Source organism: Arachis stenosperma, chromosome 10 (genome assembly GCF_014773155.1).
Source record: "Arachis stenosperma cultivar V10309 chromosome 10, arast.V10309.gnm1.PFL2, whole genome shotgun sequence".
NCBI classification, from domain to species: domain Eukaryota; kingdom Viridiplantae; phylum Streptophyta; class Magnoliopsida; order Fabales; family Fabaceae; genus Arachis; species Arachis stenosperma.
Window position 1 is genome coordinate 133058934 of NC_080386.1, and position 70614 is coordinate 133129547.

The following is a 70614-nucleotide window of genomic DNA, read 5'->3' on the forward strand; positions in this document are numbered from 1 at the left end:
TGATTTAAGTGTTTCCAATAGGAGTAGCAAAGAATGGCGTAGCTAGATGAGTTATGCTTAAATAATACCAATGTAAATATAAGCAAATTGTTACACCTTTAAATAAATTACGTTTCATTCATGTAATTTTTCACAAAAATCACTGAGAGAACAAAGAATAGAAGCTTACCTCTTCAGACAATGAAATGACTTTCAAGTAATACCTGCATATAAAACAAGCTAAAGGAGTATCCAAAATGACCTCAAAATTATCATGAACAAAGCCCCATAAAGGTCATGTGGTTCCCAAAATCTTTTCACTAACCAAAGAGCACAGATATCTTCTACCTCTATCGGTCAAAGTCAAACAAAATCTGGGAATGGTGTATTTGCATGTATACCAACTATACAGCTTTCATATTTACGGTTTCAATGATCACTCAAAATGTGTTCTAATTTAAGAGCTCTCAACAGAAGAACATGGTACTCTTGACATTCCTATGCAACCTTGGAAGCTCTGGAATGGGAATGTTTCCCTCTGAAGTAACATCTGAAGATTTTTCTGACAAATCATCAAAATTTAACATTTGCCCCATCTGAGCTGCAGCATGGTGTGCATAGCATATAGGTGCCACTGGAGAAAAGCAATGAAACAAAGTTTAAACACGTTTTTTTTTTCAAGTTGATATTTTTTCTTTAGAGGTGTACAGAAAATAAACTCAAGGGTGAATTACCAATTGAGGTTGCAATTGTACTCCTTTGGTTCCTGAAACAAATTACAAAATAGTAAGCGCACGAGTCACGGGGTAGGTCAAAATATCAAGCAATAGGTAGGAAGAATGCATACACATAAGACAGCGAATGGATCAAATTTTGTAAGCCATCTACCGAGAAACCGATCTCGTCGAGCAGCACATGATAATGCACAGGCTTGGAAGTTCCCTATTATTGTTTGAGAGGAAAACAAGAAGGCAAACCAAATTGGATGAAATATCATAAATTTAAGTCAAAGATATTACACTGAACGCAAGGTAAACTTACATGGATCCCTTGATGAGCACACATGTAGAAATCATAATTCCTTGGATGTGTGATTTTTGTGTCAACAACAGTCCCTGAAAAGAACAATTAATGGGATGATGATACTGAATGTACCAATAAAATACCCGGCACACAAGAAGTAGCATACCAGGAGGAACATTTTCTGGACCATTAGCTAGAAACAACTTCGTATGATGATTCTTCTGCGCCACAATTACCGTGAACTTGGGAATAATGACAGCCTCAAGAAGTTCGTACGCCTATAATTAGAAAAGATCATCATTGTCGTCATCCTAGGATTAGGAACCATAAAAAAAGGGATACCGTTAAATATCTCGCATGTTTGGATTAACTTATTTGCTTTGAAAATTGTTTTCCAGAAAAATGCTTCAGAGAGCCTTTAGAATTATTTGGCAAGAACAAAATAAGTGAACCCAAAGATGCACTATGAACAGTGTGCAAGTGTAACTAGCTACAAAGATATGAGCAACAAATCAGATAATCAAACAGAACAATGAATGGCTTGCAGAGTAACCTTCTTTATCTGGTTAAGCTCAACATTCAAAACCTGATTAAATTGTGATTCACTAACTCCATCCCTGAACATATAACCATAGGTTAGAATTAAATGAACCAAAAAGCATGCACTTATGGAAATTAAGGCACCTAAGTGAGTCCAGACACCAGACTCCTTATCCATATAATTTAAACTTTATAAACCACTCATCCAATACCAGAACAAGTATACTAATATTTAGATATCATATTGTAGTAAGCACTACCAGTACCTTCCAGCTTATTACTATAGGCCTACAAACAGCTTAGTTCACCTGAAGACCATATATTACTGGATGTAAATTGAATGTAAAAGTGATCGAATGGAACCTGAAGACAATAATTTGAGATGGTTTACATTTATCACTTGATTCGTAGAAATCTAGAAGCAATTCTCTGCAAGGAAAAATCATAATGTAATCTTATTATCTTGTATATGATATCATGGAGTATAAACGGAATAAACAATTGCAATGAATGATAAAAATCTTCACATGCGGATTTCGGGATTCAATTAACAGTTGAGAATGCACATTGTTAGATACAGAAAGAGGCATATTGGATATAACTCTTAGAGATGATATGATACATTAATCTTAAACAACTACCATAATATATTTTCAATCTGCAAAATGATGTGACATTTTCCCAATTGAATAGAACATTATTAGTTCTATCTTAAATTAGGCAAATGGGAATTAAATTTAAGCAGCAAGTACTCTGTTTATGGTCATATCGGATTAGTAATTCACTGCTATTGGGTACACCCAACAAAAAACTTCACTGTTGGAAAAGGGCAGTGAAAGAGGCCATTTCACAGTTGATATCTTGGAACCAAAGATAAGAATTGAGAAATGATCATTACAATATATGAAACTATGAAAATGTGAAAATACAATATAAGAATAAATAAGGAACATGCACAAACTCTCCTTGAACTTTATCTCATTCCAAAGTAACTTGTGAACTTCAAATCAGGAGAGACAAATTAACTTCCCAAAACTCAGTATCAGAAATACATCTCATTTTCAATTAAACTAGTGTATCATACATCTCATTTCAAAATTAATACTCTGGCTGTTTCATGTGTTCCTGTTATTTTTTACACTAACTTTTATTTCCTTTTTCTTTAATTTATTTATAATTTTAAAAAAATCAAATACTTTGAAAAGATATTAAATCTAAAGTGAGGAAGCATGCATATCATTGAACAAGGACAAATCAGTGAAACAAGTATTGTCATCTAATTATATATGTGGTCTGTTTGCCAGTTTGATTTAGATTTAATAGTTTGACCACAAACATAGGAATTGTAATGTCATTTGAACTAACTGGCCAAGCCAACCTAGTAGCATAAGACTTGGTTGTTGTAATCGTTAACCTGTTTGCAAGTTCCAAATATTTTATAGGCACTGCACTTTCATCTAAACTAGAAGGGCTATAAAATGGGATGAAACTCAGCAGAGTACATGTGAGTGTTTTTCCTATTAACCACAAAATATCATGGTAGCCCGTTAACATATTTAGTCGAACCTGATAATACCATTATCATTCTCTTCATCCACAGGCTTGCACAAGGCATCAATCATCTCCTCCTTAGATGACTGTGTTCTTGCAGATGCTCTATACCTTGAAATCAGTGGCCAACATCGTGATCCTGCAACCTACAATCCAACAGCATACAGAAACATATATCCTTAGAACAAATGACGGAAAACACATATAAATTGCATTACAAGACAAATATAGCTCGACATTCTTCTAACGAAAAATAAAAGAAGAACGAAAAGATAGCCTTACTGCTGCTATCGATGGAAGATTTGACTGACCAGGAGGACCATGAGAAACATCCATTCCCAAAATCATTGTTGGGGTATCTTTAATCAGGGGTAGATGCCCAGAGTGCTCTATTGCCAGCAAAGAATTTACTCCTCCAAGCTGTATAAATGACATGTATACAAATTATGAAAGTGAAACAAAATGTTTAATACACATAAAGTTCAATTTGTTGCAAGGATTGAAATGAATGTGTTTTATCATTTTTCAAATCTTGGCTGCATTGTAAACAATCTGTTTTAGTAGGTAGCATAGATATCCCAGTAATTTCCTAAAATAATGTAATCAAGTTGATGGCTTCCTGATTTTTTTCCACTCCCCAACTTTAGTATGCCTCCCCTATAAGAAAAGGTTGTTGTACCTTCATAGACCGAAAATCTCTTCTTTATTTCAACTATATTGCAGTAATAAATTACTTTAGAATATCACATCATGTCCCAACAGCTCAATTTTCTGCAAGGAGAAGGCTCATAACAACTTGCTTACCTTAGAGTTGATTTTAAGAAGTACATTTGTAAGGTATTGATCAGTGATCTTGAGAGGACAAATGCACTGTGTGACAACACCAAAATCACTGAGACACTTCTTCTTCCAAGGCCCTAAGATTTGACAAAAGAAAATTGAGCAATTAAACAAACACAAAAATATAAAGGAAATCCTGCAAAATTAGACAGAAGACATACCATAAATTTCACAATGTTTCTTCTCTGGCAAGACACAGAGAATTAACTTTGGTTCTCTTGTCAGCTTTGATGTAAGCCGCTCAAACATCTTTTCAACCCTTGCAACAGCACTAGATTTTTTCATCAGTGGTTCTTCTTCTATTAAAGTATATGGGCGTTCAATATTCTGTGTAAATATTCACCTAGAATCATATTGTGGTCATCAAATGCAGAGTAAGGGATTGTCTGTAAGATGGGATTTTGGAGGCAAGGAGAGGGAAGGGTTTGTAGTGCAAATGATTCAATGTGTAACACCACAGGCCTTTCCTTTCCTTTCATTTTCCTCCAAAATCCCAACTCACAAACAACCCATAAAGGGATGATCAATATTTTAAATTTTAAAACAAAATAATCAAATAGATGCACGGTAGCATACAATGCCCTTGCTCATTCCACATTTGATCAGCTCCCTCGATAAGTAACTGGTATCACAACGTGCAGAAAAGTTGACAACAGCCCAGTAATCAATGTGTGATGGTTGTAGAAGTGTCTGACAAGAGGAAAGGGAGCATTATCAATTATGAAAATATCAACTCAAATATTAAACAAAATTTGAAAAACAGGGGATAATTTATTTTTGAGTTGAAAGTATAATTAAACACCTTTTTACTGAAACTCCACCTTCCATTATTGGGGAAGCAATCATCATTCTTTCCAACCTTCAACTGTCAAAGAAAATTTTATAGGACATAGGAGAATTAGTTTTCGGAATTAAACTAATCTGTTGAAACCAGCTTAGTTAAACCACTTTCTCTTCTATCTGTTACTTGCTAACTCCACAGTGCACATAAAAATATGAAATATGCCAGAAACCAATGTTTACCTTTGGTGGCTCAAGAACACGACCTTCAACCTCAATCAATTTCTTGTCAACATAAATTCCACATGCAGCAAGTACAGGGTCATGATCATAGGAATTATTTCCTACAGCCTACAAAAAATTGTAATGACCATACATATGTTATCAATAAGAATAAAACAACTCTTTTATTAAAAAATATATACATAAAAACAGAAAACGAACAGCATATCATGATAGCACTAAAAATAAAGCTTACATTTGTCAGAGTCTTAATCTTGTCTTGAGGTTTTTGGCGTGATTTTTCAATTAAAGATGCTTTCTGAATTGGAGATAATGCCTTCGTGTACCGCTGGAGTGAAACAAGAGAACATAGCTACTCCAGCCGAAGTAAAGCATAGAGAAACAAGATAATCAGGTACAATTAGATCAATAGTTAATATCTAAGGCAAAATAACATAACTGAACCAAACACAAGGTCCAGGCAAGAATTAAAATTTGCAAACCTCCAAAGGCAGATAAATAGGCCGGTTTGGCTTCCCAACATCAAGGCATGGAAGATAAGCAGAAGAGGTCAGCTTCAAGCCGTGGTGTTTAGCAAAATACTCATATACAGTAATATTGACTGTCTCCCCTTGATTTTTGTCATCATCATTCCTCAACTTCATGCTAAAACTGAGGAAGAAATCAGACAAATAATTCTCCCCTTTCTTTGAGATTCCAATAACAAGGTATAAATACTTGACTTTAAAAAAAAAAAAGCACTTACAGTTGTTGAATGCAAGGTTTCTCACTCAAGCCGGAAACTTTAAATTCCTGGTTACGATGTTTTGCATGCACTCTTAAATTTTTAAGCACCTTTTTTGCCTGTAGATTACCAATAAAAAAAAACTTATGGGGAATTTACTAATGTTGCATGATGAACCTTATGTAAATAGATTAGAAGTTTATCACCTTTGCCCAGTCAATGTAACGGGTTTCCTTCACATTCTGGTTATAAAGAAGAAATTCAATTACAGGTCCAGCTTTTAAGACCACTGTTGTGGACACATCTGGAAGTAAATAAATGAAGAGTGTAAACACAAGAACACATCTTTATTATGGTAATATTTCAATATATATATTAGAGAAGTCATACCCATATTGAGAGACAATCCACCCAGCATTGGACGAAAACTAGAATGAAAACCACGAACTGCCATCAAATTGCCTCCGATCTCACTGAAGTTCCTTGCATCATCTTGAAAAAAAGATTGTCTTACCAAGAGACACCCTCTTCACATTCTCACAAGAAGCAGTTTAACTAAGTTAGACAAAACAGATTATGATTAAATTCCATTCAAGAAAATCACAGAAAGTTTCTGCTATGTTTATCATTAGGCAAACCTGTTAGCTGCTTGCTGCCTCAGTGCAATATCAAGCACTCTCAAAGCATCCTGATAGTTAGTATCTGACTCAACCTCTTCTAGGGGAAGAGCAATGAACCGCAGGGGTATTTTGACAGCAAAACTTATCTCCACTATGAATGCCTTGGACTGAAAAGAATGCTTTGACCTTTTGGTTTCTTCATGAGGGCTTCCATTGGCACCAGGATTATCAGCACCAGGGCTACGATTGGAAGACATTAAAAGCTTTATAGGGTAAAAAATGACACAATCAACCAAGTCCTATGAAAAACTTACTGCTTCGCAAATGATTCCTCAAGCAATACTTTGAACTCAAACTTATCAAATGGCAAAGGACCAACTGTATACAAAGTTCTCTCTCCATCATAGGCAAACCTTTTATCACCAAGTTCAGACGAGAAAGTTTGGCAAAGCCTATCAATCAATTTTCTCCCAATGCCCTTGCCTTCGACAGTTCTTTTATCTTCTGTAGTAATAGCAACCTGGAAAATGTTCGTTCAGCCAAAGCCTGAGATATAAGGGAAATTTCCGACAGAAAGATTTGACATACACTATATTGGAAAAATATTGCATCTGGATCAGTAACATCAACTTTGAAGTGATTGGCAAGCAATTGTATCCTCTTTCCTGTGGTCCCAAACCCCTTCTTACGGATAATAGAAAGCTCTGTAGGAGGTACTTGCGCCGTTTCCATATCAGCCACTACATTGAGTTCTGAAGGTGAAGCTGGTGGCCAAGGTGAATCTGGTAGTGAAGGTGAAGTCGGTGGCCAAGGTGAATCTGGTAGGGAAGGAGAAGTTGGTGACTCATCAGCTTCTGCAATACCTGGCATTTTCTCCATCTGAATCCCTGTTTTGCAAGGAATGCCACAGCAAAACATCAATCAGGAAAACTCAATAGAGGCCATAAGAATTGAACTCAATTACCTAGTTACCCTTAAAACAGAGAAGTATTATATATGCACATGCAGAACTAGCCCATTTTTTCATGTTTAGAAGCTTTGAAGGGTAGAGCAAACTTACCTCATGAAGTCAAGATTTAACCTTATATATAGTCTAGGACTTTTTTTAATGCTTAAAAATCGCTATCAGAAAGGGCAAGATTGCAAATGAAGATTGGGGATCAAAATGCGAAATAATAAGTCAACACTGTAACATAGAGCAAATGAACTTCATATACAACATCAACAGAGACACCCCCCCCCCCCCCCAAAAAAAAAAAAAAAACCTCCCCTGGGGCAACCACCAAAAAATGTTTGGCTATTCCTCCCTAAACAGAAAAAGGATAAAAATGGACAGATAGTAAGCGAAAAGTAACAGCACGGAGGAAATGTTGACTGAATACAGGATTTAAAAACAGTAAATGGATTTTAATTAAGAGATTTGTGATCATAATGATGTACTCTAGTGTGACAATTTACCAAAAGGATTAGTGCTTCCAAATACAATTTGTATCAAAATACTTCATGATAAGTAGCATTCCCAATATGAAAGTTAGTTAAGGCAAATAGTTGAAACAGTTTGCATTTGTTTATAAAACAAATGGATTGTCTTTATAACAGAACTCTGAAGTGGAAGTTAACTAACATAAATAGAGTATCCCTACTTCCAGTACACAATGTATATTAATATGACTGACAAATGACAACAAGCACATTTACTACGAGAATATAAATAGCTCTTTTACCTTTTGTCAAAATATGAGAATAGTAAAAGAACAAGATACTAGACTCAGATCCACATTGCATTTATATTTCAAACACATGTCCGGTAAAAAAAAAGTAACGCACTCCAACATTCTTTGGAGACTATTCAACATTTTGGTTGTTTCTGCAAGGACTTCAACAATATACAAATAGAATGAAAAGGACCACTATGCATTTGCTTGTTTTAGCTATAACCTCCATAGTTGTAAGTTGTAACAGACACATTCTATCAAACAGGTTGTGAGCTATCCTAAAACATTATTCACAACCCCATGTGACACATAATTGCGATCGTAAACTTCATCTTGGCACTAGTTTTTTTCCGAAAACAAAGAAAACGATAATCGTATCAGAGCGAAGATTGGGCATGCAACAAAGAATTCATGAATGACATGCTTAAACTCCAAATAACAAGTTAGTATGAAAAGAGAGTAAAGAATGCAGTACTACCAAATCAAAGCTTAACGCTAGTTGGAGGGAGTGGCTGGAAGGAGAAGGAAGCGGGAATTTGAATTGTTTCTTCGTAGCTGAAGTTGAAACGGGAGGTTTTGTTGGGAGGAGAGAAGAGAAGGGTTTCAAACTTCAACGGTATGTTTGGATGATTATTGATTGATTAGTGCATGTTTTGACTTTTGAGGTATCACTGTGTTTGGGAATGAATAAGGAAGGACTAAGGAGGGAGTTGAAGGAAGACGACTTAAGGAGGGTTGCAAACTTAATAATTAGGGATGGAAATGGGCCGAGTTGGAACTGAGCTTTAGTTTTGACAAGTTTGATTTATGTTATAAATAGATAGGTCTTAAACAATTAAGTTGGGTTGGTCTAGTAGTTAGCTCATTAGTCCACTTAAGTAAATGTTGGGGGTTCGAATTTCGCCTTGTGCATGCAGCAACCCATTGGCCAGCGTCAAACCCTTAAAGACCTACCGGGTTGGGAAATACCGTGGAAAACCACCTTATTTTTAAATAGAATTCAGATCCATGACGGATTAGTTATTGGCCTGTTGGACTAAGAATACTGTGGGTAAAAAAAATCAGACAAACTCACAAGCTTATTTGAAAAACTTGTTTCGTAATTATAACTCAAAACAATAAACTTAAAAATTATAAATTGATATTAAATATATTCTAGAATTTATTATTTATAATGTGTAAAGTATAATTCATTATATATCAATCATTAGTCACGTATCATAACCATATTAACAATTCATAAACTTTTTCTTAAAAGAAAAAAGCTATCGTCTTTAACCAATCTTGACTATTAATTCTTTTTAGTTTTATGTTGTGTTTAATATATAAGTGAATCCAACAAGTTTCGTAGACTTTTTTAAAAGCCTATGACCTAACATTTTTAACTACTAGGTTTTACAAAAAACTCAAACGTGGTCTGTTTAATAAAACAAGCCAAATTGAGCATAAAACAAGCCGAACCACGACCTCCCATGGATAGTTCACTCACTTCCATCCTAGTAACAATGACTTGGTTTTGATATTAGCTTTGTGTACTAAAATCGTTTTGAGATTTCAATTGCACTAATTATATCTTTGAAATTGACAAAAATGTATCAAATTAGTCGCTGACCTATTTTCCATAACGACATGCAGATGTGCCTTGATAACGTGGATCATTAGTGACATGTTATTTCATAGTTTGACCACGTGGCAGACTGATACGGACAAATGTATTACGTGTCACAATACTATTTGATCATATATCAACTTATGCCACATATTGTAATATTACTCGTCCACATATCATCAACTATGTTATTATTATAAATACACTAAATTGATTTATAATTTTGCATTAAGTTACTCATTTTAATTTCTCAAATTGAATATAGTATACCAACTTAATTCATTCACTAATATTTTTATTTTTTTAATTCAAAATTTTTAATATCTTTAAATGCACTCATTTCAATTTTATTTTTTATATATTATTTAAATATAAATAATTTTATAAAATACTTTTTAATATTTTAATTTTAATTATACATTTTTTTCTACAATAATTTAACATCTTTTTTCTGTGTTAGCCTTCTATAATTTTCCTCTCATTTCTGGTTATAGAAAAAAAAAGGACAAAAGTAAGAGAGTTTTTAACCTCAATTTCAATTTAAATATATTAATAAAAATTTCACCTAATCACTCGTATATTAAATAATATATAATTATTTTATGTGAAAAGAATAAATAAATCATTGAATTTTTGATTCAATGGATATTTAAGTTCTTGAGAATTTAAAAATACATTTAAATCTTAACATTTTTAAAATTTGGACATATCAATATCTCATGTTCATTTGGGATCTGTCAGACTCAACAAAAAAATCAGATGTGACTCTCATTATACTAGTTAATACTTAATACAAATGCACACTTAAGAGAATTTTTAAAATGAAATAAATTAGATTTACGAATCGATATGTCCAGATTTTGAACAGATCAAAGACTTAAATGTATTTTTAAATCTTTAAAAACTTAAATATCCATAAACTGAAGTTAATTTGTCTTTTTCTCTTATTTTATACTTAGTAAATTATATTATTTAAAACCAATTCCATACTTTTTAAATACAATAGATTCAATTTTTAAGTATTTTTAAATAACTATTTAAATATTTTTATAAAATTTATAAATAATAATTTTTTATTTTTTATTTTTATAATTTTATCATATATATTTTTTTAATTTATTTGTTGTTAGAATATTTTATATATTTTTATATATGGTGCAGACTAAGATGCAGTTGGCATGTGAAGTTGATAGCCATTATCTATCGTCACTCTCCTCTCTGCTCATTCCTTCACTCACACACACCCCACTCCTCCGCTTTCTCCTCCTTTTTCCCTCTCACACCAAAATCACCACCCCGCCCATCGCCGCCGCTCTCGCTTTGTCGCCGTTTTTCTCTTTTTCTCTATCGACAATCTGCCGATCTCACCTGACCACCATCTTCCAACTCCCGCCCTGCGAGCTTCTCCTTTTCGGAGACGCAGGTAACTACCGTGAACCCTCACTATTTTCGATCTTTCTTTTTCTATCCTATCTCTGTTTTTAATTTGTTTGGATCTGTTTCTAATTCACTAAATAGTAAATATACGAAAAATGTTTATCACTTCATGCATCTGATTATGAATACAATTTTCTGTCAACAATTATTTTATCATGATTATGTTGTTGAAGTGTTCAACTATTTGATGCTCAACTATGAACTGAGTCTTCACCTTGAAACATACATGCTTTATTTGACATAATTTTTTGTTTCTTTTTTTGGGAAGGTTATTAAACAGGCTTTAGGTCGGGCTTAAAGAACGGGCCAGGCTCAAGTTGCTTTGGTGCAATAATCGGCCTGGCCTGTTAAAGCCAAAGCCTTCGTCTTGCTTCTTCAATTTCCACTTCTTGTTAAACGAGATTCTCATGGCTTCTTTGGTTTCTCCTCAGGTTGGTTCTATGTTTGACTTTCTTTTTGGCTTGGATTGTCTTTTCCATTTTAAGGTTTCTTCACTTGTTCTTTGATTGTTTTGTTGGGTAAACCATTCTCTGCCTTGTTTAATGGAAGCTAAAACCAGAAATCAGATTCTATTTCTTTGACTCTGTTTTTTCATGCTTCACTTTTTGTTATATAGTAGGTGGCTAGGGTTTAATTTCTGTACATTTTCATCTAATAATATTCTGGCAGGGGAAAAATAATAACAGTTCTGCTTTCTGTATACATTAATCTTCATGTGCTGCTTTGTACTTGTTGTAATTTGTTTTCTTTTTTCGCTTTGGATACCATTTGATTGTGGATATCTGTGGTAGATTGGTGATTTCATGGATGTTATTGCTTGCCTTTTTTCCTCTACGATTTGAAATGTCGTAGCTTCCTTGGTTGCTCATGTAAGTCACATATAGGAGCAATATGTAACTGAGTTTAACGAGAACTATGAGACAACATGTTGGGGCTGTGGACTGCATGTTATGATTCCATCTTGTGCAACTGTTTTCAAATGTGGCTGGTGTGGGGCCATTACAGATGAATCCAAGAAGAAAAGTGATCACAAGTCCTTTAGGTGGAGACAACTGCGAGATCAGTGCTTCATATCTGTTGTCATCATATTTATGCTCTTTGTATTATGTAAGCTTCTGTTTCTTTTGTTTTTCTGCTTTCATTTGTTGTCATACCGTATAACTGAATTTGCTTTCTTTTTTCCCCCTGGTTATGGGTCTCATTTTTCAATATTACCCCCTTTTCCATTTTTTCTCACTTATTTTATCAAATGTCTTTTTGGTGTCATAAGTATAGAGGATGTTTTGTGACTAAAGCCTTATAGCCACCATGTCAGAAGACAGAAACATTAGTCTTCCACTTAGGCATTTGCTCTGATTTTGGTTAGCTATATTGCTGGAAACTTAAAAATTTTCTTCTTGTGTGCTTGGAAAATTGAACACTGTGAGTCCAGTACAGAAACTACAGATAGAGTTTGAATTGCCTATTGAATGGCAGTATGGATAAAATTTTAAATTTGTTCTTCTATTTAATTCAAATTGTTAAATATCAGTTTTGTGATTCTGTGTTACTATAATAAATAGTTTTATATTACATTTATTGGCTATGATATTAGTTATCCTTTAGGGAATTTCTTGTCATCCTCCTTAACATTCACCTCTTCCTAAAAGTGAAGAACTTATTGTTGTATTTTGTCATGCATTTATTTATTTATTTTGCAGGTGGCGGAGTGTGGGCAGTCTATCCTGTTGTCTTTTCTATCAGTTTTCTATGGGGAACTTTACACCTAATCATCACAGCAATTTTGGCCATTGTAACCTTTTCCTCTTTCAGCCTTGCAGCTTTTAGGTGTGCTGGAACACCACCAAATGTATTGTGGGGAAGCTACCCGACTGTAGGGAAAGGCGGCCTTGAAAATTATAGTTTTTGTCACTACTGCTCAAAACCAAAGTCACCTAGAGCTCATCACTGTCGATCATGTAGAAAATGTATACTGGACATGGATCATCACTGCCCATTCGTAAGTTTGCGTCATCTTCTAAGAACATTAATCCCAATGTTCAATCATCTCCTGAATTTTTCATTTAGATAGTAATATTGTGTGAATAGATTAGAGGTGTTTCTATGTTGAAATGCAGAGATTATCATGCTATGACATAATATGCCTCAAAGTAATGTTTCCTTTTAATCTCCTCATTATTGAAATTTACTTACCTTGTAATCTTATATACTACCATATAAAGGGGTTGTGACATTTTAAACTTTTAACTTAGCTTTACGGTGGCATTTACATATTCTAAAAATACCCTTCAAATGTAAAAAAGGTTGAAGGTAGTTAATAAAAAAAAAGACGACTTCAGAGATGTTAAACTGAAATGCTGATGTGACAAGACGTGTCATGAGTATTCCTGCCACGTCTTCTACAAGGATTAAAATAGAGACTTTTAAATTTTATTGGACCAAAACCAAATACCAGTTATGTTATTGGGTCCAAAACCTTATTTAAAGCTTTATTTTTTCAATAAATTTACATTCAAAATAAAGTAAAAAAATTAGTTTGATAGGCATTGTACAGTACTTATAGTGGATACTTTTGTTGGTACTTCAAACTGCTTTTGTCTTGATGATTGTTCTGGTAACAGATTTTGTACTTCTTTGGCAGATTGGAAACTGTGTTGGTGCAGCTAATCACCGCAGCTTTGTCGCCTTCCTCATGTCGGCTGTGTTAAGCACAACCTATGTCGCTGTCATGTCCACTCATGCAGGCTTGCATGTATGGCCACCATTGAGTTTCTCCCTTGAAAATTCAAAGGGGATTTCCGGCACATATCTTGGATTGCAAATTTTGAGTAAAATCAGTGCTGCCTTTCTGAGATCTGCCCTTCTTCTATCCCCAAGAGGACTAGTTCTTGTTTATCTGTTTATTTCAAGTGTTTCATTGCTGATAGGATTGAGTGTTCTTCTATGGCAGCAGCTTTCATATATATACCAGGGAAAAACTTATTTGAGTCATTTGAGTTCTGAAGGAGATAATGAAGAAAAGAAAGATTGTCAAAACCTTGTTAGATTTTTTGGTTTCCAATATAGATTTTTGCCAATCTTTGGTGTTACTAGGAAGAAACATGTAAAGTTAAACAATCATGTTCTGTAAGTCAAATGAGCTGTTGGAATTTTCTTTAACACAATCTGTATTAATGTATACTATTACTTTCACATCATTATATATAGGTTCACATGAATTATTCCATAAAAGTCTTGAATTATTACATTGCAACATTATCTACTTTGTAACTAGCAAAAAAATTTACATGGGAGAGACGAAATTTTAATATCACCCCATTATTTGAGTTTGAGTCTATTTGCACACTATAGTCAGACACTATATTTAGATATTTACCTTGTATTTTTATGATATTTTTACTTAAACAAAATTAAAGTTGGAAAATTCAATAAATAAATAAGACAAAGTTGTATGATATTTGAACACTCAACCTCAACAACTTTTTGTACAATGTTAAATTTTATCAACTAACTATCAAACTACAATAAGCAACCAAGGTAACTACATAAATACCACTTTCACAACAAACTACATGAAAATAGCAAAGAAAGGAAAAGTAAGTAGAATAGATCACAACAAACTACATAAAAATAGCAAAGAAAGGAAAAATATGTAGAATAGATGCTGGCTAAATTCCAAAGCTTCTTTAATAAAATTCCAAAACCAAGAATACAAGTAATGCATAGTACGTTTATTCTCCTGATCCCTCCTCTTCAATCTTTATTGTCTTTAATATTTCACTTGTCTCTCTTCACATTCAATCACTTCCTATTCATTCATCTCCCACCACCATCTTGTGACAAATGAGTTCCTATGGTACTCAAGCTTTGGCACACTTGTTTGGCATCTTGGCCATCATACTCTTGCTTGTTTGGTTGTTGGATTTTCGCGAGGGAATCGACTATGATTCGGACAACGGGTTTCGAGTCTTCAACGTAGAACTGTTTCTTACACAAGATTTTCATTAACATCTAATTAAATAATGTTGTCACATGCCAAAAATGGTGTCTTTTGATGCGGTAGTTTAGAAAGTAGTTATTTTTGCTTATATCACTAATAATGCATAGTTATTACACTATTTTTCTTTTGTTATTACATTAGTCAGATAGCAGCCACATAAAAATGATGCATAAACATATATCTAATGCTATGCAGGTTCACCCTTTAATGATGTTCATGGGGTTTATTTTCCTGGGTGGTGAAGGTACCTACAATGAAACTTCATTCCCCTTCTCTTTCTAGATAGTTATCTTACTCGACTATGCTACGTGTACACCAAAATCAGCCACCAGTATAAAATACACGTTGAAAATAAATTAAACCGCACATGTATTTATACACAAATATATTAGTGGCTGATTTTAGTGGTTGATTTTGGTATACGAATAGCATTTTTGTATCTTATTAGCTAGAATATAATTTATTTTATCTATTTTAAATAGCATAGCATCTATGCAAATGCAACATTTTGTAACTTCAATTTAACATAAATTTTTTCTCTTCAATTTTGAACAGCTATATTATCATTCCAAACAATACCAAGCCAAAGGCAAACCAAGAAGTTTTTCCACATGATGCTTCATTTAATCTCTATAATTCTTGGGATTGTTGGTTTATGTGCCGCTTTCAAGTTCCATAATATGATGGGATTTCCCAATGTCTATAGCCTCCATTCATGGATTGGCATTGGCACCGTTTGCTTGTCTGGATTACAGGTATGTAAAACTTGTTGGATGAAATATCTGAAATTGTATCATTAGGGAAAAGGAATATGGAGTGTGTTGAGTATAATTGAAAAACATATTTAGATTAGTATGTTGAAATAACATATTCATTGCTATTTACATGATCTTTTAAGTAACTAATATGACTTGCTGAAACATTAACCCAATAACCATTTGATTATAGCACAAAGCATCTCAATATTAAACCTAAAATTTTCTTTTTTTATATTTTTTTTATACTATGCTTAGATAGTAGACTATTTAATAATAATGAGAATTATGTGTCTCTTCACTATTGCACTATGTTGGATTCTTTACATTTGTGTTGAGTCGCTATGCAAACACTTTGAAACTAGTTTCTTTTAAAACTCAAAATATGGACGAGTGCCTGTTAAGCCGCTAGTAAATAATAACAAAATTTGAGTGTGTATTGTTGTAATGTATAGTGGCTTGTTGGATTTGTTACATTCATGTTTCCGAGAGCTGCGGATCCAACAAGAGCAAGAGTGGTTCCATGGCACATAGCTGGCGGGAGGGCGCTGTTGTTCATGGCCGTGTGTGCCGCGGAAACAGGCTTGATGGAAAAGTATGGTTTCTTGCGCGCGAAGTCAAATCTGCAGCCACACCAAAGAGAATCATATTTGATAAACTTCACTGGTCTTGCAATTCTCTTATTTGGAGTTTTTGTGGACCTTTCTGTTTCTATTCGTCGTAATTCTGTATAAACTTTATGCACATGTTTTGTGCTTTATAGATACACCATTGTACTTTGTACATTAGGAATATATTTCTGTTCTTCCTTTCTCCTTGCACAAGTTTGATTGACAACTTTTTGGATTGAAAAAATGGCTTATAAACTGTTAAGAACCAATTTGTTCTAAAAAATATTGATTGTTTAAGAATTAATTTGTCCGATATTAAAATCTTAGTAGAAACTGAATTGATCTTTTTCTTCTTTTTTTAATGACTAATTTGTTTGATACTATAATGCTAATAAAGTTAGTAGAAACTGAATTATTTTCAGTTATTTATTCTATGACTACTTTGTTGGATAAGATGGTTTCACAATCCTATGTATTTAAGAAACTTCCCCAAAACTCCTTTTTTTTTTTTACTTTTATTCCATGCTCTCAACTCTCAAGTAATATTAAGACTATTGAACCAATTACTTCCCAAACTAAGCATGCTTTGAAAATTGTTCAAATTCTAATTGATTCTTTTTCAATATTTTAATTCTTTATAGGTTAACAAATTTAAATAATGACCATGGACCCTAGCTTATGGTGGTGTATAATTTAACATGAACTATTCTAGCATCCACCATGGACTAAAATCTTCAAAGCTAAAGACACAACAATTTCTGATGTACACTAAATTAAACTCTAGTTCAACCATTAAATAATTGGAAGTCTAAAATACATCGCAGTTATGACTAAATTCTAGGTCATTCCTGGTCTTCAGCTTCAGCAGAAGCTATTTCAGAATCCAGTTTGTTTATTAACTGCTCGCTAACATGCTTAGCAACAGAAACCATATCAAGAATGATGCTTGGGTCCATGCCTGCGCCTCCGCGTTTGGTTATACCACAGACGTGCCCTTGCCTATTAACAGAAATGGAAATAGCAGAGCTCATTTGTGACTCCTCTTCTGAAGTAGCATCCACAATATAGTGCCTCCCAACCTTGAAAACAGTTTAATCAGATGAAATTATCAGAAAACATGTTCAATCTGAGAATAAATAAGAGAAATGTATGTATGATACCTTGGTTAGTGTAACTATGACAGGGACTCCAGATGTGTCAAACTGCAGAAACTCCTCATCACTTATGTCAACTTCCGGTTGATCATCACTTGATTCACCGGCAGCAACTTGTACTCTCGGAATGCCGGTGTTGCTCAAAGCAGCCTAAAGAATAAGGAATGACTATTACTAAAGGAAGAAAAAAGAAAAAGGAGGAAGAACCATGTTGGTAACATCTACATTAACAATCAGATTAATGAAGTAAATATTATTGATCTCAACATATCATCATAAAATGATTGCATCTCAAAATGCTAATATTTTATGGTCAAAACTCATTGCCATCTTTTCAAGCATTTATCATACATATTTTACCTTAATGGCAGCCCCTAGAGTATCCAATAAATTTCCATCTGAACTTACAACAAGCCCATCAATGTAAAGATCCCAACAAATTTTCCCTTCAATAACAATGAGTGAGGAGAGATCAATTCCAGCACCTGTACAGAAAAGTTCACCAGCAGCTTATATACTGAAGCATGCAGATATGATACAAGACAGCAACTGTATGGTAAAACGCACAATATGACCTTCTCCACTTTTACCACCCAACAGACAGCTTTGAAGAGCATTGGACAGTTCTGCTGATAACTCATCACCACCTCTACCCTATTTACAAGCAAAAGATAACCATTGAAAGTTACATCTATAAATTGAAGCATACTTAACAGATTGCAAACGATATATAGAGGCAGCAATAATTAGAAGACTAAGATTTCCACCCCCACCTGTTCTTTAAAAAAGAAGGTATCAAGTAACATCACTATTTTGTCTAGAATATGAAACAATATCTCACATCATATATTAAAACATACAATGTATCTTAGATGATCACTTAGGATTAATTTAAGTATTTACTTTATTTCATGATATTTTTCCTAATTTCATTAGGATTAGGTAATATTACAAAAGTGATTATAGTTTATCTGTTGTACCATACGGTCCATACCTCATCATATAAGAAGATATCATATTAATACATTATCATATCATTTAGAGTACCCATTTTTTCTTTCCCTCCTTCCATGCCTAGAACGAATAATGTTGACAGGCATTATGATTACCAACAGCCTACAGCTTATTGATCCAATACACCATTTAAACCTATTTTTTTCTGTTAAGGGGAAGGGCTAAAAGAAATAAATATGGATGATTAAGTTGAAGAAACATCAGATTGCGTCCCCCCCCCCCCCCCCCCCCAAAAAAAAAAAAACCAAAAAAAATCATCTAATGAAAAGATATTCCTAGGTTATTAGATTGAACTCCTGCTACAAGCTATGATTTGCCAAGTAGTCATTTTGGACACACTTCCCAATCTCACTCCAAACAAGCATATCTAGTGAACAACAAGAAGCAACGACTTCATATCTTTTCTTTGATTCATCGGAAAGTTCACCAAAGCTGAAGATAACACTCCCAAATCCAATGCCTAAATCCAAGTACCAAGTCACGTCATTAACCCCTAAATCCAACGCCTATTGTCCCCACTTGTAACTCTGCCACACCAACTGGACCAGCTTCCTGGTATATGTTTAACACGGCCAACCTAGAAGGATGGGAATTATTTTAAAGTTTCATCTAACCAAGTTTCATTTCATTCTCCTAGATGAGCTCCACGCTCAAGCTTTCAGTCACATACTTATCTGCTTACCCCAATTGTCTCACCTTATTCGAAGCTTATAGGAATTTACTTAGTAGGTTTGCAGTGAGGGTTAAAGTTATATAATATGAAAATAACCAGAATATTTGAAGGACTTCACTAAACAAAAATAAGGGTAAGTATCAATATATCAACCAACCTCAAAGGCTGGCTCTGCAGTTGAACTGCAATCAATATGTATAGAGACTTTCCCTTTGTTAGGTTGCAGTGAGCTAGGCTTTCCAAGTTCCGCCTGCACTTGCCAATATATCATAGTAAAGAACTGATTTGATTTGGAAAAGATTACCATATTATAAAACAAAAGGATGCAGGAAGTCATGAAAGAACAGATCAGTACCCATGTTTTAATGTACCTTCACACTGGCAATGACATCAGTAGCACCCATTCTAACCCTTGCTGAACCATTTGCCTGCCATGAATTTCATCACACATAAAAGTCGTTGACCAAAAAGATTTAGAAAGTTAGGTTGGGCAAAATCATCATATTACACTAACAAGTGCCAGCCTGTGAAGCATTACCTGAGGGATGACTCCAGTTTCAACAAAAATTGGTCGATAGGTCAACCTCTTCCTACCATCACATCGAAGATCTTGAGCAATTCCACCTTGGATGAAATGCTGTTCTCCAAGAGATAAGCCCACCATTGCTGCAAAATATGAATGCCTTCAGTAACTTTATGGCTAAAATAGACAACAGTCAAAACATACTTGTAAGAGGTCCACAATGAAAGGAAACTAGAACTAGTTGAACTATTTTAAGTAAAGTTTTCGTCAAGTTGCTACAATGATTGCAACAAGTATTGTAGAAGTTGTAGTATGGATACAATGTAAAAGAAAGTCCAAAATCATCCACTGAAATCTCATGTAACTAATCTCAAGTACCAAGTAACAAAGCTACTATTAAATTTTATTTCCAATATTAAACTTTATTATCAAAATCCAAATCCAAAGCTTTTGCATCTACCATTTTTGCAAATGTTGTGGCACAATCATTTAGGTCACCCTCAACAAAGATTGTTGATCTTAGCTTGTACTCATTCAAATACACACACCAGAATATGTTTCCACTTTGGTTGGGCCTCAGAACCATGACCGAAAAATTAAAAAAAAAAAATTGAAAGCATAACAATCTTAGATAAAAGAAGTTAAAAAGCTAATCTAATTTGATCAACAATGTGATAAGCAATTTTCTCAACAAGTTAGTCAGCAATGTGATTAACAATAAGCAGCAACAGCACCAACAACAATACAACGATAATAAAATCTCACTTATAGCAGCAGCAACATTAGCATTTAATAACCAATAAAAATTAAACCATAAGTAGGGAAAAAAAAGAGAGTCAGAGAGGTGGAGCAGACTGGCGGAAGGGAGGGGGCAGCGGAGAAGAAGCACAAGCATATAGAGGACACAGCCCCTGAAGCAGAGGCGCAAGCAGAGAGAGGAGAAGGCGAAGCCAGCGGCGAGATGGAGAGGCGAAGACAAGCTCTCAGAGCACAAGCTCACAGCAGAGGGGCGGAAGCAAGGGAGGAGGCGGCGGAGTTAAGGGAGACAATGGTAAGCTAGCAAGGCTTCGGTGAGGGAGAATAGGAGAAAAGGTAAAGGGCTAGAGTCCTGGCCACCTTCTGGCTCAGTTTTGGGTTCCTTCCTTAAAATGCTAAGAACCATAGTTGTCCGAACCGAACTAGTGATCGAATTGGTCAGGCTACTGGGTTACTAGTTCAACCAGTTGACCTGGTGCCTCAATATTTCCTCCTTTTCCAGCCAAGTGATGCTTAAACCGATTAATTCCTCCAATCCTAATAAGCTTCTCACAATATATGCATAACAGAATAGTTTTTCCAAATTCAACTACTTGTTTACAATGGCCCCATGCAAGATCAGCATTTCCTCTATTATTATTTTTGGGTTAAAATTGTTGCATCGGGAGTTGATCCTTGTTCTTGGGATGATGGTGTTTCTGATGAAGCCATCTTAAAATCCCATAAAATAAAAAAATTCAATCAACTAGGTAACTAATAGAAAAACCAACCAGCATCATTACAGCAGCAACAATCAATAATCAACAAAATTCATAATCAGCAAAAACATTTCAACAACATATGCAACAATTAAACCATATTCAAAATCAGCAAAACCACTGCATATTCATATTCATAAACTAATTCAGAAACCAACTCAACATTTCAATTCAATCACTGCCATATTCATTTCTAATCAGTACCATAAAAAATCAACAATAAAATTCACAGCAATAACATCAATGAATCAACCTGGAAAAAAATTAAACGATCACCTGTTGTTGCAGAGGCAGAAGGTGGACGACGAGCAGCAGTTCAGGCAGCAACAACCACGGAGGAGAGGAAGCACAGCTGCACAGCTGCAGGAAGAGAGACCAGACGCGAGCAGTGGAGCACACCAGGCGTTGGGTGAAGTGATGGCGGACGACGACGACACGCTGCACGGCTGCAGGAAGCAACGCTCGAGCACTCACTGGCAGAGGCGCGGCGAGACGCGAGCGGCCGAGCACACAGCACAGGCAGAGGAGAGAGGCGAGTCGTGACTCGCGAGCACAGATGCGGAGTATCTGGGGAGAGGCTTGGCGACGGCGGCGAGCGTGTGGTGGCGGTGAACCGAGGTGAGCTGAGGTGAGCTCCCAGCGCTGTGCCTGTGTCTGTTTCTGTAGTCGCCGTTTTCGAAAGTGAGAGTGAGAGAGTTGGGGGTGGCGTGGGTTCAGAACTAGCCTAGGGTTCTTTGGGAGGGGGGGGGGGGGGTTTGTTTTTTTTAAAAAAAATCCGAACCGATGCGGGTTTCTCAAACCCTCCTGTCCACCGGTTTTTGCAAAATCCGGCCGACTCAAACTGGTTTCTCGGCGAATTTGTTTTTTGTTCGGTCTAATGTCCAGCCCAAACTGGCTTAGAGGCCTGATTGCCAGTTTTTTCATCTAAAGGGTGAATTCGGATTTGATCGGATTCGATATGATCAAAATTTTTATTCGATTCATACTAAAATTGTCAGATTACATCGGATCTAATATCCGCAGTTTTTAAGTTTAGATCTGATCCAATCTACATATTTGCGAATCGGATCAGATATATCCGCAAAATACACAATTATTTTTAAAAACTTATTTTTTTAAATATCAATAAAATTCATTTTTTTTCTATTCTTCTAGAGATGTTTACTCTTAAAATAATATTAAACATATTTTTCTCAAATAATAAATTAAAATAATACAACATACATGATAATTATTAGTTGAAATAAAACATAAAAAAAATATTTACTTATTTATTTCTTTATTTTTGTGAATACACGGATATGCAGATCGAATATATGGATATCTATACAAAATTCGTTCGGGTCGATTCTGTTTGTTCAATTATGCTAAGAACTATAGTTATTAAAATCGGATCGAACCAGTCAGTTTGACCGAAAAAACTGATAAACCAAATCCAATACCAATCCAGTCCAAGTTTTGGACCGTTTAAAACATAAAACCGATCAAATCTGGTGTGAACCGGTAAAAACCGGATCAAATCAAACCGTTCGAGTCGCAATTGAAGGAGAGCCTACACGCACTAGTGTTGTGGAAGAAAACCATACTCCATATGCTCTCCGGTGCTGCCAAGTGTCAAGCCGTGTGAATTTTTGGAAAATTTTCCAAAATAAGATGCATGAAGGATAGTTGTACCACCAAACTAGCACACTTCTTACTAACAGATATACAAATTATAATACATATTGTAATTTTTTATTTTATTTATATTCAATTTATTTTAATTTTAAAGTTACTCATTTTTAAATTAATTATATTTTATTTAACTATAAATTTTATTAAATATATACAAATTAAAAAGATAAACAAAAAAAATTATTAATCACAATTTATTTTTTCTTTTTATGATTATATGATATCTATTAATATTATTTTTTTAATAAATACTTGTAGTATATAATAATAGGTAAAGACTCACATGCAATTGTTTTTGTATGAAGTTGATAGTTGAAAATTCTTAGATGATATTTAGTCAAACTTGTCAAATCATCTAACGGTTCTTAAATATCAACTTTACATGAAAATAACTGTATGTGAGTTTTCACCTATAATAATAAAACAAATATAAACTAATTAATAAAATATTAAAATTTGAAAATAATAATTATTTTTATAAAAACAAAATAAAATATATATAATAAAAATAATTAAATTTTATATAATTATTTAATTATATCGGGTTAACCAGTTTGACCAGTAATTTACCGGTTGAACTAGTAATCTAATGACCTAGTAACCTGATCAATTTATTCACCAGTTCAATTCTAGTAACTATGCTAAAAACTATTCGTATCTTGATTCATCTAATTCAACAGTTCTCTAGAAGTTTTGGTTTTTAAGTAGAGTGGTTTTTTTTTTAGGAAGATTGAACATAACTAATTACTAGTTATTAATTTTTTTGGTTTGACCGAATTTATAAATATGAAACTAAAGCTTAATACTAATCCTATTTATAGATATTCAATGAATTCAATGAATAATACTACATGTAACACCCTCACTATCAGAAGTCACGCTTCCGGCTGCGCTACTCTGATAGGAAGAAGTATTACGACTACTTTACATACTAAATACTAAAATAGGAGCCTGTGACTCACACTGCAGCGCTGATTTCTTTGAAAAACTGGAAGTAAACAATTGATTTTTAAGAGAAATACAAACAGGCATAGATTCATATACAAGACTACTTACATAATAACTCATAATATAATATACATATAAAACATACAGATCCTATCCCTCTTACAAACTTGTGATAACAAAGACGAGGGAAGAAAATAATCTAATTAATTCAACAGCTTAAAAACCAAACGCAGTACAACTCTTCTAAATGCTTCTTCTTCCGGTTCCTGAAAAGATAAAGCTGTAGGGGGGTGAGAACCTAACCACACGGTCTCACCATGGAATTTCAAAGTTGTCATAAGAAGATATTTAATAAGAAAACTGTTCTCAAGCTCAGTGATTATCATTGCTTTATGAATCTTTTAAAATCCATAGGAAATCATTCAAAACTTTTTCAAAGAAACGATGTTTAATCCTTCAGAAATCCAAAGTCTTTCCTTTCTTATAAGAAATCTAAGTAAAAATCAACCACGCAATCAACAACCAGTCATTAATTCAGCACCAAAGTTCATTCTCAAATGTAGCACGCCAGGACAAACACAAGCAAGACAGACAAGGAAAGCACAAGTAAGTAGCAGTTACAGCAAATAGTTCAAGTAGCAATTAAGAACAGTTTAGCAATTAGGCAAACCAAAACAAGTTCAAACCCAAGCAAAACAAACAAATGCATATGATGCATGCATGTCCTATGGCTGATGAGGCTCATCTGTCGGTTATCCAGCCAACCCGACAAGTCTGAATTGTCCTTAGACTGTCCCCCGACGTGCATCCCCAAGAGTCTATGCATAGTTTTTTCTCAAATAATCAATATTGCTCAATGGGGGTAACATTCCCGGGAATTTATATAGTGCCCGGTCACACTTACGTCGTAGGGTCAACAGAGTATCGAGTTTTCAACCTGGTACACGTGGTGGCAAGCCACGGCACTTATTCCAGGGAATCTCGTATCTCAATATTTCAAATTCATAAGCCAAATGAACAATTCAAAGATCATACATCAACATTCTCAATTTATATCTCTACAACATCATCATTCATTAATCCACATCTCATTCCCTAATTCATTCAAAACCATATTTCAAAGAAAATCCTCATCATCCTTCTTTCCATTTCATTTATTAACAATCCCAATTCAAAACATAACTCTTTCTTTGATAAATAAAGCAATCTCAAAACATATAGAACGTTTAAAAACAAATCTCTTTAAATTAATTACTTTAAATAAAACTTCCAAATTTATAAAATTTCGGCAGCATCTCCTCTAAAACTTGGACACTGCCACCCTTTTCGGGTCCCATCCAAATAATTCTCATACCTTTTCTCAACCATTTCCAAATCTTGTTCATTTCCAAAATGCAACCAGTTTCAATATCAAATTGTTTTCAAAGTGTATCAGTGCCAATAATAAATCTCTTTAAAATCAAACCAGCTCAAATACTAAATAATTTATAAAGTCACTAACTCAAAATTAAACCATTTCCAAAGCTAATCCAGTTTCATATCCCAAATCATTTCCAAAGCCAATCCCTTTACATTATCAAAAATAGCTTCAAAACCAAAAAAAACTATTTTTCATAATAATCAACTAAATAACCTTTCAAACTAATTTATTTTTAGCAATCACAACCACTCAAGCAATCAATCATTCAGTCCAGCAAACAACCACATTTGGAAGACAATCATAATCACAGGCATATTCTTTCACATTAATATCTATTTATCACAACTCTGTAATATAAATTAGATTTTAAGAGAAACCCCTACCTCGAATAATCGAAACTCATAAACCAAACGCATCAAGAAACCCTTTCTTTTCGGCCCGAAATTAGTGGCATGCAACCTCAGCTCCAAACCGCTTATGCAGCAACCACAACAACTCTAATCATAGCAGAAAATCATTTTAAACACAGAAATTAATTCACTTGCATTAATCCACTAAACTCATCATACTCAATCCTAAAATATTTTAACTTTAAAACAATCCCCCTACCTCGATTAGCCGAGTTCGCATAAACCTATTGTAACAACTTCCTTTCCTTTTAATTCATGGCAGCCACTTCGACTGCTTATTCCAACAACAGCAACGATAGAACAACACCGCAGGCAGCTACAAAATGACAATAGCGGTGAATCTAATATTCTACTATGGTTTAAGGCTGAGTAAGGCTACAAAGGAACATTTATGTAAATTATGACCGAGTTAATTAATGAAACATTATAGCGAGACAAGGCGCGACAGAATAACCTTATCAGAGGAACAAAAGACTAGAATTGTAGCAGCTCTGGCGACCCTCACCGGCAAGAACAGAACCGACGGTAACTTCAAGGGGGCTGAGATAGCAAACCCTAAGAAATAGAAACGGAATTTTGGAGTAGCGGTAGCGGCACTGGTGGCTCAAAGCAGCAAGAACGCGACGCCGGCTCACCTCCAGTGACAGCAAGCTCCGCCGACAGCAGAGGCGCAGCCAGAAGCTTCGACAGCGGCGGAGCTGGTGGTGATTCAAACGAAGATGACACCGGCGACTGGGCGAAACTAGCTCCGACAGCGCACGGGTGTCCTTCCTCCTCCTCTCTTTAATCGCGTCACTCCCTCTCTCCGCGGTGGTGGCACGGCAGCAGTGACGAGCTTCAGCGGCGGCGAATCGCTGGCGACGGAGGTTTAGCAGTGGTGAACGGCTTCTCCTCTTCTGTGCGCGCTCTGCTCCTCCCTTCCACCAATCAGTGATGGCAACGCGGATAGGGTGCGGCGGTGCAGACGACAGCAGCTCCCTTTCTCTCTCTCTCAAATGCGTCGCTCTCTCTCCCCTTGGTTCTTTCCTGCGATGGTGGTGCGGCTCGACGGCAACGGAGCGGCGGCGTGGTGGTGACGATTGCACGCAGTCCCCCTCCTTCCCGGTCTCTCTTTTCCCCAGATCTCTTCCTCTCTGCCCTCACCGTTTCTTTCTTTCTTTTCCTTTCTTGCTTTATACTATTGCTGCTGTATGTTAGATTAGAAGGGGGAAGCAAGGGCGGCTAGGATGAGTTTAGAAGGAATTAGGGATTTTTATTTCAATTAGGGTTTTATTTTAGGAAATTAGAGTTAACGTAAAATTTATGAGTAATATAACAATTTTATAAAAATCAAGAGTAATAGGATAATTAAAAACCTATTTTAACCCAACACAAGTATTTAAAAAAATACTATTTAATTATCAACTTACAAATTATTTTTAAATAAATATTCTAATTTGATAATTAGGATAATATAATTAATTTCTTTTATTCATAAAAATTAAAGTATTAAGTTTTCAAATCACAATTATTTAAATCAAACCATGTAAATTCTTATTATTTTACAATTCCTAAATTTTATAATTTAAATATGAAAATTATCCAATAATTATAAAATTAGATAAAATTTCTAATTTAATTATTGTAATTTGATTTAGTTAGCTTTAATAAAATAATTTTTAAAATTAAAATCTTTAATAAATAAATAAACTAAAATTGACTCATAACAAGATCTTTCAAAAATTTTGGGTCTTACATTACATATTTAAGTCTTTTTGTTAATCAAATCCAATCAAATTGATTAGCATAAAAAAATCAGTTATGATTAATGTTATTCTAAATCTTATTGTTTAACTTAGTTGGACTTAGTTTATAAAAAAACTTAAATACGTAATTGTTCATACCCTGGCCCAATGATAAGGGCCCAGGTCCAACCGAAAGGCCTAATCCAATAGGATAAGCCTTACGAAATACCGACTTTCACATAAGAAGTCGGTGTCAACCACGACTTGGTATGAAGAGGTCGGATGTGAGATTAGCTGGCAGATAAATACTCATCCAAATGAGTAACCGCCCCTAAAATCTCTCTAACCGCCTCATAAAGCCATATCTTAACCTCCCCAAGATAATAGGGACGGTTATCACCCTAAAGATACGGCACTACTCCAACGGTGGCTATTGGCTCACCACTATAAGTACACTGACACCAATCAGGTATTCCTAAGTCCAATACTCTATAAGACCTGCTTACACCCTTGCTAACTTAGGCATCGGAGTGTCTTTGCAGGTACCACCCCCCATTCCCACGCGAGCACAAGTCGGACGGAGCCTCCCGAGTTACGGACCTACCTGGAGTCCTCCTCCATCACTCACTTGGGCCGCCAGACGCCATCCATTGGACTAATCTCCGGTTACCTACCGTAACATTGGCGCCGTTGCCGGGGACCCGAGAGATCATCCCTCGATGGCAGAAAGATCCCATGAAGAAGGCCATGTCGAAACAGATTCTGAGCAAGAGAATCTAGACATGGGCAATGACAATGAAGACACAGCCCAACATCAAGACAATGATCAACACAGAGAGGGTACCTCCGGAGTAAAGAATCCGAAGGTAAATTCCTCAGATGGGCGTGAATCAGAAAAAGGCGGACCACTCACGTAGCTGAACTAATAGGATTGGTCATAGCCGCCTGGAGCAATTGGAACAAGAGCGGGAGAGGCAAAAGGAAACGAAAGGTACCTTAAAGAAGAGATGGAACGGCGAAAAGAGTTAGAAAGAAAACTCTTGTAGCTAGAGTCCTCTCTCAAGAACTCCGCGACGAAGGAGAAGCAACTCCCAGGCGGAGAAGATCCTTTCAGCGAGGACATAATGAGGGCAAAAGTTCCAACGAACTTCAAAAGCCTGATATGGACCTCTATGATGGAACTACGGATCCAAAGCATCATCTTAGCAACTTCAAAAGTCGGATGTATCTAGCTGACGCCTCCGACGCTACGAGATGCAAGGCTTTCCGACCACTTTGTCGAAGCAGCGATGAAGTGTTCGATAGCCTTCCCCAAGATCCATCACCAGTTTTGAAGACCTCTCAAGAAAATTCTTGTGAGGTTCTCGATCCAAAAGGATAAGGTAAACATGCACCGAGCCTCCTGGGAATAAAACAGGAGGTCGGAGAGTCTCTACGAGCCTATATGGAAAGGTTCAGTCCATATCCAAAGACACCCCGTTTCTCTAAGTGATGTACAAGAAAGGGCCGAGAAGTACATCAACATGGAAGAGAATGCCAGATTAAGAGACCTGAGTTCACGACCTGGACCTACTTCCTCCTCTAGGGAGAGGGAAAGGAAGTCAGGAAGAAGGAAGAACCCGGTCTCGAAAGGCCCAGAAAGTATCACTCTTATACTCCTCTAAAGACTTCTATAGTAGATGTATACAGAGAGATATGCAACACTGAAAGGCTGCCACCCCCAAGACCTATTAAAAACAAAAAAGGGGGAAGTCGCAGCGAGTATTGTGAGTACCATAAAATATATGGTCACTCCACCAACGACTGTTACGACCTCAAAAATGTGATAGAAAAGCTGGCTAGAGAAGGCCGGCTTGACAGATATCTCATGGAGAGGTCGGACATCCATGGAAAGAGAAAGCGGGATGATATGGACAGGAGAGATCCGCCACCACAAACCCCAGAGAGACATATCCATATGATCTCGGGAGGATTTGCGGGAGGCGGGATCACCAAATCTTCTCGCAAAAGACATCTCAAAGTCTACCAAGTCGAGGAAGAGACACCGACTTCCCCACCATCTCATTCACGAAAGAAGATGGGCAAGGGATAATCCCCGGGCATGATGATCCCGTGGTGATAACTATGATTCTGGCCAACGCCCATCTCCACAGAACCCTAGTGGACCAAGGAAGCTCGGCGGACATCCTTTTCAAGCCCGCCTTCGACAAGCTGGGGTTAGATGAAAAAGAGTTGAGAGCTTACCCCGACACCCTATATGGGTTAGGGGATACACCAATAAAACCACTGGGATTTTTGCCCCTTCACACAACTTTCGGAAAAGGGGAAAAATCGAGGACTTTGAGCATAGATTTCATAGTCATCGACGAAGGGTCAGCCTACAATGCCTTAATTGGCAGGACTACCCTTAATCGACTCGGAGCAGTGGTATCAACTCCTCACCTCTGCATGAAATTCCCGACTCCAGGAGGAATAGCAACGGTGAGGGGAGATCAAAAATTGGCAAGAAAGTGCTATAACGAAAGCCTAAATCTGAGAGGAAAGGGCAAAGAAGTCCACACCATAGAGCTGGGCGGCACAAGGACAAGAGAAGAGCTACGACCCCAGCCGGGTGGAAAAACCGAGGAGATACAAGTCGGTAAAGAGAAAGGAAAAACGACTTACATAGGAGCCAACCTAGGGGAAACCCTGAAACAAAGGTTGGGTGAACTCCTAAAAGCTAATTCCGACCTCTTCGCCTGGAAGGCTTCCGACATGCCCGGGATTGATCCCGAGCTCATGTCTCACAGGCTCTCGGTTTACCCAGGGTCCCGACCTGTACAGCAAAGAAGACGCAAGCTCGGCCCAGAGAGGGCCTCCATAGTAGAAGAGCAAGTACAGGCGCTCCTGGAAGCCGGCTTTATCAGAGAGGTCAAATACCCAACATGGCTAGCCAATGTAGTGCTAGTCAAAAAACAAAATGGTAAATGGAGGATGTGCGTCGACTATACCGACCTGAATAAGGCCTGTCCTAAGGACCCTTATCCCTTACCAAGTATTGATACCCTGGTGGACTCCAGCTCAGGGTACCAATACCTATCATTCATGGACGCCTACTCGGGATATAACCAAATCCCGATGCATGAACCCGACCAAGAGAAAACATCGTTCATCACACCAAAAGCCAACTACTGCTACGTGGTCATGCCATTCGGATTGAAGAATGCAGGAGCTACGTACCAAAGGTTGATGAACAAAGTGTTTTCCCCCCACCTAGGGAGCCTAATGGAGGTATACGTCGACGACATGTTAGTAAAAACCAAGCAAGAAGTTGACCTCTTAACCGACCTCTCACAAGTCTTCGACACTATAAGGTTGCATGGGATGAGATTAAATCCCGCAAAATGCGCCTTCGCAGTAGAAGCAGGGAAATTTCTAGGCTTCATGTTAACACAAAGAGGGATTGAGGCCAATCCCGACAAGTGCAGAGCCATCCTAGAAATGAAGAGCCCGACTTGTTTAAGAGAGGTTCAACAGCTCAATGGCCGACTTGCAGCCCTCTCCAGATTTATGGCAGGATCGGCACTAAAATCCCTTCCATTATTCTCCCTGTTAAGGAAGGGATGCCAGTTTGAATGGACTCCGGAATGTGAGGAGGCGTTCCAAGAGTTCAAAATTTTCTTAAGCCAACCTCCTATCTTGACCCGACCAATACCGGGAAAAGACCTCGTCCTATACCTATCCGTCGCAAACAGGGCTGTCTCATCAGCCCTGATCACAGAAGACGAGGTCGGTCAACACCCGGTCTACTTTACCAGTAAGGTTCTACAAGGCCCTGAGCTAAGGTACCACAAACTAGAGAAGTTTGCTTACTCCTTAGTGATAGCCTCACGAAGGCTACGACCTTACTTTCAGGCTCATACAATAAGAGTCCGTACAAACCAACCCATGAAGCAAATCCTCCAAAAGACGGATGTTGCAGGGAGAATGGTTCAATGGGCGATAGAACTCTCCGAGTTCGATTTGAGATACGAAACTCGGACTGCAATTAAAGCCCAATGCCTCACCGACTTCATCGCGGAATACGCAGGTGAACAAGAGGAAAAACCGACCACATGGGAACTCTATGTAGACGGATCCTCCAACAAGACAGGGAGTGGCGCAGGCATAATATTAGTAGATGGAAAAGGGACCCAGATAGAGGTCTCCTTAAAATTTGAATTTCCGGCTTCAAACAATCAGGCAGAATATGAAGCCTTGATTGCCGGATTAAAGTTGGCAGAAGAAGTTGGCGCTACAAAGGTGATGATCTACAGCGACTCACAAGTGGTGACTTCTCAAATAAGCGGAGAGTATCAGGCAAAGGACCCCAATATGAAGAAATACTTGGAAAAAACCTTGGAACACCTCGGGTGCTTTGCGGAAACCGAGGTTAAGCACATAACTCGGGATCTAAATAGCAGAGCTGACGCCCTATCCAAGTTAGCAAGTACCAAACCCGGAGGGAACAATAGAAGCCTGATCCAGGAAACCCTCCAAGAGCCCTCAGTATCAAAAACAGAGGATCAACAAAAGGTACTTGAGGTAGTCGGCCTAAATCTCGGATGGATGAATCCCTTAGTCGAATACCTAAAATTCGACATCCTCCCCAAAGAGGAGAAAGAGGCTAAAAAGATCCGAAGGGAAGCACAACATTATACATTGGTGAGAAATGTCCTTTACAGAAGAGGGATATCAACACCATTGCTGAAGTGTGTACCGACCTCAAGAACCACCGAGGTGTTGGAGGAAGTACATAGTGGAATCTGCGGAAATCACCTCGGAGCAAGTCGCTGGCCAGAAAGTGATCCGAGCAGGATTCTATTGGCCGACCTTGCAGAAAGATGCAACCGACTTTGTGAAAAAATGCCAACCATGTCAGATGCATGCAAATTTCCACGTGGCTCCCCCAGAAGAGCTTATCAGTATAACTTCCCCTTGGCCTTTCGCAAAATGGGGAATGGATTTGTTAGGTCCTTTTCCCCAAGCACCAGGGCAAGTCAAATACTTGATCGTGGGAATAGATTACTTCACAAAGTGGATAGAAGCAGAACCACTAGCTACTATCACCGCTCAAAGAAGTCGCAGGTTCCTCTACAAAAGCATTATCACAAGGTATGGAATACCTTATTCCATCACCACAGATAATGGGACCCAGTTCACCGACGCCTCCTTCAGAAGTTTTGTAGCCAGTATGAAAATCAAGCATCAATTCACCTCGGTAGAACACCCACAAGCCAACGGGCAAGCCGAGGCAGCCAACAAAGTCATACTGGCAGGACTGAAGAAGAGATTACAGGAAGCAAAGGGAGCTTGGGCTGACGAGCTCCCCCAAGTGCTATGGGCTTATAGGACGACCCCCCAATCCGCCACAGGAGAAACACCCTTCCGACTAGTCTACGGCGTAGAAGCCATTCCTATAGAAATCAGTGAGCAAAGCCCAAGGTAATCCTCCATGATGAGGTCGGAAATGTACAGGGGCACAAAGAGGAGCTCGACTTGCTCCCCGAAGTCCGAGAGAACGCCCAGATAAGAGAAGCGGCATTAAAACAAAGGATGACTACCAGATACAACAAGAAAGTCATTCGAAGAACATTCGCCGTAGATGACCTGGTCCTAATTAGAAACGACATTGGGATCAACAAATCGGGAGACGGAAAGCTCGCCGCAAATTGGAAAGGGCCATACAAAATCAAGGAAGTGTTAGGGAAAGGTTATTATAAAGTAACCGACCTGGATGGCACTGAGTTACCAAGGTCGTGGCATGCTTGTAATATGAAAAGGTACTACAGTTAGAAGCGAACTCTACTCCCTGATGTACTCTTTTCCCAGCTTCATGATTTTTTCCCAAAAAAGGGTTTTTTCTGGAGAGGGGTTTTTAACGAGGCATCATAGTAGAGGCTAAGGGAAACATGCTGTCAAAAGCCCTTAGCAGCAAAAAGGTACCTTCCCAATTAATAAAGATCTTTTTCACTACTATATCTCTATTAAATATCCTCCTTTATTTTTTAAGTCTTTCTACGAAACGCGCTGACTTAAGCTCGACAAAGCGTAAAAATCCCATGAACCGACCCAGATGGTCGTCAGGATAAAACGACGAGGTACAAGTCGGTGTAAAGAGGTTATACAAGTCGGTCGTAAAAGCTCGGGAACTAACCCGACTCATAAGTCGGAAAGAGATCCCGAGTAGGAAAACTTGGAAAACTTTGATCCACAGATCGGAGTATAACACCGAGTAGAAGAAAAACGCATCGCAAAAATAACCTAAGTCATAAAAACTCACTAAAGCAAAGTCGAGTATAAAGGATAACAAAAGAGATATGACAACCTGAAAAAAGCTTGCATACAAGCCTTTCCACGAAAAAGGCTCGAAAAAATAATGCAAGCTAGCAGAAAGTTTTTTGAAAAGATCAAACATATTTCAAAATAGAAAAGCATGTGCACGCGCAAAGTAACTTAAAACCTTATCCAAAAAAGGGCACCTACTTCGATTAGAAAACCCTTATCCAAAAAGGGCATTTATTTTGTTTAAAACCCTTATCCAAAAAAGGGCAACAAACAGAATATTTTGTTTACGGCCTTAAAAGGCCAGAAGCAAATTGTTCACAACCACAAGCAAATAATTAGAAGTTTAAAAAAGGGGGGCCCACAGGCCGGGCCCCCATATAGCCACAAAAATAAAAAAGTCACTTCTTGGACGGAGTAGAGGAATCACCACCACCAGGAGGAACATCACCAGGACCGGGAGGAGGAGCCAAAGAGGAAGTCGGAGCAAGGGTTGAAGAACTCGGTGGATCTGCGGAATGAGGAGGAGACTCTATAATCCTCTGCCCCCGAGTCTTTAGGTCTGACTCGGAAAGGACCTCGGGAGCAGGAGGATCAACGATGGCGCCATCAATCACCACTTTGTCAGGATGTAATGGAGAAAGATCCAAGTCGGGGGCTATAACCCTGACCTGCTCCAGGAAAATTCTCCAAGACTCCTCGGCGGCATCGGCGATAGAGTCCTCCAAGTCAGCATAGGCATTCCGAGAGTTCAACAAATCCTTTTTCACCTCCACCATATCTTTAAATAGGCTTTGGTAACTCTCCTGGGCTGCCTTCCTTAGGTTTACCTCCATAGTGCATTGGGCTCGCAGCTGGCTCTCCTTCCCCCGGAGGTCATCTCTCTCCTTCCTCAACTTATCCACCTCCTCCTTCAACTCCTTTTGATGTTTTTCAAATAAAAGAAGCCTCTCCTCTAGCTCCTCAACCTTTGAGGAAGTCCCCAAGGAGCTGAGAGGAGTCTTCTCAAACATGTCCAAAAGTTTGCCACAAACTCCCGCCGTCCTAAAACTTTCTTCGGCCAGAGTGGCAAGGTGTTTCCGAACAGAAACATCATCCATGTTTATGAGAGATGTTCTTTCGGACGAATGCAAAAGCATCCGCCTTAACCCCACCTTCCCAAGAAGGGCCAGACTCTGAAGTCTTGCGCTTCTTCTTCTCTGGCTCGGAAAGTAGTGGGACGGAAGGGAGTGGTCGAGCCAAACTTGAGGAGGAAGAGATGATAAGAGGTTGAGGGGGAGTACCCACATTTCTAGGAGGAGGAGGAGGAGGAGAGACGACCGCCTTGGAACCCCCGGACCTGGCCCGGGACTTTGCCTTGGCTTCCTGCACCCGCTGGTAGGACTCTTGAGCATTTTTCTTTGCCATATCTACAAAAGGAACAACCAAGTTACAAGCCGGTAAAACACAAGTCGGTAAAATACAAGTCGGTAAAATGCAACTCGGAAACAAATGCATGCACTACCTATGCAAGATTGAACAAAGACCGACGTCCCCTGGAGGATTTTTCTCGTATCCAAGTATGGGGCCCTCCCCCATGCTTCTCGGAAAAACCCCACAATGGCCGCCTCCACCTCGTCTAGGTCATCTAGACCGATCTTTTCACAAGGGGTGGCCGGCAGCCAATAAAGGGGAAAGCGAGGGGAGGAATGCTCGTCCAGAAAAAAGGGGTGGTGACCCTCTACGGCTTGAACCTTGAAGAAGAAATTTTTGAAGTCGTGGAAAGATTCGTCAAAAAGGGTGAAAATCCTCCGACCTTGAATGGCTCGGAAGGATACCCATTGTTGTTGTTGTTTAGCCCACTAAAGGGCTTAGTCATATGGAAAAGATAAAAGAAGATTCTCAAGGAAGTCGGAAAGTCCAGAGCGTGGCTTATAAACTGGTAAATCTTCAAAAAACCCCATGAATTGGGGTGGAGTTGAGTAGGGGCAACCTTACAGTGGTGCAAAACGGATATCTCGAAATCAGAGAAAGGAAGAAAAACACCCAAACGGTGATCATACATTCATACATGAAGAAAATGAGGGGCCGCCTCATTAGCTCTCCCAAAACAGACCCGGTCTTCAGGACCCGGATTATCAGTTCATATTTGGGCTCGTCCTCGTCCGAAGTACAGAGCCTATGATGAGTACGAAGGTGGGTGATGAACTCAGCGTCAACCAACGGTTCCTCCCCAAGGACCGTATCGTCAACCCACTGAGAAAGAATGTCTACAGAAGCCATTTTTTATATAAAGAAGAAAGTGGCAGAAAACCTACAAAAAGGAAAAAGAAAAAGAAAATCAAAAAATACGGCCACTAAAGAAGAGAGATTCGAAACTAGAATCTACAGGTCAACCTATCTACTCGCAAAACATGCAAACATAAAGCATGGCAAGTACGAAGGTGGGTGATGAACTCAGCGTCAACCAAAACGGTTCCTCCCAAGGACCGTATCGTCAACCCACTGAGAAAGAATGTCTACAGAAGCCATTTATATAAAAAAGAAAGTGGCAGAAAACCTACAAAAAGGAAAAAGAAAAAGAAAATCAAAAAATACGGCCACTAAAGAAGAGAGATTCGAAACTAGAAATCTACAGGTCAACCTATCTACTCGCAAAACATGCAAACATAAAGCATGGCATGAATAAAACAAAACTAACCTTTATCCGAAATGGAGGTTGGAGAAGAACAGAGTCTTCGAACGCAAGGATGCAGTACGAACAAGATAAGGGAAAAAAGTTTGAAAGATTGCAGAAACGGAAAATGGACAGAGAGGGAAAGAATTTATAAAAAGGCTAAGGGCATAATGGTAAAAAGCGAGGCAGTCATAATGAGACTGCACCGTTACCAAAGCCCTCAATCCCTAAATGATCCTCAACGGACACGACGCTTGAATGACGTAACTGTCAAATCAAAGGTCGCGAAAATCACGTCGGTTTCCAAGATCCGTATTCTCTCAAACAAGTCGACTATGAACCCGAGTTGAATACTTGAACCCAAACTTTAAAGAAAATTTGGGCTCAAGTAGGGGCACTGTTCATACCCTGGCCCCTAAAAATCTCTCTAACCGCCTCATAAAGCCATATCTTACCTCCCCAGATAATAGGGACGGTTATCACCCTAAAGATACGGCACTACTCCAACGGTGGTTATTGGCTCACCACTATAAGTACACTGACACCAATCAGGTATTCCTAAGTCCAATACTCTATAAGACCTGCTTACACCCTTGCTAACTTAGGCATCGGAGTGTCTTTGCAGGTACCACCCCCCATTCCCACGCGAGCACAAGTCGGACGGAGCCTCCCGAGTTACGGACCTACCTGGAGTCCTCCTCCATCACTCACTTGGGCCGCCAGACGCCATCCATTGGACTAATCTCCGGTTACCTACCGTAACAGTAATATTATTCATATTGAATATAACCTAATCCATTTAGATAAAGTTGACACAGGAGTGATTTAAATTGTAGATAAGATTAAGTATGGATTTAGTTTTAACCCTATCCATCAATTTACACCCTAATATATTATAGTATAGTATGTAATTAAAAATTATTATATATGTATAATGAAATTGATGAGAACGTCTTTTACTTTTCATAATTTCATTATGAATTTGCTGTTTTTATTTTTAATATGAAAATAATTTTATATTTTCTGTCAGCCAAAGATACGATAATACGTGTTCTTTTGTTTAGTTTTTAAGATATAAAAACATAATTATACACAAAAATACACCATATACATATTTTTCATGTCTCAATAAAATGATAAGACACATATTCAAGTGATGGACAAAAATATGAGATACTCTTTTTTGGGTTATTTTATTCGCATTCATTTTTGAAATTTCAAAAAATCTCCTCATCCATATTACTAATCCTAGCTAGTTTGCAAACCCTTGCCTTATGTTCGTGCAACTCTTGTGACTTCTTCGTTCTTCTGTATAGTTTACTTTTGTTTTTCTTTCCATTGTTTTCATCAATCTTTTCTCTATGCTTTCCCTATGTCACCATTCTATATTCATATATTGTCACTTTTATGATTATGAAATTAGAAGTTGTATTACGTGTTCTTACTTTTTATTCGCTTATATGTGGCACAAGTTTTATAATTTATGGTGATTTAAATTAAGTAAAGAATTAAAAAGTTAATTTTAACTAAGGAGTAAAAACTTTAATATTTGTGAAAAGTTTAATTATAAATATGTTATGAACACATTTAAAATTAGTCATAATTAAGCTAGCTATTATGTATTTATGTATAAATATTTATATTATTTAACTCATTTTTAATATATATTTTGTATTATAACATATATTTTATATCAGTAACTAATTTTTTGTATACACGTAATATAATTAATTTAATTAATTTTTAATTAACTATTTTGTTTTAAAATATATAAAAAATATATTGTAGATTATTTTTAGTGTTTATGGAAACTTTTGTTATAGTAAAAACTCATGAAAATATCCAATCGTAAAAATGAAAAATACCAATAAATCGGTTCAACGAAACAGCTTGATTTTATTTACAATAGTATTACTATGTTATAAACATGTGATCAATATTCAGTAATTTATTTTGTAATATCTGACTTTAACTTATATATATGTCAGCACCCTTCTAAAAAGGTTAAAGATAATATAAAAAATATTTAAAAAACTAATTTAATGATATCTCATAGTTTGCTAAACTTAAAGTCACAATGAAAAATCCAAAAAAAACCAATGTTTATTATCTACAACATCAAATTAACTCATGAAACCATGAATCAAAATAAATCATTTTAAACTTAGAAAAATTAAGCTAAATACCATATCAAATCAAAATACATATGTATGACAGTATGAATCAGGCAGGAAGCTTTACTTCAGCGACCCCATGCATGCTTGTAAGCTTCTGCATATTCTTGTTTATCTTGTGGGCTGTCAAAAAATTAAATGGACTTTAATTAGGCTTTGAATTTTTTCTCATGTTTTTTTTTTTATTTTTCATACAAAATCTCAATTCTCAAACTTACCTCTTCACACAAAAGGAATTTAATTGCCATTTATCTTGAGGCCCCTTAACCTGCCAACAAATGTAAATGCAATCATAATTCAATATATTTTTTATATATTAAAATTGACCCTAATATAAAACTTTAAAACTTATTCAAATACAAACTTTTAAACTGTGATAGTATGATCTTTAATTTTTACAAAACTTGTTACAAATCATCTTATAATCATAGATTGTAACTTATCAATTGTAACTATGTAACTTTATGTAATTATGTTAAATATTGACTACAATATTAATCAATGAGAAGCATATGCCTCTATGTATACATATAAAACAAGAGAAATGTTAGGAGTACATTAGATTTTTTTTGTTATTATTTAATTATCAACTCAATTTTTGTAGTCTAATTTTTTTAATTTAGTAATTGAATAATATACTTTATTTTATACTTTTACATATTAATAGTTAACTGATAATAAAAAAAACAAATTTTAATGACTCTTATTTTATATTATATATATATAACTGAGGCATGAGGCATATGCTTCCTATTAATATTTTAGCTAATATTTAACATAATTACATAAAGTTACATAGTTGCAATTGATAAGTTAAAACAATTTGGAGTACCTGAATTATGAAAGTTTCAAGATTGGGTGACTTCTGAAGAAAGCTTGGCAGCAAATCCATGTTAGAAGAACCATCGAAATATAAACAAAGCAAATTGGGAAATTGAGGAAGACGATCATCACGATCATCAGCAGGAAGCTGCCATTGCAAATAAACAATGAATTAAAATGAAAATATTAACATATTAATATATTCGAATTCATATTAAATGAGATAAGTTTTGATTCGTACGAAACCTTACATTTTTATTAATGACGGGAAGTCCATGAAGTTCACGATACTGAATATTCAAATACAAGTATTTGACATTAGAGAGTCCTTGAAAAAGATCAAATAAGCAGCTTCTATCACTGATGAATTCAAAGAGAATTGAGAGGCGTGCTGCAACCACATTGTTCAAGTTCATAATCACATACCGAACAGGAGAAGATTGTTGAAGGCAAAAAAATTCAAGAGATGGAGCATCTATCTCAAACGAATCATTCACAAAGTTATCAACATGTACATTGAGCTTCTTCAATGTATAAGGCGCTCGAACTATGCTCATCATATTCCACTCTCCATTGAGATAAAATTCTTGAAGAACAGGACAATTAGACAAGAAACTGTTCACAAGTCTTTCGGCCTCCATACCGCACCCCTGACATGGATGCGTTGACAGATCTAAAATCTTGAGCTTCGGTAACCACACAGGGGAATTCGTAGCGAAGATACTAATATGACCATATAATTTCAAGGACGTGAGAGTGGCCGAACTGAAAACCGTCAAAGGTAACTCGATCTGGTGGAAACATGGATCTCTATTCAACTCAATATTGATCTCTTCGGCAGCGCATTCAATGGCGCCGGAGATCCACTTCTGGAAGTCCGATGGCCGGAAACTCCTGCCTTCACTAGGAAAATGTAAGTGGAATTTTCTGATGTGTTTTCCTTTGCGTGAATCTAAAGCTTTGTTCACGAATTCGTTAAATCCTCTGTAGTAATCTGGTGAATATAATGGAGACCAGTAATGGAAGGAAAGATCTGGAAGCATGGTCCAAACTGATCTGCGATTCCAATCTTTTGACAGGGCGCTTGTTCTGCATGCAATTGATGTATCAACATGTGACAAAATCTGACACACTATATCCTCTGGAAGATTGCTTAACCGATCTTTTTCTTTATCGTTGTTCGGAGAAGAATCTATTGCAATTTTCAGTGATTTCCTCATTCTGCAAAAGCTAGGGTTCATACTCGAAAATATTTTTGGTACTGTCACTCTCTACGATCTTTTATAGGATTGAACACACGTTTATACGGCCAACAAATTAGGGCTAAAAAATTTGGCAAGAGTGTTATACATTAACGGACCCATTAATTTATGTTTAAAAAATTAAAAAAATTAAAAAAATTTGGAGTACATAAATCGGACGGCTCTTATAAATTGGACAATTCGATTTATACTCTGCAAATTAAATCATTCCACATTTTAAAAAAATACCATTATTAACTTAATATTAAAAAATAAAAATATGATAAATTAGAGTTTAAATAACATAATTATTTTTCGAATAAAAATTTTAAGTTCGAATCTCACTCATAATTTTTTAAAAAAATATTTATGCTAATCAAAATTAAACTGTATAAAGATAAGAGATAGTATTATCGAAACGAAAGTAAGATTTCCTTTCTTCATATATATATCTCACTTGAAATGAATTAGATTATATTCTTATAAACCTTATCAACGAAGAAAAGATATCTCAACGGGAAGTTATCTTATATTTTTATACTCCAATAATGAATTTAAAGTATTTAAATATATCATTTTTAATTTATCATTCATATTGATTTTAGCTTTTACGTATATAGATAATGAGTTATTTATTTATACAGTAAATATAGCTATTTTTTAATTTATTATTTTAAAAAATTATCTAAATACATAAATTTAATTAGATAATTTTATAAAATTCTTTGCATAAAGTTAAATTCTACTAATATTTTATATTTAAAATTGGAAAATTTTTCGAATGTGAGATTTTGATATATCTTATACTTTTATTAAATATTGATGAGATAACTCATCAACTAATTTCTTGGTTTTTAAACAAGGATATGTTTTATTAGTTTTTAGTTCATTTTAAATCATTAATCAAGTTAATCTTTTGCCGAAAAACTAAGTTATAAAATACTGAAAAGCTAATTTGATCAATTTAAAAACAATTAATTTGATTATCAAATGAAAATTAAAAGATCAATTTGTATGTTTTCTCTTTAATTATTATTATTAATTAGTCACTCCTCTTTTTACATTTAGTTTTTGTTTAGTGAAGCTCTCCAAAACACACCACTTTTTATTTGGTAAATTAAAAAAATATATTAAAATATAAATTTAATTTTAATATAGTATAAAATAATTATAATATTTTACAAGTGTATTCAATTATATAATATCACATCAATAAAAATAATTACTATTTATATTAATCGTATAAATAATCATCTAAAAAATAAACCGTAAATACATCAAACTTTTAATTCTTAAAATATACCCTCAAAACACATGTTAGCAAGACCCATAAATTATACCCACATGCAATAACTTTACACATACACTAATAGAAACCAAATCATAAACTTTCTTACTTCTTTTTTCTCTATCTTTCTATACACCAAAATGAAAGGAATAATAATAAAAAGAAATAAAAAAAATGAATTCTCAACTCTATCAAGTAAATTAAACCAAACTAAATAATATTTAATTATGAAAAATATTTATTTCTCTTGTCACTAATAAAATCATTCTTCACATTCAAAATGAAGCATCCTCTGCCTTCCTTCCTTTGCTTTGATGGTGCCGCCGCTTTCCACCACCCCGGTGGCGCCGACCGCCACCGAAGGTGGCAGGATCAAGTTTTCTTAGTGCTTCAGCCTCTTGGAGACTAATGACACACTCAGGTGGAGGAACTTGGTACCTAACCCTATCATAACAATAAGAGTATGTCATATGATTGTTCCTAAAGTTCTCCATCTTGATTTTGTGTTTAGGTATGATATTTGCCTTAGAATTTTGAGCATTGTTGCACTTTGCAACATTTTCATCAATTGGATCAACCCCACAACCATGCATGACAAAGTTTGAGAACTCAGCAACATAAGGGGCATATTTGTAATTTACTCTGTATTTTCCTCCATCAGTTGCCCAATCAGATGCATCCCATATGGTTGCATACAAAGTCATTGGCTTTGAAGGAAAATCTCCACCCATGGATTCTGTTCTCTTCACTTCTCTTATTGGAACATTATCTATATAAAATCTGCAACATATAAATAATAACTTTAAATTAAAAAATAATTAATAATAATAAAAAGGTAAAGTATATTTTTTGTCCGTAAAATTTAGTAAAAGTTTTAAAAATAACCCTAAGTTATATTTTATTTCAATTTTCTCCCAAAAGTTTTCGATTTGCATCAAATATACCATCGAACGGCTAAATTTTCAAAAAATTTAAGATCAATCTAACAATAATGCATAAAAATTATGTTTGATTTGCTTGTGTTGAGGGTTGTTCTTATGAAATTGTTGTTCAATTGGTTTTAAATTTTTTGAAAAATTAACCGTCAGGGGGTATATTTGATGCAAATCGAAAACTTCTAAGACAAAATTGAAACAAAATAAAACTTAGAGGTACTTTTAAAATTTTTGTCAAATTTCGGAAACAAGTTTATCCTAATAAAAAAATAAATGATATTTTTTATTTTTAAAATTTCTAAAATTTTTTAAAATATTCTCAAAATTTATTTTATTTTAATTTTGTCTTAAGATTTTTTTATTGTATAAAATATATCCCTAATAATTCAATTTAAAAAAAATTAAAATCAATCCAGCAATAATTCTTAATAATTAGAGCAAATTTGTATATAACTTGGCCTTATAAAATTATTGTTGAATTTGTCGTAATTTTCTTGAAAATTTAAATTTTTGAGATATATTTGATGTAAATCAAAATTTACAAAATAAAATAAAACTTAAGCATATTTTTAAATTTAATAAGTTTCATAGAAAAAAAATATATTTTAACTTAATAAAAATATGGAAAGGAATCAAGAAACATTGTAAAACGACAAATAAATTGATGTTATCAAATTTAACATCACAAAAGAAGGGACATGTGAGATCCCACTTTGTAACTATAGTAATAGTGGGAAGAATATTGATTGCAAATTCAGAAATTAGGTAAACAAAATTAGTTGCTTTTCCTAGTACCACAGTCTATAAAGACTCCAAAAACTTAGAATTTATCATGTGACCCACTTGTGGGTCAAATCCACACCAAATTTTTTATCTTGTGGGTTCTTATTCTTATTCTAAAAGGTAATATAACAAATTAAATTAACAATTAAAGGAATTAGAAGTGGTGATATCTAGTTTCTTATTCATTTTCAATAATAAATTAATAAGTAATGTCTAGTTTCTTAGTAATCCCATTTCAAGAAAAAAATGGTTTTTGACAAAACAAGGGATTTATTGTTAATGGTAAAAGAAAACCGGAGTCATCTTTTGATAAAACCCCACCAAATCTGAATATCAAAGGCCATCAACTTAGCACTAAAAGCAATAAAACAATTAAGAATTAAGAAAAGTTTTTTGAGATAAATAAATCATCAAATTAGGGTGCTTTGGTTTTTTCTTTTCAACAAAAAAGTGAAATAACAAATTTTATTTTCTAATTTTTCATAAAATTCTAAAAAATACAAACTAAATGCATCATAATTTCTAAAGATGAAACATAAATCACGAATCAACTAAACCCTCTTGAAAACACCACCCTCTAGCATATCGTCGTCAGAAGCAAAATTCTGTATTTCTTTTAAAAAATCTCTTAATTGTTTTAGAACAACTAGAAAAAAATTCTTTAACTAAAAAGAATTCAATTCAGATGTACATACTTATTAAAAAATTTTCATAACTTAATCATATATAATAAAATCATCAAAGATTTGACTTTTGACTTGTTCGAACTCTATCTTTAACTTTCTATAAGATTCTACACTTAAATAATTATTTAAATAAATAATGTAAAAAATATTTTTTTATTAGCATAGTAATTTATAATTCAACTATATCTTAGATGTATATCAAAATCCACCACTAAATATATATTAAATATAAAACACATATTAAAAAAATAGTGTAACTAGATATCCTTTAAAAATTGTCCATCATTCAATTTTTAAAAGAAAGAAAAACTAAAAAATAAGTAACTTCCTATAAATCAAAAGACTGACTAAACGCAAAAAATTTATAGGACAAATAGTATTTGTCTAAAAAAATAAATAACACATATATTTATATACAAATATATAATAATTGATTTAATAAAATTTTAATTTTAATGCACTATCAGTATAAAATAATTTTACATATATATCTAATTACATAATAATACACAATAAAAATAACTATATATATATATACTTACATGATCTTAGAATCTGTCCACAGAATACTGTACTGGTGAAAATCTTGAGAAGGATCAAACCAGAGATCATATCTTTCTTCTCTGCCAGTGTTGGTACTACCATTACCATAAAAATTGGTCTGCATTCTCCAATCTCTGCCTCTAATATTTCCCAAAAACTCAAAGTCTATTTCGTCATGGTTCTTCTTGAACATGTCACCATTTGACATCTACAAATAAATAAATAAATAAAATATGACTTATTTAATGACTTTTTCACCTTATTTTATGGACAATATCAATAAAAATTTAATTTTAATACACCGTCTGTATAAAATAATCTTACATGTGTATATGTTTCATCAGTAAAAAACTTAAAAATAACTATCTTTTACATTGATTATATAAATGATCGTTCAAAAAACACAGTACATCAAAATTAAATTCTAACAATATCGATTAAAAAGACAAAATACACCATCTTTAATCTTCAATTAAAAAAATATATATTTATGTAACCTTTCCAATGATCATTGGATAATGATTAGATATATATCTTATAAATATTATTGGCAATTTGAGTGAGTTACACTCACATAAAAAGCCACCACAACTCCAGCAGTGTAATCAGCAGGCAACTTAATCTTAGCACTAAAATACCCATGAAGGTAAAGTTCATGAGACACAAATCCAGAACCTGAAAACAGAGAACCCAAGAAATATATATACAATATAAAAAAATTAGAACAATCATAATAATAATAGAATTTAATTTTTATACACGGTAATAATATTAAAAATTTTACACATAGAATTAATTATGTGTTATATAATAATAAAAATAATTATTTTCAAACTAAATTACTGAATAATCATCTAAATAACAATTTTTTTTACACTTATAATAAGAAGAAAAATTAGAAAAAAGAGAAGCAAGAAGAAGAAGGTATAGATGAAAATTAAACCTGTTCTCTGATCAAGTGTAAGATGAACCAATTTGCCATCATTATGGATTATCAAATTATTATCTCCAAACAAGGGTGTGTAACCATCCTCAAAGGTTATAATAGGCAAATTATTGTTCATGGAAGAAGAACCAGAAACAACAACCATGGCTGAGGACAAACACAAGAAGAGAAAACACAGATGACACCCTCCCATATTTTTTTCCCTTTTTTTTTTCAAATATTTTTCAGTGTTGAGGTATATTATGTGTGTAAGAAGTTATTTATTATATATATATAAGAGGTGGTGCAAATTAAAGGAAGAGTAATGAAGAAGAATATGATAGGTTTTGGAATATATATGATCACTACAGCAATTAAATTCAATTTTATTTTTTATTTTTGCAATAAAATTCAATTGTATTGTTTAGGATAAAGTATACTTTTCGTTCTTAAAGTTTGACAAAAGTTTTAAAAATGTCCATAAATTTTATTTTATTTCAATTTTGTCTCAAAAGTTTTTAACTTGCATCAAATATATTCATCACAGTTAATTTTTCAAAAATTTAAAACCAATTCAACAATAATTTCATAAGAATAATCATCAACACAACCAAATCAAGCATAATTTTTATGCATTATTGTTAGATTGATCTTAAATTTTTTGAAAATTTAGTCGTCGATGGTATATTTGATGTAAATCGAAAATTTTTGGGACAAAATTGAATCAATATAAAATTTAAGGATGTTTTTAATTAAACTTTTGTTAAACTTCATTTCAGTGACAAAAGTATACTTTATCCTATTATTTATTACTTGAATTATTTGGAATAAAATAATATATAATTAGATTTATATTAACAACTATATTACATTGGATATATATAAAAAATCAACCAAATATATATAATATATGTTTGTATGCCCACATAGCAACTATGTAGGTTCAATTAGAAATACATATCTGATTTAGGATATGGTTTTGCTTTTCACATATATGTGAATTGCCTTTTAAAATTGTAACTCTTTGTCATAATAAGAATTAAGAAGCATACTTTTAATCATTAAAAACAAGTAAATTTTGATCTAAATATATTTTCCTTACATTATTGTTCATACAAATATGTTATTTGTATGACTATTTGAATGATAAATAAACTTTCAAAAAATGTTAATTACTCATATTGATGATTAGATTTATATATACTCAGCCAGCTTTCTCCCAACCAATAATAAAATGTATGTATATATGCACCTTTTATTTTGCTTAAATTTTATGAAATTTAAATTCTCATATAATTTTATATGTTAAATTATTTATTACACTTTAATAACAATTGACCCAAATCATTTTATATATAGATATAATAATTAATATATTTAGATTTTTCATTGTACTAAAAAAGAAATCTCAATTTAATTAATTAGAATTACGTATATATAGAAAAATGATAACTTATTCTCATTTTTAATAATGTCAGTCTAAATATGATTTTTTTTACATTGTATATTTTTATTTTGAGAAAAAAATTTGCATTGTATGCTTTCATAAAAAAAAACATTATTAAAATAGGAGTAGCAATATTTATTTGTGTATGTATATTTGGAAAGCCATATCGTTTTCAATTGATTAGCAATTAAGAAGTATTATGGAAAATGAGAAGTGCAATTGCATTATCATTTCATCTCTATCTCTTTCTCTTTCTTAATTACATCTTGATCTTGAATCCTTTCTATTCCATGGACTCGTTGGCAACAGCTTTTAAGACATGACTCATGTTTATAACGATAACATTTTCTCCAACTCATCTTCCACCTAAAAGTAATGTTAATCTCACCCTGCATTTTTTTATTTTTGTTTGACAAATTATTTGTTAAGTTAACTTAAGTTAATATAATATTATTTTCTACTACTCAAATCAATATAATAATAATAATAATAATAATAATAATAATAATAATAATAATAATATAATAATAATAATAATAATATAATTTGACAACATTTACTGAATACATATAAAACGAATTTGGATCCTCTAAATTTTAAATTTTTATTTTAGAAGGTAAAATGTGATCTTTTACTCTTGAATAATTTTTCTCTCATATTTATTCTTGGTCTCATCTATAAAATAAATGGTAAAAAATTACACTTTATTCTCTAAAATAAAATTCAAAATTTAGAGAATCAAAATCCATATAAAACCCACTTTAAAATATGTTAGTTAATTTTTTCTTATAAATATTGAGTTATTCGTTTACTGCATACGACACCTTTTTTTATTAAATATAAGTATTTTGTGAATTTTTTTTATTTTATAGATTATTTGGTATTAGTATAAATAAGAGAAAATATATGAAGTTATTTTATATAAGATAAATATATTCATAAATAACTTCTTTTACTAGACGCATATTTCAAACATAAATATAAAAAATAGATATTTTGTGTATCGCATGGGTTATATGTAAATACCTCTTATTACTAGGAAATAAATTATGTTAGGGTGTGGTTGGATGAAATATTTTTAAATTTTAGCATATTTTAAATATAATGACATTTAAATGTTATAATTAAATTCCTTTCCATTTTAAAATATTATTTTGTTTAGTTGAGATAATTATATTATTTATTTTTTAAAGAGAAAAAGACAAATAGGTACCAGACCTTTCACAAAACTTGGACGGATCAATCCCTGACGGATGCATTTGGACACATCAGTCCCTAACGGAGGCATTTGGACGGAGGGACTGATCCGTTCAAGTTTTGTGAAGGACAGAGACTTAAAAATATTTTTCAATGGTTAGAGACGAAAATGTCTGAGAGACAAAAGGTTAGGGACCTATTTGTACTTTTCTCTTTTTTAAATATTATATTTAACAAAGATAATTAGATTATATTTATTCATAAAATATGTATTTGATTTTATTATTTGTTAATTTTAAATCTTAATAAGTACATGGAAATAGATTTTGAAATAAGATTAAAAAAAGACATTTCTCCATTATAGGTGGAAATTAAAATTCCTATTTTAGTACTTGAAATCTGAAAGTGATTTCAATTAAATATTCAAACAAATGTTTTCCTTAATAAGTTTAAATGTTCTCAAAAAGTATATTTCCTTCTTAAAATACCCCATCAAAATATATTCTTAATGATTTTTTTCCCAATTTCATTATTAAAGATATGTTATTTTTTTAAAATCTTTTTGGGTCTATAATAGTTAAAATATAATAATGTATAATTGTTTCGTTTCTTTTTTTGTCTTATTTTTTTGTTTACCCAAATGGCATCTCCTAATCCAACAGATTAAAGACTAATTCACTCCTGATACTTGTTTAAACGGACGAGTGAGCTGATCACTCGACTAACCCAAATTAATTTTTTTTTGTCTTAATTGTTTCGGTTTTAAGGTTTGGACTCTTTGTTTTGGGGGTTTCAACATAATGGACCGGATTAGGCCCAACTACCCACTATTTAATAAATCTTTTATCCATACTTATTTTATGTTAAAAATTTTGACCCAAAAAAAAATTAAAAATAATTTTAATTTTTATCAACAACTTTAAGAATCAAAACAGTATTTTATATTTTATATTTTATATTCTTATCAAATAAGATAAAACAAATATTTTATTTTTATATTCTTATCTTAATATCTTTGAATTAATATATACTATTCACACTCTTTAATTTACTCAATCTTGCTCCGAGTAGGTTATGGGCCACTAATTAAATGTAAAAGATACAATAAATAATAAAAATTGGCATGCATGAATACAAAATTTTAAGGCCCTTACTAGCTTCTAATAATCAGAACCTAAAAGTTGTAGGAGAAAATCCCTATAATGCCCTGAGGTATCTGAACGAACAGCAACAGATAACGGTTTTCCATATTTAGTGAGATATGCTTCTTTTATGTATTGCATGTCAATCTCTGTTCTCGTCACAATTACCCTTATTAGCCTTGTGTCACCGGTTCCCATTCCCTTTATTGCCTTGCGTAAAATCTGTAAGAAGGGGGAACAAAACAAGGGCAATTTCGTCACTGAAAATATTATAGGGATCTATTTGCAATATAGTTCGTCTTATAGAATGTTTTAATATTAGATCTAAAAGAAAATATTTTACACTTTGTTGAGTTGCACTAAATGACCCAAATAAAAATATTTTTAAGCATGTTATATGTAAGGAAAAAAAATCAAGTAGCAATTTAGTTTTTTTTTTTTCCGAAAATAGAGAGACTCAAATTCGCGACTTTTTAAGTGAGTATAGATAGACCAGACTATACTATTTTTTAACTATAATTCATTAACAAGTAGCAATTTAGTTACTCGTAATAAATGTATGTTAAAATATAAAATGAATAATCGACTTAGTGATTAATTTTTTATGTATACATAATAATTTTGAAAAGATTTTTCGCTACTCAAAGCCTCTGATACTCTTCTAAATTTTTAGTAGAAGAAAAAAAATGCAAGTTTAATAAAATATTGAACTGTTACAAGAAGATATATAAAAAAATTATGAAATTGAAATTTGAGTAAATAATAAACTTAGTCATTAGTATAATAAAATAGAAATTATTCATATAGAGATATTAGTTAATAATTATTAGCTGATTCAATATATTTGACTAAATTATTTAATATAATACGAGTAAATATTGGTGAAAAAAATTTACCTTGGCAAAGTACATGGAAGGGTTAATAGCACATCGTAGTATGATCAAGAGGCAGCGTAAAAAGAGGCCAGATGCTTGCTGTTTTAGTGCCTGCAAGTATTAAACTTGTTATTTTTTATTTCTTAAATATGTATTTTACCTTTTTATTTTTATTATCTTAATAATATTGTAACCAAAAGCAATATGTCTGTTTAAGTCGTATTTTTAATTATTTTTAATTTTCATAAAAAATTTAAAAATAGAAAAAAAACAGTAAAAATTTATTGGTAAATGTATATGTCAATTATTATGTATACACAAAAAATTAATCATTAAATTAATATATGTATATGTATTTACATATAAATACAGTGTATTTATATGATTTGATAACTGATTTTTTATGTATTTATATTTTTGCGTAAATGTATATATACCTTTTAAATTAACACCGAATCAGTTACCTTTTAAAAATGATGGAAATTCAAGTGTAGTCAACTTCACGTAAAATTGATAACCGAGAGTCGTTAGATGAAAATTAAATTTAGTCAAATCATTCAAATCATTTAACGATTCTCAACTATAAATTTCACGTAAAATTGACTGTATATGAATTTTCACTTTTAAAAATATATTAAAAATGTGTGTATGGAACAACATATATGATTATATATAAAGATATTATAACTGATTTAATGATTGATTTTTTGTATAGAACACGTGATATATATATATCTAAAGTTATACTGAGTCTCAATTTAGTTCTTGAAATTTCAATTGTCTCAATTTAGTCTCTAAATTTTTTAAATTTTAATCACATTAGTTCCTGCGGTGGTTTTCGTCGCAGAGTCAATTAAAAAGTTTAAACACTAAATTGAGGCAATTAAATCTTTAAGGATTAAATTGAGACTAGTAATTTCAGGACCAAATTGAGTATTATCTCGTGTATATATATACCTTTTCAAGTGGTGTTCCAAAAGAAGCTTTGTAAGCAGAGCTAACAGCCGCCAAATGAGTGCTGCTTCTTTCACTGAAGATTCTAATAAGTGTCTTCTCATCAGTTCCTATTTTCTTGTCTGCTGATTTGTATAGTTGTTGAGCATCTTGTTGTACTAATGCTTCATCCAATTCGGGGCCTTCATAACGTTGTATAGTTATATAAGCCACCAACAACTATTACAACAAGTATGTAGCCTCTTATTAATATCATAATATAACATTTTACCTTACATTTTCAACATTAGGATATAGGTAAAAATTCGTGAAGTTGATAGTTGAGAGCTGTTAAATAATTTAACTGATTTGACTAAATTTTTATCTAACGGCTCTCAATTATCAACTTCACGTGAAATTGACTGTACCTGGATTTTTACCTAGATATATATGAGGATTATATTGTTCAATCACAAATGTTGATCACTTTGGAAAATTTTTAGGAGGAACTAACAATTTTTGTGCAATTATAAAGGTTGCAAAATTGTTGTTGCTAGTAAACATTCAATCTTTTTCTTATTCATTTCTTTAAACAATCACAATTTTTGAAAGGTGGAAATTCAGGTGCAGTTGACTTCACATGAAGTTAATATCTGAGAACCATTAGATGATTTGATTAATTTGACTAAATTTTTATCTAATGACTCTCAGATTTCAACTTCACATGAAGTCGACTTTACCTGAGTTTTCACCTTTTTAGAAAGAACAAAATTGAAGGCTTATAATAAAATTTATTGAGTTATTAGTCTTAATTGGCCTGAAACTTGTTATGAACTATTTATTAATAAAAATGTTATTTATATATCAAAATCAGTTATTAAAATCAGCCATCATCTCATTTTTTATGTGTATTTTATATTTCGATAACATGGTTGATTTATTAAATATTAAATCTGACTTGACTTTCTATTAAAAACTTTATTAATTTTAAAAATAATATAATAAATAATTAGATATCCGCAGAATTTTTTTATTTTAATAAAAATGTTGTGATTCTTCTGAAAAAAATGAACAAAAGCCGCTTGAGTACTTACTTGTTTGTTTTCAATTAACTCTAAGAAAATTCAAGCATGTCAAAATGAAAAATCTTCTAATGTCTCCACTTGCAATAATATTGAACACATCTTTATTTGCAAAATAAATTAAAAAAATGGAAAATATAAGCACCTTTTTGTGATCTCCACTTAGTTGTTTGTCAAGATCTTCATCAAGATTAGAATGATAAGTTGATAAATAAGCATCTTTAAATCTTCGTATTTGTGATGGGGTTCGAGAACAAATGATTTCATTTACAGCTTGATAATCAACAACTGGTGAACTTGTTAATGCTTTTCTTATTATGATTGCATCCCTAGTTAGAGCATCATGCAACCAAAGTTTCAATGCTCGCTGAAAACCATTATTCAAATTAAATTAAATTATGTACTTTCAATTATATAATTATTAGCAACTATATATTCAATTACAAAAATATTATTTGTACATTAAAATCAAGCATCAATATAATTTAATTTATTTTTAATATATATTTATCTTTTAACAAGTATTTTATACTAATAGTTGATTTTGATGTGTACATAGCATGATTGATTCAATTATTAGAAAAAGAAAACTTTAAATACTAATAAATTCTTATAGTTTCATCAAATTTTTAATTAAATTTTTAGTATCCAAAAATTGATAATTATAACTAAATTCTTATTAGATAAAAATTTTCAGTTAAGTCCATATTAATTGTGTTTGGGTTTATTATAGAATATTTTAAGCAGGGGCGAAGTTAGATAAAATATTAGAAAATGACAAAAAATATTTATACAATAAAATAAAACTAAAATAAAATTTTAAAAAAGACTAAACTAAAATTTATATATAATTTATATGTAAAAAATTAAAATTAAAGAGACATTACCCCTTTTTCTACCACCTGCCTCTCCCCTGATTTTAAGCATATTTTTTTTTAAATAGTAATGCAATCATGCAAAGTGTATATATATAAATCATTAAATTAGTATATTTTATTAAAAATGAGTTAATTATATATATATATATATATATATATATATATATATATATTGACTAATATATGATGATTTTATTATACACATGGCAGTTTTTATGGCTGTAATTATTATTACGAATCTAATTGAATATTTTTATTTAATAAAAAAAATTCAATTATAAATTTTAAAATTATAAATATTTAATTAAAAATTTAATAAAATTATAAATATTTAAATAATATTCCAAAAAAAAGAGGATGAAAAAAAAAAAGAGTTTACTATAAGTATACTTTAACATGTCCGTGAAGATCTGTAGATATACGTTTGTAAAGTGGTTCAGAAAAGCTGGTTTCATATGCTTGTTGAATAAGGTCACGTTGTTCTGAATCCCTATGTGCTAGGATATTCACAATTTTTGCTGTATCGGAACGAAGTCCTGTATGCACCAAAAACATACATTATTATTATTACCAAAACTGCAACAATATACAAATAATCAATGATTTATTAGTATATTAATTCAGGCATTAAAACATACTTAATATAAATGACTTTAGTGTACTTCATCATAAATCAACTCCTAGTTTTTCTTTTTATGGTATTCGTCAGTTATGAATGTATACGATAAGATTCGAACTCTCGACACTTGTTTAAGTGGATTAGTAAGCAAATCACTAGACCAACTTAAAGATGGTAATTTGACCTGACTCAACATCCACTACTTGAAAAATTACTTTCAACGATAATTTATTTTATTTTTAGCGGTAATAAAAATATCCTGCTAATATATTTATCAACAATTAGACATTAGCCGTCTTAAGTTTTGTCGCTAAAATATTTTAGTGATAATTATACAATTATTGCTAAAGATTTTTTTAATAGTCATAAAAAGTATATAATTGTCATAATAACATATAGTATTAATGATAAATATATAATGGTTTAATTACTCTGTTGGTTCCTATAGTTTCGCGAAATTTTCAATTAGGTCCCTATACTTTTTTTTCCTTTTAATTGAGTCCTTGGACCAATTTTTTTTTAATTGGGTTCCTATACTTTTTTTTTCTTTTTATTTAGGTCCCTATACTAATTTTTTTTTTGTTAGTTGGGATCCCTATGAAATTAAGCCAATTATTACTAAACGGGACTTAATTGAAAAAAAAATTTAGTGTAGGAATTCAATTAAAAAGAAAAAAAGTATATGAACCTAATTAAAAATTTCACAAAACTATAGAGATCAACAAAATAATTAAACCATATATAATCACCGTAAAAACATAACTTAAATAAGACATATAGTGACTAATGTACTATTGTCACTAAAAATTATTTTTGTTGTAGTGAAATTCCGTCAAATTTTTCAATAATTGACAAAAGACGAATATGAATAATCCCTAATAATACCGATTCAAACCAGGTTGGATGATTTTATTATCTTATGTTCTTCAATCTTCACTCAATGGCTCATCAATTGTGTAAAATGCAGAACAAAATTAACATATAAAAAAATGTATATAATGCATTAATAAATAAATAACCTTTTAAAGCCTTATGCAATTGGGCAGCATCATCACGAGGCGAGCATCCATTTGGAGGTGTTGTCAAAGTTGACATTTTTCAATCTTTATTTCTTCTGAATTTTGAGTCTCTTGCAAACAAACAAATTAGTTACTCTAATAATTTACTTACACAAATAAAAAAAAAAATAAAAGAAAACTTCTTGTTGGGAAGATTAATTGTATTGTTATATGGCCATAGGATCTAAATGAAACGCAATAAACCCATGCAAAAAACCTTTTGGGGGTAAACTCAATTTGTTAGTTTTCTAATATTGTGGTAAGATATCACCTTAAATAATTTAGCATATAATGTATGAATTACCTAAATTTAAGCACAACAAACCCATATATAGTAAACTAGAGCAATGGTGGTGAGATGCAATTTTAATTTTAAATATTTATATATCCTTTAAATTTAATTACTATATATACAAAAAATGTAAAAAAAAATATTTTTAATAGGACACATAGTAAAAAAATTGCACTCATGAGAGGTTTATATGTTAGACCTTTAAAAGTGGTCAATATTTTCGAACTAATAATAATCTATTTACCCAACTTAAATAGATGAATAAAAATGATTAATATATGAGATAATAATTTAATTCATAAAATATATTCCGTCATGCTGACACGAAAACGAGTCGGATATAAAATTATAAGCTCGATATGAATTGATATAGGACAATTTTGATTTGAAGAAGTATAAAAAACTAATGAAGTATCTGTATAATGTGTACAATAGAGGGTTTAGGAATGTTCAATTCACTAGGGTATCATATGTTTATTATTTTTAGTATCCGGATGGTTATTCTGGATAGTATAGGTGTATTGTATTTGAGAAATTAGTAGTATTTTATCCTAAATGTTCATTTTTTAATTCATATTAAGCCAAATAAATAACTCATTATACACATTGTATAAATATTCTATTGACTTTCTAACGGAATTCTTTTGATTCGTTTAACTTGCATGTTTAAATGGATCGAATTTAATTGAGTTAAATTAACTCAGTTCTATTTAAATATATATTTACATTAAATATTCCACGTAGCATTAATTAAAATGTGTTGCAAACATAATAAGATAATTTTAGGGTGATAAAGGAAGTAATATATTTAAATGGAAAAGTATTGGGTACTAAAAGAGTATTTGTCAACTTTTGACAATAATAATTAATTTTTATTTTTTAAATACAATTAAGAATGCATTGATTTGCATTAATTATAATTTTGAAACATTAGAATTTGTAACTGTTCAGGAATGTTGCTACGTGAATCTTGTGAAAGTGTCACGTAACTCTAAGTCTCTCATCCTTTTTTGGTAATTTTTCCGTCCTGGAACTTTTTTCGTCATCGGGACGTTGTAATTGCCCTTCGACACTGACCGCCCCCTCCCCCCGATCGCATTTTGTGACACTTCTATTCTCGTGAAAGAGAAACTCATCCTACGTGCATAGCTACCCGCATCGTCACGTCATCGTCTTACCACTAGACCAGCCGCCTGTATCACCGAAGACATCTCTATTAGGATACATATCCAATAAAAAAAGAGACATATCTATAACTACAAAAGACACTTCCGTTAGAAGGTACGGTCGTTAGAAGTCACGACAATGGAGGAGGAAGAACCTGCACGACGCGTCTTGGAGGCGGTGCTGAGTGTGGCTATGCCGGCGTGTGGGTGTGCAGCGCAGCGACGGACCACTGGAGATAGTTCACGAGGTGGGTAACATTGTCTTCAACAGAGTGGAGTCGCGGCCGATGGCTTCGTCATCTTCCTTGCGTGGTGACTCGGGTTGTCGTCGCCAGCTTCTCGTAGTGGATCGGATGGATGCTCGGGTCGAGGCTACCAGTGTGGTTGTGCGGAGGTTGACGACACGAGGGATTCTCTTCGGTGATGGTTCTGGTTGTCGTCTCTAGCGTCTTGTCGTGGGTGGACGCTCGTCGGCCCCAGTAGGAAGCGGTGGCGCAGCTATCTATGGTTGTGGGCACTGTGAGTGAGATGGGAGAGAAGAGAGAGAGGGAAAGGGAGCTGCGGCGCAGCTGCTTAAGTTAGGGTTAAGTTAAAATGATTTGTTTATGTTAATGAATTTTTGGTCTAGTCCAATAAAAAATAGTAAAACTTGACAAATTTCTTGTTAATTACCTAGCGAGATTCTATTTAAATTTCATTGGTGTTTTGTATAAAGAAAAATAAAAGTACATTACAAAAATGATCCTTGATAAATTTTACATGGAAAAAATAGTTCTTAAAAGCCAAAATTGAAAAATTATTCTTCATTATGGTAAACCATCAAATGTATTACTCCATAGTTAAATAAAAAAATAATTACTCTCTAATATAATTTTTTTAGAAAATGACAATTTGTCTTTAGCTTTTTAAAAATATAATATGACAAAAGTTAATATGTTTAAGATTTTTAAAATAAAAAATAAATTTATCTTTTTTATTTCATTTTTGTATTAATTTATTTAGCCTTTTAATGACCACAAAAATATTATAAAAAAGGTAAATATTTTCAATTTTATTTTCCTTTTAATAATAATGTCAAGTGTTATCTTTTCCTTTTCCCTATACAATATCATATATCACACACACTTGACATTGAAGCTTCTAGGTGTATTCTCGTGGTTTGCACGTTTAATGTGAATTGAAAAAAAATTAATTTTAATATATTAATAGGATTAAAAATGGTATACGATTATTCAATTAGATTCGTATATTTAATAATATTTTAAAATTTTGTAATTATTAAATTCATAAAACAAAAAATAACCTTTCATTTTGGATCATTGTAGATAATATACATGCATGTGAGTTAATGGTCTCAGAAAATTCCAATAAGTCAAAGTAATTTTTGTAACGACTATATTATTTATACATTAAAATTAATTATTAAAATTAATTACTTGAAAAATGCAAGCTTAATAATTAAGTTTGAATGATAATAGCCACAAATTAAGAGAGAAGAGAGACATGTCAGAGTTAAAAAAAAAAAAAACAGCATGTATGTATATATAGGCACACATTTTGACTCCTCTGTGAATTCACAACTTCACATTGAAGATAGAAGGTGCAGAACATAGATTAAAGGTAATCACTTCATTATTTTTCTCCTAATCTCAGGAATATTTACACTTACACACATCCTTCACAAGAACTTGAATCATACTTTTGCTGTAGATTAGTCTCAGTATCATTTTCTCCTTGCTTTTCAATTTGATGGCATGAAATGGTTAAAAAGAATTGTTCTTTTTTGTTCAACTTGTGTTTTGGTTTGTTATTTATTCTTATTCATGCTCAATTTTTTCTTTTTCTTTTTCTTTTTTTTACTCTCTGTCTTGAATGTTATGTCACCTGTCAGATATTAATGTGTGCTGCTACAGATTCCTCAAGTGGGTTGGTTTATGCAACTTGGGTGGGTTATGGCTTCTTTTTTTCAACCCAAGCTGTCCCCATTTGTAGCAAAGCAGTTGTTGGGATGGGACCAAATTGACCCATCATCATCATGCATATCTTTTTTGGGTTTTTAGGATAACCATCAATGTCAATTTTTTTTTTTTTTTAATGTTCTTGTGAAATTCCATTTTTGTAATTTCCCATCCACAGTTAGGGTTCTTTTATTAAGCATGAATCTGCTTTACTTTTGTTGTTTTCAATTTAAGTTGAGAAATTCAAATTACCTTCTTTATATGTTAAATTTGAATAGGAGAGAAAAAAAGGAAAAAATGTTGGTGGGTAAAACTTAAAAAGTTAAAATACTTAGATATTATATATGTATAGTAATTAGTATTTAGTAACACTCAAAATTAGGTTTACTTGATTGTGAAAGTACCAATTTTTATGTTAGGTGAAGTGAAAGACAGCTTTTTTATGATGGTTGGTTAATGTGTCAGAAGCTTGACAAATATGTGACTTTTTGCCATTGTTATGTTGTAAAGTAGTGATTTTTCTGCTGATTAGAATGAGCTTTGATGGTTTCATTTTCATAAACCTACTCAATGGAATTGAATGGAATCCACAGTTGGGGGTAGTTCAGTGAACTCATCTTGTTTCTTACCTTGAGGTTCTGGTGGGTTTTCTACACTGGATTCTGGATTTCACTGAAATGTGATTTACCAATTTCCAATATTAGGAAAAAACAAAAACTTTGAATCTGGGGTATAGAAAAGCTTGGAACTTTGGTGGGTTATGATTAGTGTTTGTCAAATATATAACAAAATTGAATGCTGAATGTGTTAACTGTTAAGTGCATTTGCTGTTAAAACTGTTCTTATCAGGGTAGGGCTATGGTAAAATGGGGTTTTTTTTGTCTTTTACTTTCATCAATGAATGAGATAGCGATTTGAATTCTCTTGTAATATATATCCATTATGGTCTTATATGCATATTTATTTATTCATTTATTTTTATATTTTCTGAAAGGTCTCTTTCCAACATTGGAAATTCCATGCCCTAATTACCATTCCATTGACTGGCCTTCACATTAAATTCTCAAAATTTTCATGTTAATTCATCTATGATTTTTCTTAAATGCTTTGTCAGATATTTTCTCATGTTCTAACTGAACTTTATTGCCTTTTCATTCATCTATAGGTCAGAATTTCATGAGTTTTCAGTGTCTTTATGAATTCTGAAGAAAATCATCATCTAAACATCACATACCTCAGAGATTTTGTGAGATTTCATTGGTATTGAACCTTATTCACTGTGTCCAACACTTATGCTCCCAAAATTCAGCACAGCAGCAAAGTTAATACTTGCTGTTATCACCATAGAAATCTTGTAGATCCATAGTTTTCATAGAACAAACCATATAGTTTGTGGTGTATTAGGGTTTAACCTAGATTTAGAGCAGTTGATAGAAACATCTCATCTTTCCTTGTAATAAAAGCTCTATAGTTAGATAGATGACTGGTGATGAAGTTGATAGTAGCTCTGAGTGGAGCTGGGAGCAGGATAAAGCATTTGAGGAAGCCTTGGTAACGCATCCAGACGATGCTCTGGATCGATGGGAGAAAATTGCGGCCGATGTACCGGGGAAAACGGTAGAAGAAATTAAGCAGCATTATGAGCTCTTGGTTGAAGATGTTAATCTGATTGAATCTGGTTGCGTGACTCTACCGTCTTATAATTCTTCTTTGGAAGGCTCAGCAAATCATGCAAGTGACGAAGGAGGTGGCAAGAAGGGGAAGCATGATAGCGAGTCTAATCATGGAACTAAAGCTTCAAGATCGGATCAGGAAAGGCGAAAGGGTATTGCTTGGACAGAAGATGAACACAGGTAAGTTTATCATTGCTACATTACAATTACATGCTACTATATATGCTACTCTTAATTTGCTATAATTTTCTTTCAAGACTATAGAATTTAGAGATTTGATTTTAGTTTTGTAGTATCTGATTCTGGACTCTGTTTTTATTCACTGGCCTCTGCACACTCAAGATCTTGATATATTCGCGCGCGCCCACGCACATACTCTCTCTTCATAAATTCTTGTGTCAAACTCTATATATCTGTACTGACTAGTGATTAATAACTATGTTCCGAGGTTCATTAAGTGAACCGGCATGGCTTCTGGTACTGTCTCATAAGGTTATGACAATGCACTATCGATTTAGATGAGGATTAAATGGTAAAGACGAGGTTTAGAGGGGTAGAATCTAAAATTTTAACTGAGTTCTGCATTTCTGGTTGTTCCATCAGAACAAGCAGTGGATTATTAATGGTTAGTGCAGTAATTTCATGAGATGTGGTAATGTGGTAAATAGAGTAATATTTTATCTTGGTTCATGAAGATGAAGGATCCATGATATCTCGATTTTACATATGCAGTTCTCTCAGTTGAACTAAGCTATTATTTTACTTGATATTGTTGATACTGCATGAGATAAATCACTCCCTCTCATTACATCAATTTACTATCAATATTTCAGCTTACCCTAAAGTTGTGTTTAAATATATCCTGTTCTGTTCTGTATTTTCGGCATCTTTTGGTGATTGCAAGCTGCTATGTTTAGGTTCTTTTACTCTTTCCCGCTCGCATGCATCTTCAGCCTCTGTTTTCACCCTGTTTCTCCGTTGTGGTTCGAAGTTCGGTCTCAGGACAGCATTTTGTTTTGTCTTAGGTCAATCCAAGTTTTGCTCTCCTGCTCGATCATTGGTCAATCCAAGTAATTGATCCTATTAAACTTAGTTTTGGCTGGTTTTTGTTTGATTTCCTCCCACTTTGAATGTTCTAAGATCTCCTTCAAGTAAAGGTTTATGATTTCCTATTGTTAAGGACACTATAATGTTGTTTGGTTCATATAGTCGATCCCTTCTAGTGTGATAAAGCTTTGTTGTCGTCGTCTTGTTGTTATTGTTGAGGTTCAATTTTTAACATGCTTAAGCTTTACTAAACTCTAATCTCATATCACCTAATCACTTCTTAGAAATTTCTTTTTTCCTGTGACTATCTTGACTCCATTCTTGTCATTCAGTTCCTTTAAATCCACATGCTTGTTGCAGTTTTCATTTTTCTATAAACCACCAAACTGTGAATTTTGATTTTGTTGTTGCCTCTGCATTCCAAATTCCTCAATGGTAAATTATAGTACTAAATCCAGAGCCTCCATTTAATAAATCCAAGGTGTTGATATAATGTTATATTAGTAAGGATTAGCATTTTCATTTCATTTTCTTATTATAAGCTTTCTTTGTTCTAAAATTGGTTGAACAGGTTGTTTCTTCTTGGCTTGGATAAGTACGGAAAAGGCGACTGGCGAAGCATATCGAGAAACTTTGTCGTGACAAGAACGCCGACGCAAGTAGCAAGCCATGCTCAAAAATACTTCATCCGTTTGAACTCCATGAACAAAGATAGAAGGCGATCGAGCATACACGATATCACCAGTGTTAACAATGGTGAAGTTTCAGCACCTCAAGGACCAATTACAGGTCAAACAAATGGTCCTCCACCAAATTCTGCCATCAAATCACCAAAACAACCACCTCCTCCGGCTTCAACCGGTGTTCCGGGAGTAGGACTATACTCTGCTCCTACCATTGGACAACCTATAGGACCCTTAGTATCAGCTGTTGGCACGCCGGTGAATCTTCCGCCCTCTGCACACATTGCATATGGTATTCGAGCCCCAGTTCCCGGCGGCGCTGTTGTTCCCGGTGCACCGGTGAACATGGTTCCCATGACATATCAGATGCCAGGCACATCTGCTTCTCACAGGTGAAAAAATTAGTTTAGATGTGTAATGTACAAAAAATTCTTGAAAAAAAAAAGACACCAGACTTAGTTGGATTCTGCGTTTACTCTTTCAGTTTCAAATTAACTGTCGCATTCGCCATTTTAATACATCGAAAAATCAATGTTATTCATTGATATTTTCAATGTAGTAATAAGTCATAACATTGATATTTTCAATGTAGTAATAAGTCGAAAGCTGACAGTTATTTTGAAATTGAGAGAGTAATATAATTCTTTTCCTAGAGAATTTCTTACATGCAATGGCACAGTAAATCAATAATTTTCAAATAAGTTATGAAATATTTGAGGGCCTTGAGCATAAATGGTATGGTAATTCTATTAAATTGTAAATTATTGTTTTTAGTAGATAATTTATTAATCTCGTCACCTTTCCAAATCTAAATAATTAAATTTATGGTATTTTGTTTTAATAATTGTGTTTTTGAATGTTTACAAAACTTAAACTATGAATATAAGATGAATCTATTAAAGGCAAGGAATACTTGCATAGTGTATGTTAGATTATGTATATATATATATATATATATATATATATATATATATATATGCGCGTTAGAATTTGAGATATTTAAGTTAGATTGTCAAAAGAAATTATTAAAACACTAAAAAAGAGAAAATAAAAAATAAATTAACCAGACTAAACAAATCAAATTATTTATTTTATAAGTTACTTGAGTTAAATTTATTGAATGTCTTAAGCTGCGTTTGGTTTGTATTTTTATTTTTTATTTTTATTTGTAGTATTTTTTATTTTTTGAATTTTACGAAAGAAAAAAACAGAAGATAAAAATAAAAAATAAAAAAATAAACCAAACGCACTCTTATTTTTACAAACTTAATTTTATATTAACAACTCATATTTAAAGTTATTAATAGGACAATTCAATAAATTTAGTCTATTTTGATCTTCTTATTTTCATAAGCCGTGAATTAATTATTGAATTTTGTATCCACCACTTAGAACTTGCTTTTACTACATGTGTCACATGTATAATCTTTGCACTAAATTCATGTACATGACCAAACGGAACACTCTCTACTAATTATTCTTACTTTTTACAATGTGATATCATGCATTGACTAATAACATTAATAGCTAGGCAAAATGCCAAGAATATTAACATAGTGATCATCTTGGAATGCATCTTATGTACTCCTTCTAAGATAGGGCTAAATTAAATTCAACTAAAGAAATTGATCGGTTTGTCATCTATATATATAAAAAATTTTAATTTTGATATACTATTAGTATTAAATAATTTTATACGTGCCTCCAATTATAAATAATTTTATACGTGTCTTCAATTATATAATACGAGAAGATAAATAAGTTTTTAATTTTTTAATTCGAAAACACATAAATTTCTGATTAAATTAAATACAAAAACGTCTCTATTTTTCTAAAATTTGAGATATTTAAGTCTTTCTGTCCAAAATATATAAGGATAAATTAGTCTGATAGACTTAAATGTCTGGTATTTTAAAAAAATAAAGAAAAACTTTTGTATTTTTAATTAGTCAAAAATTTACTTGTTTGAAATAAAAAATTAGAAAAATTTATTTGTTTATAACTGTGTTTAATGAAAGTATTTTTTGGATGTGTGTAATAAAAATGTCTTTCTTATGACTGTGTCTAATGAAAATGTCTTTATATATGTATTTTCTAGATGTGTCTCCTTATACATGTGTTTAAAATATAATAATTAATTATTGTTGACATTAAGTTGGCAGATAATATATTAGTACCCTATCTTTTTCCTTACTTTTTATATTAATCGTGTGAATAATTATTCACAAAAACGGATATAATTGGATAACTCTTGCAAACGTTTTAGGATTTATTATTCATTGTATATTTCCTATAAATAGAGAAGAATTGGCTACTCCCTTTCATAAATTAAAAATACTAGAATATCTACAAAGCTTTTCTTTTGGTTTATGTTTGAGTTCACAAAAGTAATGGGTTCTAAGATCTTTGTTGTTCTATTTCTATTGGTGGCTATTATCTTTCTGATCTCTTCTGAGGTTTCATCCAAACAAGACACGGACGAAAAATTGGACACCAACAACGGTAATATATATAATTATATTCAATATATAATATGTTAAAGCTACATCATTACATGATAGCACTACGTAGATTCATGTTGATTTATCAGGTATTTCTTGAAAAATCTTAATTATCTAGTTTAATCAATATTTATGTTACTTGAATTGAACTACAAAAAAATTTGATCAATTTTTATTACCCTTTATTAATAGTTAAGATCCTTAATTAAAAATGATCTCCAGCTAGTTTCTTATCTTAAAATATTAATATATAAAGTTTTTAGAATAAAAAAAATGTACTCAATTATATATTTTTGGCTAATATTTTTTGTTCATTCTTTACAATAAGTCAATAAGAATTCAAACTCCTTAACATTTATTTATATACTATTTTACTAGCTGATTGTTAATTAAAAAATTTTTTCTTAACAAAATCATTAAATTATAAAAGAAAAATATAGAAAAGAATATAATTACCAAAATAAATTTCATTAATTACATCTTCTGATATATATGTACGTACTCTAATATGAGAATTAATCATTTTTTTGTGACTAAGAATTAATCATTTAATCAACATGATTATTTATTTGTTTGGTTTTAATTTGAATTAGGTAAGAATGAAGCAAATGGGAAAGAAGAAACAGAGCTTCCGCTTCTTCCTCCAAGTTATTGTCGCCATGGTTGCTGCCATTGGGTTTATCGTGGGGAATTGTGGCGGTATTGCATCAAGTGCTGCAAAAAAATCCATCATATTCATGATCATGATGATCAACAACAGTTCTTTGACCCTAATGTTATTAACGATGACTCGGAATCATATAACTAATAGTTAACGTAACCCTGATATGATATCACTACTAGTCAGGAATAATAAAACTCAGATTCATGAAGAATAATGTAACAAAATATAATAAGGATATGTATAATAAAGGTGCAATTCTCTCATTGTAATTATTGCTAAACGAATAATAAAATATATTATTTCTTGTCTATTATTTGAGACATTTATATAAATGATAAACCAGACAAAATAAAATGTGCCTTCAGTCATAAGCTAGTTGAAATGAAAAAGTTACTTGTAAAATTAATAATAAGCTATTTGAAATGAAGTTAAAGTTTCATGTAAAACTTAGATGTGTATGTATTCATTGCATGATTTTGAGAATTAGATGCAATTAGTCGGCTGGATTCAATTAATAAAAAACTATTTGACAATGAACTGGTTGAAAACAAAAAATTGGTTAATCAATTTAATTGATATGATTTTTTAACGGTTAACTGATTTAAAATAATAAATTATAAAAAAATAAGTTTTTAAATTATATATTTTATTATTTTCAATTCAATCCAGATTTGATAAAAAATATGGATGAAATTAAAAAGAAAAAAAAAAGAGATACACCAAAAATACAATATGTAAATTCTGTGAAATAAATAAATAATTAGTTAATAAATTAATTATTATTTAAATAAATTAAAAAATTAAATTTTATAGTTTAAAGATGTAAAAATAATTAAAATATAAATTTTTAATATTAATTTTAAATATTTTAGTCTAAAATTAGGCTAACAGGCCAAACCAATGGACCAAGTCCATATTGGACCCAAGGCCCAACATATAGCAATAGCCTTTTCTCCTTGTTTCTACTTTGGAATCACGTTGAAGAAGAGAGAATTAGAGGAGAGAACCCTAACCTCTTCAAAAAATTTAATTCACTTTCAATTCGGAGTTCTGATTGACGAGCCATTTGCAACTACGCGTTCGTCTTGAAATTCTCTTCAATTCTATCTAAACAAAGTGGTAAGAAACTTTGTTATTCATGTCCGATTCTCCTTTCTACTGAATTCGTAAATCTTGGTTATGGATATTAAAGGTTTTGATGTTTTTGATGATTTAGGTTCAATCTAGTGGTGGGTAATTGTTGAGTTTTACCCCAATCATCAATAGATAAAGTAAGAAAATTCTAAATTCTTGTGGTTTACCCAATTTTATGAACCCTAGTGTTAATTGTGGTGACTTGTATGGATTATATTGAATTTAAGTTGAATTGGAGATTGAATCGGTGAATTAGAGCGCTTGGACTCAAGTTTTGGTGGCCGAGACTCGTTGAATTTAATTTGGAGGTCAGAAAACTTGCAATGAGGGGTTTCGTGGTGTATTAAGCTTGGGAGAAATCGGCCAAGGTATGATTTTGGTTTCTCGTAGTTAATATTTAACGTCACGTGAAAACTTAGACTAGTTGACCATAGGATAAGCTGAATTATGTGATTTGTTCATGTTCTGTAGATATAGAAAATGATTGTGGAAGTCTAATGTGCATTGTGATTGGAGATTGGGAGTAGATATGATATATGTATTTGATATGGAGTGTTAATGGTTAGTGTTGGATTTGGTGAGATTGTATGAGTGAATTTGTTGAATAAATTGTGTGGTCTTAAGTGTTGGTATGTTGTGAAGTAATTTGGAAAGCATGTGAATATGGTTTGAGACATGAGGGGCTCTTTTGGATTGTGATATGATGGACTTTGAAATGAAAATTTTGGAAAAACTTATGGTTTGTTGTTTTTTGGGTAAAAGTTGAACTTTTGAGTTTAAAACTATTTTGATTTTTAGCTTTCCAAACCTTTTTAACACCTGTTTAGAGTCTGATAACGAGTTTTTAAGCTTTAGAACCAAGGTGAACTTATTGAATAAGTTGAGAAGATTGGAGAAGTGAATGTTGAATTGATGAGGCATTGAGGTGATGATTGATATATGATATATGATTGAGATTGTTATTGACATTGATGAGTTATGACTGAATTGTTCATGTGACATATATATTTGAATCATCTGAGACACGAGTTTTCCTAGGTGAAGGCAGTGACTTGTCACCACTTGTTCTAGGTTGAAATTCGATACTCTGTAAATTTTTTATCGCAAGATGTGATCGGGCACTTTAAATTTTTTCCATAGATATTATTGAGTTTGGGGATATTCACACAGAGGGTCTGTCCAATAGTTAGATACCAGGACATGTCGGGTTGGCTATATAACTGATAAATGAGAGTCATCAGCCATAGGATAGACATAAATCATTTGTATTTGTATGTTTTGCTTGAGTGTGCATTGTTTTGGTATGCTTAACTGCTTAACTCTGCTTATCTGCTATTTGTTCTACTTGTTGTAATTGTGCCTCTATCGTGTTTTTTTTTTGTTTGAATTATTTGTGTATGCTTTGAAAGACCCTCTTTTGGCGGAAGAGTGATGATGGTTATTCCACCGGTGATTCGAAAGTTTGGAGGACACGGAGGGTGCAAAGTTAGACTAGGGCTAGAATCCCTTAGTTAGATTACTGACATTATTGATTTAGAATAAATTTTAAGTTTAATCTGAGTGTCGGAGTTCTATGATTACCTCTGACTTTTCCGAGATCTTGTATATTAATTATGTGGGCACCTTTATCATGCTGACAACCTCCGGTTCTCATTCCATACATATTTCTGCTATTTTTTAAATGCAGGCCGAGAGGCACCTCGTTGAGCGTCTGGAGACCTTCCTTGCAAGCAAAGAGTTATCTTTTGGACTGTTATATATTGTTATAGGCTATGCATATGTGTATATAGATTCTCCACATGTATATTTTGTATTTTTCCCTCTTAGAGTCTGCTTTTTGAGAAACAAGTGTTTTATTTACGTTTTAGGATAACTTTGAGTTATGTATATATATGTATGTATACTCTGGCAGGCTTTAGCTTCGTAGGTCGAGTCAAAAGTTTGATATATGCATCTTTGAAACTCCAATATATATGTTTTAGCTTTCCTACGATCTTAATTATACGTTTATGCTTATCCTTACGAGAATGTTGTGATTTCTGTTTTCGATTTTGTTTACCTTTTTCTTTTAGGCTACTCATTATGGTTTTCTTTCAACTATACGTCTTTTATTTTAGAGGTCGTAATACCTCGTCATCTTTGCTTTACGACTTAAGCGCAAGGCTTTGTGTGGTAGGGTGTTACATTGTGGTATCAGAGCAGTTCATTCCTATAGAGCCTGAGGGACGGACTAACTATATTTCTAGCATATTCTAGGTGTGTGTATATGCTAATTAGGATATCTAACTGATATATGTGGCATATTTGTTCAAGACCATGTATGGGACTTCGAAGAATTAGACTTGAGATATTGAGACTGATTTTACCTTGATATTACTTATTTAGTGTGAATAAGAACCAAATGATGACTCGTGGACGCAGACGCGGACGCGGTCGAGGCAGAGGCCGAGATAGTAATGCGGAACCTGAAACAATTGCGAATAATCATGTGAACTTTATGAATGCCCTGGAGAACATGGCAGCTACTATGCAGGTAACGGCTGAGATCCTTAGTCAGCAAGTTAATAACGGAAACGGGGGTAACGACAGAAATGGGCCGATGACGTTAGCTACCTTTTTGAAGATAAATCCACCGATCTTTAGAGGAACCACGAATCTGACAAAAGCTGATAACTGGTTTCAGGCGATGGAACGAGCCTTGCAAACACAACAAGTGTCAAAAGATCAGTGTATTGAGTTTGCCATTTACCTGTTGATAGATGAAGCTCAGTATTGGTCGCGGAAAACTAGATGCCCTCTACAATGAGATAATGCTGCTATACCTTGGGATGCACTTCAATCCGAGTTTTATAAGAAGTATTTTCCTAATTCAGTTAGGACAGCGAAGGAGACTCAGTTGTTACAGGTAAAGCAGGGTTCAATGTCAATGGCAAAATACACCAGTCAATTTGAGGAACCGTGTTGATTCTCTAGGATTTAATAAATTAGCTTAAAAGTTGGCCAAATCTTTCTAAATATGACTCAAATTAACTCTATTAATTAAGTCAGATCTTATTTAAATTAAAGATCCTAAGAGATATCATAACTATTTTATATCAAATTTTATTGGATTGAATAAGCTTTAATTTAAACTTAAAACTCCTAAAATTACTATTAAGCAAATCAAATAAAATCAAATTTTTGATAAATTTTAACAACAAAACAACTAAAATAAAAGACTACATAATTTCGAAATTAATTATAGATTTATGCCTTCTATTGAACTTAAAAAATATTGTTGGACTTTTGCTGTCTTTGTTTAGCTTAATGGGTCTTGTGAGGGTCACTATTTCAGCATCGTTATTTTTTAGATGAATTTTTTATCTCCTTAATATCTAAAATCGACATAGTATAATTTTTCTAATATTTAGATTTTTGAACATGATAATATTATCATTTTATACCTTTTCTCTAAAATAACAAAATTATCCTAATGCAGTTTTTGTACTTAATTTTATTAATAATATGAATCATAATGAGCTATTAGAGTTCACAAAAATTTATTCTGGCATGAGTCATGTTCTTGAGAATGCTATGATTACTCACGAAATTAACGATTATTCATGTTTTAGGCATAGCATTCATTTAGGCTTTTGATGAAAAATAGCTATTATTTAGAACATCAATGTTTTATGATTTAAGTGGTTACAGAAGACATGAAAAATGTTAAATGTTAAAAGTAATGTTTGGAGTACATTTTATTTAATAACTTAAGCAATTTACCTTTCAAATTACATATATAATTTTTAATAATAAAACTTTGGTGAATGCTACCCAACCCCCTCTAAAATAACATATAAGTTACCCTTCATTACGTGTCACATTGTAATTGGTTTTTATCTTAACTATAGTTGGGTTATTTTATAATTTATTATTCTTAAAATATCAAGCTCCACTCCCGTTAATTGAAGCACATTCCACTCCTCTATTCTTTGTTTATCACTTCATCACCTAGATTTGGTCCTTCCAAGCACCGTCGCGTTCGTGACAAGAAGCGCTAACGTCATCGCCATGCCCTCCCACACAACCTCTCTTCCCAGTATAGTATAGCCAGTGCCTCTTTTTGGCGTGAATCACTGCTTACCCACATAATTAATGGTTAATTTGGTTATTAAATTTTTTTATTAAAAAAATATATCTTTATTTAATTACCTGATGGAACATATATTTATATGTAAATAATATAATAAAATAATCTATTCAAAGTATTTAAAAGTATAATTAAAATCATGAACATACAATATAATAATAAAATTGTACTCCAAAAAATTAATATATTTTTTATCATACATATATTATCTAAAATAAATATTATTAAAATTAATAACAGAAATTTAAAATCATAAAATTCAACTTTTTTACCGTATTTTTTATAGTATTTATTTTTTA

The 70614-nt window shown here is 32.9% G+C and overlaps 8 protein-coding genes across 11 annotated transcripts; 3 read left to right on the top strand and 5 right to left on the bottom strand.

Annotated features, from left to right (window-relative positions):
* Positions 1 to 228: 228 nt before the first annotated feature.
* Positions 229 to 8715, bottom strand: LOC130958023 (protein argonaute 16). The gene is made up of 23 exons (XM_057884897.1): positions 8494 to 8715; positions 6889 to 7187; positions 6615 to 6820; positions 6319 to 6540; positions 6071 to 6207; positions 5887 to 5984; positions 5702 to 5799; positions 5439 to 5607; positions 5192 to 5308; positions 4957 to 5064; positions 4736 to 4798; positions 4510 to 4623; positions 4095 to 4260; positions 3898 to 4010; positions 3376 to 3513; positions 3109 to 3239; positions 1906 to 1971; positions 1556 to 1619; positions 1169 to 1280; positions 1021 to 1094; positions 827 to 921; positions 714 to 745; positions 229 to 613 (listed from the first exon to the last, which is right to left on the bottom strand). Exons 2-23 carry the CDS (start codon positions 7177 to 7179, stop codon positions 447 to 449), a joined length of 2781 nt encoding a protein of 926 aa, XP_057740880.1. The 5' UTR covers positions 7180 to 7187; positions 8494 to 8715; the 3' UTR covers positions 229 to 446.
* Positions 8716 to 10810: 2095 nt separating this feature from the next.
* Positions 10811 to 14287, top strand: LOC130954365 (protein S-acyltransferase 11-like). 2 transcript variants are annotated; one of them, XM_057881106.1, is made up of 5 exons: positions 10811 to 11047; positions 11330 to 11492; positions 11946 to 12168; positions 12762 to 13060; positions 13703 to 14287. In XM_057881106.1, exons 2-5 carry the CDS (start codon positions 11469 to 11471, stop codon positions 14189 to 14191), a joined length of 1035 nt encoding a protein of 344 aa, XP_057737089.1. In that variant the 5' UTR covers positions 10811 to 11047; positions 11330 to 11468; the 3' UTR covers positions 14192 to 14287. The 2 variants fall into 2 exon arrangements, with proteins under 2 accessions (XP_057737089.1, XP_057737090.1); XM_057881107.1 differs by lacking the exon at positions 10811 to 11047 and having other exon boundaries at positions 11853 to 12168.
* A 604-nt stretch (positions 14288 to 14891) lies between these two features.
* LOC130957806 (probable transmembrane ascorbate ferrireductase 3) lies at positions 14892 to 16550 on the top strand. The gene is made up of 4 exons (XM_057884651.1): positions 14892 to 15036; positions 15257 to 15305; positions 15617 to 15816; positions 16272 to 16550. Exons 1-4 carry the CDS (start codon positions 14905 to 14907, stop codon positions 16548 to 16550), a joined length of 660 nt encoding a protein of 219 aa, XP_057740634.1. The 5' UTR covers positions 14892 to 14904.
* A 464-nt stretch (positions 16551 to 17014) lies between these two features.
* LOC130954796 (uncharacterized) lies at positions 17015 to 22024 on the bottom strand. The gene is made up of 8 exons (XM_057881560.1): positions 21582 to 22024; positions 19807 to 19934; positions 19640 to 19696; positions 19426 to 19518; positions 18157 to 18235; positions 17942 to 18066; positions 17588 to 17731; positions 17015 to 17506 (listed from the first exon to the last, which is right to left on the bottom strand). Exons 2-8 carry the CDS (start codon positions 19930 to 19932, stop codon positions 17270 to 17272), a joined length of 861 nt encoding a protein of 286 aa, XP_057737543.1. The 5' UTR covers positions 19933 to 19934; positions 21582 to 22024; the 3' UTR covers positions 17015 to 17269.
* Positions 22025 to 38682: 16658 nt separating this feature from the next.
* On the bottom strand, positions 38683 to 40656 carry LOC130957807 (putative F-box protein At3g44060). Its single transcript, XM_057884653.1, has 4 exons — positions 39688 to 40656; positions 39447 to 39584; positions 38833 to 38882; positions 38683 to 38737 (listed from the first exon to the last, which is right to left on the bottom strand). The coding sequence occupies exons 1-4, from the start codon at positions 40654 to 40656 to the stop codon at positions 38683 to 38685; spliced, it is 1212 nt and encodes a 403-aa protein (XP_057740636.1).
* A 1477-nt stretch (positions 40657 to 42133) lies between these two features.
* Positions 42134 to 46076, bottom strand: LOC130957592 (probable xyloglucan endotransglucosylase/hydrolase protein 28). The gene is made up of 4 exons (XM_057884438.1): positions 45856 to 46076; positions 45487 to 45587; positions 44912 to 45120; positions 42134 to 42745 (listed from the first exon to the last, which is right to left on the bottom strand). Exons 1-4 carry the CDS (start codon positions 46049 to 46051, stop codon positions 42241 to 42243), a joined length of 1011 nt encoding a protein of 336 aa, XP_057740421.1. The 5' UTR covers positions 46052 to 46076; the 3' UTR covers positions 42134 to 42240.
* Positions 46077 to 49641: 3565 nt separating this feature from the next.
* Positions 49642 to 55105, bottom strand: LOC130957808 (annexin D5-like). Its single transcript, XM_057884654.1, has 6 exons — positions 55030 to 55105; positions 53782 to 53927; positions 52659 to 52880; positions 51456 to 51671; positions 50520 to 50609; positions 49642 to 49845 (listed from the first exon to the last, which is right to left on the bottom strand). Exons 1-6 carry the CDS (start codon positions 55103 to 55105, stop codon positions 49642 to 49644), a joined length of 954 nt encoding a protein of 317 aa, XP_057740637.1.
* Positions 55106 to 58094: 2989 nt separating this feature from the next.
* On the top strand, positions 58095 to 62751 carry LOC130954331 (transcription factor SRM1-like). Of its 3 annotated transcripts, none has more exons than XM_057881072.1 (3): positions 58095 to 58146; positions 59650 to 60337; positions 61776 to 62751. In XM_057881072.1, exons 2-3 carry the CDS (start codon positions 59964 to 59966, stop codon positions 62281 to 62283), a joined length of 882 nt encoding a protein of 293 aa, XP_057737055.1. In that variant the 5' UTR covers positions 58095 to 58146; positions 59650 to 59963; the 3' UTR covers positions 62284 to 62751. The 3 variants fall into 3 exon arrangements, with proteins under 3 accessions (XP_057737055.1, XP_057737054.1, XP_057737053.1); XM_057881071.1 differs by lacking the exon at positions 58095 to 58146 and adding an exon at positions 59033 to 59125; XM_057881070.1 differs by lacking the exon at positions 58095 to 58146 and having other exon boundaries at positions 59476 to 60337.
* Positions 62752 to 70614: the final 7863 nt, after the last annotated feature.

Bases quoted from the DNA above. Each gene is read 5' to 3' on its own strand.
- LOC130954365 (XM_057881106.1), top strand. From the start codon at position 11,469: ATGGCTTCTTTGGTTTCTCCTCAG. The intron at 12,169-12,761 runs GTAAGCTTCTGT...TTTATTTTGCAG, and splicing joins ATTTATGCTCTTTGTATTAT to GTGGCGGAGTGTGGGCAGTC. The intron at 13,061-13,702 runs GTAAGTTTGCGT...CTTCTTTGGCAG, and splicing joins TGGATCATCACTGCCCATTC to ATTGGAAACTGTGTTGGTGC.
- LOC130957806 (XM_057884651.1), top strand. From the start codon at position 14,905: ATGAGTTCCTATGGTACTCAAGCTTTGGCACACTTGTTTGGCATCTTG. The intron at 15,037-15,256 runs GTAGAACTGTTT...AATGCTATGCAG, and splicing joins ACGGGTTTCGAGTCTTCAAC to GTTCACCCTTTAATGATGTT. The intron at 15,817-16,271 runs GTATGTAAAACT...TGTAATGTATAG, and splicing joins TTTGCTTGTCTGGATTACAG to TGGCTTGTTGGATTTGTTAC.
- LOC130958023 (XM_057884897.1), bottom strand. From the start codon at position 7,179: ATGGAGAAAATGCCAGGTATTGCAGAAGCTGATGAGTCACCAACTTCT. The intron at 4,799-4,956 runs GTAAACATTGGT...TTTCTTTGACAG, and splicing joins GTGTTCTTGAGCCACCAAAG to TTGAAGGTTGGAAAGAATGA. The intron at 1,095-1,168 runs GTATGCTACTTC...TGTTCTTTTCAG, and splicing joins TCCAGAAAATGTTCCTCCTG to GGACTGTTGTTGACACAAAA.
- LOC130954331 (XM_057881072.1), top strand. From the start codon at position 59,964: ATGACTGGTGATGAAGTTGATAGTAGCTCTGAGTGGAGCTGGGAGCAG. The intron at 60,338-61,775 runs GTAAGTTTATCA...TTGGTTGAACAG, and splicing joins TGGACAGAAGATGAACACAG to GTTGTTTCTTCTTGGCTTGG.
- LOC130957808 (XM_057884654.1), bottom strand. From the start codon at position 55,105: ATGTCAACTTTGACAACACCTCCAAATGGATGCTCGCCTCGTGATGAT. The intron at 53,928-55,029 runs GTTATTTATTTA...TGGTGCATACAG, and splicing joins ATTGCATAAGGCTTTAAAAG to GACTTCGTTCCGATACAGCA. The intron at 51,672-52,658 runs GTGCTTATATTT...TTGTTGTAATAG, and splicing joins TAAGTGGAGATCACAAAAAG to TTGTTGGTGGCTTATATAAC.
- LOC130957592 (XM_057884438.1), bottom strand. From the start codon at position 46,051: ATGGGAGGGTGTCATCTGTGTTTTCTCTTCTTGTGTTTGTCCTCAGCC. The intron at 45,588-45,855 runs GTTTAATTTTCA...CTCTGTTTTCAG, and splicing joins TACACTTGATCAGAGAACAG to GTTCTGGATTTGTGTCTCAT. The intron at 42,746-44,911 runs GTAAGTATATAT...TATATGTTGCAG, and splicing joins TGGACAGATTCTAAGATCAT to ATTTTATATAGATAATGTTC.
- LOC130957807 (XM_057884653.1), bottom strand. From the start codon at position 40,656: ATGAGGAAATCACTGAAAATTGCAATAGATTCTTCTCCGAACAACGAT. The intron at 39,585-39,687 runs GTAAGGTTTCGT...TTGCAATGGCAG, and splicing joins TTCCCGTCATTAATAAAAAT to CTTCCTGCTGATGATCGTGA. The intron at 38,883-39,446 runs GTACTCCAAATT...ATTTGTTGGCAG, and splicing joins TTGAAACTTTCATAATTCAG to GTTAAGGGGCCTCAAGATAA.
- LOC130954796 (XM_057881560.1), bottom strand. From the start codon at position 19,932: ATGGTGGGCTTATCTCTTGGAGAACAGCATTTCATCCAAGGTGGAATT. The intron at 19,697-19,806 runs GTAATGCTTCAC...AATTCATGGCAG, and splicing joins AAACTGGAGTCATCCCTCAG to GCAAATGGTTCAGCAAGGGT. The intron at 17,732-17,941 runs GTAAAATATGTA...CTTATTCTTTAG, and splicing joins CTCTAGGGGCTGCCATTAAG to GCTGCTTTGAGCAACACCGG.